Here is a 72089-nt window from a genome sequence, read left to right on the forward strand (position 1 = left end):
GACCAAAAAGAGGCCCGGGCATTTTAGGGCAAAGAGGCCCAACACCCCCCCCCCCCATGACAAATAATTAAGTAAAAAAAAAAAATTATTATTATTTAAAAAAAAAAATGTTTTTTTTCTCCCAATGACCCACCCACCAGTGACCACCTGACCCAGGACTAGCAAGCAACCCACCAAAATAAATATTGTGTGCTGTGTGGTGCAGCCATGTGACATGGAGGAGTCCATCATGGCACGTGTAATCCCCATGCATTCCCCATGCATTCCCCATGGCCACAGCGCAGACTCAGAGACTGAGCAGCTCAGCTGTACATAGTATATAGTCTCAGATGCATGTGACAGATATAGACACAGTCACTCACACACTGCCCGTCCAGCCAGTCCTAGTTAGTTAGTACCATTATTATACTACTGCAGCTGCTGCTTAGTCAGCAGTGCTGACTAGATCACTTACTAGGCTAAGCAAGCTGTAAAGTAAACTACAATCATAGTTTAGTTACTAGTAGTAATACTGTACTGTATAAGTCAATCATCATGTCAAGTCAACTCTATATATAATAAATAATTATAATATTAATAAGACCACCATCACCAGACCTATGGTCAGTGCGGTCACCTACCTGCCCAGCGGACCCGGCCCATGGCATGATGATGGCGACATATTTCCGGCCTCACCGCCTGCTCCAGGCCTCTAGCACTGCAGCTCTTCTCCGCCTCCAACCTGACACACAAGTCACGTGGTGGACCCGGCACGCGGCATGAGTGTGTAGCCGCGTGCAGGGCGTGTGTTTATCACAGTTTGCGCGCCATAAACATTCCAGTCAGAATCCAGATTGAAGATTCCATGGGCCTCCCTCGCCCTCCTCCCCATTCTAATTGGCGGCACATGCGCACTGCTTCCGGCCACTGTGAGTGACGTCAGAGTCTGATGTCACTCACAGGGGCCGGGCCCGGAAGCAGTGCGCATGACTGTCGTGCGGCCAATCAGAAAAGGGGGAGGCCCATGGAATCTGGAATGTAGATGGTGCGGCGGCCGCAGCGGCCCTGAAAGTCAGGGCAGGATGAGTCTGAGATGATGATAATTAATTTCACAGCCAGGCCCAGAGACAGAGAACTAGTTGGTTGTGGGGCCGCCGTGCACGTCATAACGGTACGACGGCCTCGCCGCGTGCGCACCTTGGCACTGAGTCTCGGCAGTGAGAGAGAGTGACCACACAGTCACAGAGAGAGTAATTGAATTTGTAAACAACAGTTGAAGAAGTTAGTAGTATTACACAAAGTCAAACAAACATAAATAATTACAAGATTTATTAAATATAAAAAAAAAAAATAGTGTCAAAAAAATTTTTCTCTATGTGGCGTGACTGAGGTCGCAGTGGGCGGGGCTAAACTACATTGCGGCCTACCGGGCAAATGCCCGGTATGCCCGAGGGCCAGTCTGGGCCTGAAGTACATACAGTATTATATTTTGTTTCTGTCCCAACTTGTTTTATGTCCCTTTAAGGGCAATGGGTAGGTTTTTTAGAGTTAGTTTTTTTTGGGTTGGTTTTACTGTTAGGGGGAACTTGGTAATTTTTTAAAGTAAAAGAGCTGATTGCTACAGGGCAATGCCCTACAAAAAGCCCTTTTAAGGGCTATTGGTAGTTTATTGTTAGATTAGGGGGTGTTTTTATTTTGAGGTGGCCTTTTTGTTTTTATAGGGGTATTCGATTAGGTTTAATTTTTTTTTTATTTTGGATAATTTCATTTATTATTTTTTGTAATCTTAGATTTTTTTATTTTGTTTATTTTGTAATTTTAGTTTGTTTTTTGTAATGTTTGTAACTAAGGTTTTTAATTTTTAGTTTATTTTAGTATTTTAAAATAGTAATGTTAAGTTTATTTATAATTTAAGCTTAGTTTATTTTCATTTCACGGTTTAGTTTTTATTTATTTTTCGGTAGTTATATTGTAACTTTAATATAAAGTATGGCGGATGTTAGGTTTAGGGGTTAATAGTTTAATTTAGTGTGTCGCGATATGGGGGGGGATGGCGGATTAGGGGTAATACTTTAATTTAGGTAGCCATGGCGGATTAGGGGTTAATAGGTTTAGTTAGTGTTGGCTATGTGGGGGTTGGCGGTTTAGGGGTTAATACGTTTATTTTGTGTCGACGATGTCTATGTACAGTATGTGTGTATATATATATATATATATATATATATATACACGTATTTACAGATATATATACACATATAAACAAATAAATACATATATATACATATGTAGACATATATATAAGTGCATTGGAGCTCTTTGAAGTTAAGTAGATGAAAACATGAAAAAAAAACATTTATGCAATATTAATTTTTAATAATGGTTTAACTATGTATTTACTATTAATATTTTGCATTGCTATGTTCTGCACATAGCAGAATATGTTTTAAGTATTTCTAAACATATATTCCTATATAAATCTGTATATATCTATACCTATGTATAATCATCTATATATCTGTATAAATTTTATGAATACATAGAACATATTCTTCTATGTGAAGAACATTGGAATGTGAAAACATTCACATTTTCATGTCGGGTTAGCACACATGAGAGTATGCAATCGGGTTTGTGCGAGAGTTGGGTCTTAGGTTTTTTTCCAACTTTTTTTTTCATTGACTTCTATGGGAAATAGGTTATTGCAAGCATAATATTCTAAGTTGGGCTTGTTTTGCGCTTGTCGAGTTAGTGCACAAGCAAAAACAGTTTACTTATACGATTGCAAGAATTTAATTCTTGTTTAGGTTATTGTTCACTCTTTAACTATGTTTTCAATGGGACTTGCATAGCGCCGGTATTACAAGTCTGACAAAAAGTGAGCGGTAGACCCTCTACCGACAAGACTGGTACCGCATTTTAAAGTCAGTAGTTAAGAGTTTTACGCTACAAAGCCGTAGCATAAAACTCTTAACTAAAGTGCTAAAAAGTACACTAACACCCATAAACTACCTATTAACCCCTAAACCAAGGCCCTCCCGCATCGCAAACACTATTAAAAAAAATGTAACCCCTAATCTGCCAAACCGGACATCGCCACCACTATAATAAATATATTAACCCCTAAACCGCCGCACTCCCGCATCGCAAATACTAGTTAAATATTATTAACCCCTAATCTTCCGTCCCTAACATCGCCAACACCTACCTACATGTATTAACCCCTAATCTGCCGCCCCCAAAGTCGCCGCCACTATATTAAAGTTATTAACCCCTAAACCCAAGTCTAACCCTAACCCTAACACCCCCTAACTTAAATATAATTTAAATAAATCTAAATAAAATTACTATCATGACCTAAATATTTTCTATTTAAAACTAAATACTTACCTGTAAAATAAATCCTAAGCTTGCTACAATATAACTAACAGTTACATTGTATCTAGCTTAGGGTTTATTTTTATTTTACAGGCAAGTTTGTATTTATTTTAACTATGTAGAATAGTTACTAAATAGTTATTAGTCACAAATAAAGTCACTATCAAAGAAGATAGAGACTAAAAGAATGCACTTGGATAGCACTTCTGTTCCATAAAAATAACATTGAGACTCATATGGACCTTAAACAACCACTGCAGGTCAAGGGTTGAGAGAAAATATTAAAACATAACTTTTATTAACTTATCGTTTACTAAAAATGTGTACTGTGTGAGTGTGTGTATTTTTTAAAAACACATAGCAACTTTGCTCATAATAACAGTGGCTTATAATATAGGGTGAATAAATTTCTTTGGACTTGGAATATTCTTCTAGGGTATATATATTTTTAGTTGGTAATATCCATTTATCAAGTAATGAGTTGGCTTGTGTTCTTTAATATTGTACACCACTTAGGGATTCAAAAACTCCACATGCCATCAAAAGTGTATCAAATTAAGCAACTTTATGAATAATATAACTGTATGATTTTTAACTGTGTGATACACAGGTATTTGTTATTAATAAATTTTTTGTTGTTTACTGTTCCAATTTATCATTCAATGAGGTAACAGTATCACTTGAGATATTTTGTTCTTAGTTTACACATGTATTGTGTGCTTAAGACTCTTAATGCAGCAAACTTTTTGCTTATTTTTGATTAATGTATGGTATGTAAAAGTGCTTGGTGTACTATTGACACAACTTGTTTCAAAAATATTTTTTCTCTCACGTTTGTGTTATTCAATTTTTTAATCAGAAAAAAATTAATTTTTTTGTTCTACTTCCATTACTCAAACAACCATAAAGATATGTTAACTACATTAGATTGTATAGTATTTCAAATATATCTATATAGAATTTGTATTGTCCTAACTGAGTTTTGACACTGTTAGTATTAGCGTCTGTTTTCAGTGATCTAATACGGTTAACACCAGATTTTTGAATACTATAATTTTGTTAACATTCATTAATGAGCGGTTAGCAGTGTTAGCGTTATAATGTTAACATATACTATGCCAGTAGCATTTGCGCCTTGTTTGCCGCTGTAGTTTTTAGTTCTAGAAGTATACTTGTTTAGGTAAATATATTGACAGTCTTATGCAATAGTTATCGGTTACAGCTATTATGCTGTTCAGATATAGCACGCTCTTTAATCACGCTACTGAAAGGTTTGTATTGTCCTGGCTATGTTTTGACACTGAAAGTATTGACGTCTGCTTCCAGTGATCTTATACGGTTAACAACATATGCTTAAATGATATACAGGGGGAAAAAATACACACGTGTGGTGGTGAAGAAAGTGATAAAAAACATTTTTTTATTTTTATAGTGAAATTTTTTTATATATATCTCTATTAACCGTTGTACGTAGTGTCTCTTCTATACTAACATTTAGAGAGGTACATGTGTAAGTGAAATTAGGAGGTTTAAATTCTCTTTGTTTTGAGAGTGAATGTTGTGCATCTTTGTATTGTAAGGTGTTAGATTTACTGCTTGGTATTAAACCCATTGTTCATCAGTTGTAATTTACATCTCTTTTATATGCACTGAGAGTATTGGGATTGGTCTAAATGCAGCCAATGGGTTGCCGCCTATGCATTTAAATACCCTGAGACGCCGGCGCGCGTCACCTTTGAAAAAGCCGAAACGCTATCGGCGAAACATGTTAGGGAAGGGTAGCTGTTAATACCCTGTTTAGTCCTTTTTTTAATGGCATAGCTAACTTAAATAAATTTACTTAGACAGTGGCAACTTGGACTAGATTCCAACTTTAAGGAATACGAATACAGTTTTAAGATTAAAGAGCGTGCTATATCTGAACAGCATAAGAGCTGTAACTGTTAACTATTGCACAAGACCGCCAAAATATATATACCTAAATAAGTATACTTCTACAACTAAAAATTACAGCGGCAAGCCAGGCGCAAATGCCACTGGCACATTATATGCTAACATTATAACGCTAACACTGCTAACCGCGCATAACTGAATGTTAACAAAATTATATCATTTAAGCATATGTTGTTAACCGTATAAGATCACTGGAAGCAGACGTCAATACTTTCAGTGTCAAAACATAGCCAGGACAATACAAACCTTTCAGTAGCGTGATTAAAGAGCGTGCTATATCTGAACAGCATAATAGCTGTAACCGATAACTATTGCATAAGACTGTCAATATATTTACCTAAACAAGTATACTTCTAGAACTAAAAACTACAGCGGCAAACAAGGCGCAAATGCTACTGGCATAGTATATGTTAACATTATAACGCTAACACTGCTAACCGCTCATTAATGAATGTTAACAAAATTATAGTATTCAAAAATCTGGTGTTAACCGTATTAGATCACTGAAAACAGACGCTAATACTAACAGTGTCAAAACTCAGTTAGGACAATACAAATTCTATATAGATATATTTGAAATACTATACAATCTAATGTAGTTAACATATCTTTATGGTTGTTTGAGTAATGGAAGTAGAACAAAAAAAATAATTTTTTTCTGATTAAAAAATTGAATAACACAAACGTGAGAGAAAAAATATTTTTGAAACAAGTTGTGTCAATAGTACACCAAGCACTTTTACATACCATACATTAATCAAAAATAATCAAAAAGTTTGCTGCATTAAGAGTCTTAAGCACACAATACATGTGTAAACTAAGAACAAAATATCTCAAGTGATACTGTTACCTCATTGAATGATAAATTGGAACAGTAAACAACAAAAATTTTATTAATAACAAATACCTGTGTATCACACAGTTAAAAATCATACAGTTATATTATTCATAAAGTTGCTTAATTTGATACACTTTTGATGGCATGTGGAGTTTTTGAATCCCTAAGTGGTGTACAATATTAAAGAACACAAGCCAACTCATTACTTGATAAATGGATATTACCAACTAAAAATATATATACCCTAGAAGAATATTCCAAGTCCAAAGAAATTTATTCACCCTATATTATAAGCCACTGTTATTATGAGCAAAGTTGCTATGTGTTTTTAAAAAATACACACACTCACACAGTACACATTTTTAGTAAACGATAAGTTAATAAAAGTTATGTTTTAATATTTTCTCTCAACCCTTGACCTGCAGTGGTTGTTTAAGGTCCATATGAGTCTCAATGTTATTTTTATGGAACAGAAGTGCTATCCAAGTGCATTCTTTTAGTCTCTATCTTCTTTGATAGTGACTTTATTCGTGACTAGTGTTGTTTTATGCACAAGCACTCAAGCTCATTGGGTATATAAATATATACCTATTAATTAAATACAGACACTTAAGTAATACACACAGGTATATGCAATTCAGGTACACAAATTTTACACCATTGGTAACCAACCTGAATATGTTGTGTATATATTGAATCAAAAAATAGAGCGTTCCTTCTCATCAGTGTAGTGCTTTCGCTATTTTGTACTAAATCACTAAATAGTTATTAACTATTTAATAACTTCCTAGTTGGGGCGGCAGATTAGGGGTTAATAAATGTAGGTAGGTGTCGGCGATGTTAGGGACGGAAGATGGGGGGTTAATAATATTTAACTAGTGTTTGCAATGCGGGAGTGCAGCGTTTTAGGGGTTAATATGTTTATTATAGTGGCAGCGATGTCCGGAGCGGCAGATTAGGGGTTGATAATATAATGAAGGTGTCTGCGATGTTGGGGACAGAAGATTAGGGGTTAATAAGTATAATGTAGGTGGCGGCGATGTTGGGGGCAGCAGATTAGGGGTTAATAAGTATAATGTAGGTGGCGGCGGTGTCCGGAGCGGCAGATTAGGGGTTGATAATATAATGTAGGTGTCTGCGATGTTGGGGACAGAAGATTAGGGGTTAATAAGTATAATGTAGGTGGCGGCGATGTTGGGGGCAGCAGATTAGGGGTTAATAAGTATAATGTAGGTGGCGGCGGTGTCCGGAGCGGCAGATTAGGGGTTAATAATATAATGTAGGTGTTGGCAATGTCGGGGGCGGCAGATTAGGGGTTAATAAGTGTAAGATTAGGGGTGTTTAGACTCGGGGTTCATGTTAGGGTGTTAGGTGTAGACATAAATTTTATTTCCTCATAGGAATCAATGGGGCTGCGTTAAGAGCTAAACGCTGCTTTTTTGCAGGTGTTTTTTTTCAGCCGGCTCTCCCCGTTGATTCCTATGGGGAAATCGTGCTCGAGCACGTTACACCAGCTCACCGCTGACTTAAGCAGCGCTGGTATTGGAGTGAGATGTGGAGCAAAATTTTGCACAACGCTCACTTTTTTGCGGTTAACGCCTGGTTTGTAAAAACTCGTAATACCAGCGTTGTCTGCAAGTGAGCGGTGAGCATAAACTGCTTGTTAGCACCGCACCTCTGTTAACGCAAAACTCGTAATCTAGCCGTAAGATTGTTAAGTGGGTAGAATGTTGGCATAAGGATAAAAGGCAGAAGATTTCAATTCACGGAGTACATTAAACCAGAGGTCAGTAACTAGTGGTGTTCCCCAAGGGTCAGTTCTTGGGCCTGTTTTGCTTAACATGTTTATCGGTGATGTTGAAAGAGGGCTCCAGGGGAAGTTGTGCTTGTTTGCTGATGATACAAAAATTTGTAACAGAGTTTATGTTCCGGAAGGGTGTATCAAATAGGAAAATAAATGGAATCTGAAATTTAATCCTAAAAAATATCCTAAGAAATAAGTAACATGTAAAATGGGCCTTTTTGGTTCTTTTCTACCATCAAATTATATGTTTCTTAAATATGTATCTAGCCATTGTATCTGTAGCATGATTAGGTTCAGTGTAGCCCAAAATGTTGCTGTATATGGTAACTACAATAAGGACGGTGTGTTCTTTTAAATAGAAGTGCTGTTGTTTTCTAATTGATGTAACTCTTTTAGTCAGGTTATGTAACCCAGTTAGAATGTCCAGAATCTCTTGCTTTGTTAATTTTTTTCTAAGTTTTTTTAACACACCACAAATTACAGTTAGATAAATCTTACAGACATTACACCTGTTTATAGAGTACACTTTTAAATGCTAATAAATAACTAAAATACAGTTATTTCTGTATGTTTTTTATATTTTATCCACAAGGTGGCAGCAGAACCCTGTACAGTATTCTAGAGCTCTGGTTTCAAACGTTTTCAGTAAAATGGCATATACCTCATCAAGATATTGCATTCCATAGCACACACCTTTTTTTAGATTAACTGATTCCATGTTTATGAATGTAATAATGTTGTTACAGTCACATTAGAGATATTTTAACATAGATAAATAGTGAGCAACAACCTAAACAAGAATTAAATTCTTGCAATCGTATTATAAGTTGAAAGTAAACTGTTTTTGTTTGTGCGCTAACTGGACAAGTGCAAAAAAGCCTAACTTAGATTATTATGCTTGCAATGACCTATTTCCCATAGAAGTCAATTAAATAAAAGTTGGAAAAAAACCTAAGACCCAGCTCTCGCACAAACCAGATTGCATATTCTTATCTGATGTTTTTTTGTTACAATATATATTTATACAGATAGTTAGATTGATAGATAGATAGACAGATAATTATACATAGGTATAGATATATACAGGAATAGCCATGCACTATTAGGAGCTAATATCTTTCTTGTCATTAGTTTACAAGATGTGTTCAGCTAGCTCCCTGGAGCTGACTAACATTTTCAGGGGTTTAGCATATTGTTTTAATTTTAAACTTTTATATCCCTTAAACATTTTTATCAACACATTCGACATCAGTCTCTTTTGTTTCAACTATCTGTCTCCAAATCTTTGATTAGACAACCCAAAAACATATAGAAAATATGTATGGGATAATGCACCTAATCAAAACACAACTGAGCACATCAGAATCTTGTTTGGGCTTTGTTTTTTGTTTTTGTTTTTTGGTGGGGGGGTGTTTAAATGTCACTTCATGATTGATTTTGAACATTGATGTTTTATATGAGTGTTTTAATGTATTTAATAACCATTTTGCTAATGAATGGGTTAAAAAAAGTCAGAGGCCTTTACAAACAAGCAAGCAATAAAAAAAGTAATAGTTACACTGATCCATATGCTTGCATGGCTGCTGAAGGATTTAATAAAATGAGAGAGCATAGAGGGTTAAAAGACGAGAAATCAGAGGCTATCTTTTTCGGGGAGGTGAGTATAGAAATGTACACAAAGTTATCCTATTTATTCAAGTCACAGTTCTTAGATATTAAAAACCTTTCTTGGGTACCTGAAGATAATACTACTGGGAATAATGTTCCTTGTTGTCTTGTTACAAGAAACACTGTTAAATAATGCTGACTGCATCTAGACATGACTCCCTCAATCTGTAACCTGCGTGCGCACCTTGGCACTGAGTCTCGGCAGTGAGAGAGAGTGACCACAGAGTCACAGAGAGAGTAATTGAATTTGTAAACAACAGTTGAAGAAGTTAGTAGTATTACACAAAGTCAAACAAACATAAATAATTACAAGATTTATTAAATATAAAAATAAAAAATAGTGTCAAAAAATTTTTCTCTATGTGGCGTGACTGAGGTCGCAGTGGGCGGGGCTAAACTACATTGCGGCCTACCGGGCAAATGCCCGGTATGCCCGAGGGCCAGTCTGGGCCTGAAGTACATACAGTATTATATTTTGTTTCTGTCCCAACTTGTTTTATGTCCCTTTAAGGGCAATGGGTAGGTTTTTTAGAGTTAGTTTTTTTTTTTTTTTGGCTTGGTTTTACTGTTAGGGGGAACTTGGTAATTTTTTAAAGTAAAAGAGCTGATTGCTACAGGGCAATGCCCTACAAAAAGCCCTTTTAAGGGCTATTGGTAGTTTATTGTTAGATTAGGGGGTGTTTTTATTTTGAGGTGGCCTTTTTGTTTTTATAGGGGTATTCGATTAGGTTTAATTTTTTTTTTATTTTGGATAATTTCATTTATTATTTTTTGTAATCTTAGATTTTTTTATTTTGTTTATTTTGTAATTTTAGTTTGTTTTTTGTAATGTTTGTAATTAAGGTTTTTAATTTTTAGTTTATTTTAGTATTTTAAAATAGTAATGTTAAGTTTATTTATAATTTAAGCATAGTTTATTTTCATTTCACGGTTTAGTTTTTATTTATTTTTCGGTAGTTATATTGTAACTTTAATTTAAAGTATGGCGGATGTTAGGTTTAGGGGTTAATAGTTTAATTTAGTGTGTCGCGATATGGGGGGGGATGGCGGATTAGGGGTAATACTTTAATTTAGGTAGCCATGGCGGATTAGGGGTTAATAGGTTTAGTTAGTGTTGGCTATGTGGGGGTTGGCGGTTTAGGGGTTAATACGTTTATTTTGTGTCAACGATGTCTATGTACAGTATGTGTGTATATATATATATATATATATATATATATATATACATATACGTATTTACAGATATATATACACATATAAACAAATAAATACATATATATACATATGTAGACATATATATAAGTGCATTGGAGCTCTTTGAAGTTAAGTAGATGAAAACATGAAAAAAAAACATTTATGCAATATTAATTTTTAATAATGGTTTAACTATGTATTTACTATTAATATTTCGCATTGCTATGTTCTGCATATAGCAGAATATGTTTTAAGTATTTCTAAACATATATTCCTATATAAATCTGTATATATCTATACCTATGTATAATCATCTATATATCTGTATAATTTTATGAATACATAGAACATATTCTTCTATGTGAAGAACATTGGAATGTGAAAACATTCACATTTTCATGTCGGGTAAGCACACATGAGAGTATGCAATCGGGTTTGTGCGAGAGTTGGGTCTTAGGTTTTTTTCCAACTTTTTTTTTCATTGACTTCTATGGGAAATAGGTTATTGCAAGCATAATATTCTAAGTTGGGCTTGTTTTGCGCTTGTCGAGTTAGTGCACAAGCAAAAACAGTTTACTTATACGATTGCAAGAATTTAATTCTTGTTTAGGTTATTGTTCACTCTTTAACTATGTTTTCAATGGGACTTGCATAGCGCCGGTATAACAAGTCTGACAAAAAGTGAGCGGTAGACCCTCTACCGACAAGACTGGTACCGCATTTTAAAGTCAGTAGTTAAGAGTTTTACGCTACAAAGCCGTAGCATAAAACTCTTAACTAAAGTGCTAAAAAGTACACTAACACCCATAAACTACCTATTAACCCCTAAACCAAGGCCCTCCCGCATCGCAAACACTATTAAAAAAAATGTAACCCCTAATCTGCCAAACCGGACATCGCCACCACTATAATAAATATATTAACCCCTAAACCGCCGCACTCCCGCATCGCAAATACTAGTTAAATATTATTAACCCCTAATCTTCCGTCCCTAACATCGCCAACACCTACCTACATTTATTAACCCCTAATCTGCCGCCCCCAAAGTCGCCGCCACTATATTAAAGTTATTAACCCCTAAACCCAAGTCTAACCCTAACACCCCCTAACTTAAATATAATTTAAATAAATCTAAATAAAATTACTATCATGACCTAAATATTTTCTATTTAAAACTAAATACTTACCTGTAAAATAAATCCTAAGCTTGCTACAATATAACTAACAGTTACATTGTATCTAGCTTAGGGTTTATTTTTATTTTACAGGCAAGTTTGTATTTATTTTAACTATGTAGAATAGTTACTAAATAGTTATTAACTATTTAATAACTTCCTAGTTGGGGCGGCAGATTAGGGGTTAATAAATGTAGGTAGGTGTCGGCGATGTTAGGGACGGAAGATGGGGGGTTAATAATATTTAACTAGTGTTTGCAATGCGGGAGTGCAGCGTTTTAGGGGTTAATATGTTTATTATAGTGGCAGCGATGTCCGGAGCGGCAGATTAGGGGTTGATAATATAATGTAGGTGTCTGCGATGTTGGGGACAGAAGATTAGGGGTTAATAAGTATAATGTAGGTGGCGGCGATGTTGGGGGCAGCAGATTAGGGGTTAATAAGTATAATGTAGGTGGCGGCGGTGTCCGGAGCGGCAGATTAGGGGTTGATAATATAATGTAGGTGTCTGCGATGTTGGGGACAGAAGATTAGGGGTTAATAAGTATAATGTAGGTGGCGGCGATGTTGGGGGCAGCAGATTAGGGGTTAATAAGTATAATGTAGGTGGCGGCGGTGTCCGGAGCGGCAGATTAGGGGTTGATAATATAATGTAGGTGTCTGCGATGTTGGGGACAGAAGATTAGGGTTTAATAAGTATAATGTAGGTGGCGGCGATGTTGGGGGCAGCAGATTAGGGGTTAATAAGTATAATGTAGGTGGCGGCGGTGTCCGGAGCGGCAGATTAGGGGTTAATAATATAATGTAGGTGTTGGCAATGTCGGGGGCGGCAGATTAGGGGTTAATAAGTGTAAGATTAGGGGTGTTTAGACTCGGGGTTCATGTTAGGGTGTTAGGTGTAGACATAAATTTTATTTCCTCATAGGAATCAATGGGGCTGCGTTAAGAGCTAAACGCTGCTTTTTTGCAGGTGTTTTTTTTCAGCCGGCTCTCCCCGTTGATTCCTATGGGGAAATCGTGCTCGAGCACGTTACACCAGCTCACCGCTGACTTAAGCAGCGCTGGTATTGGAGTGAGATGTGGAGCAAAATTTTGCACAACGCTCACTTTTTTGCGGTTAACGCCTGGTTTGTAAAAACTCGTAATACCAGCGTTGTCTGCAAGTGAGCGGTGAGCATAAACTGCTTGTTAGCACCGCACCTCTGTTAACGCAAAACTCGTAATCTAGCCGTAAGATTGTTAAGTGGGTAGAATGTTGGCATAAGGATAAAAGGCAGAAGATTTAAATTCACGGAGTACATTAAACCAGAGGTCAGTAACTAGTGGTGTTCCCCAAGGGTCAGTTCTTGGGCCTGTTTTGCTTAACATGTTTATCGGTGATGTTGAAAGAGGGCTCCAGGGGAAGTTGTGCTTGTTTGCTGATGATACAAAAATTTGTAACAGAGTTTATGTTCCTGAAGGGTGTATCAAATAGGAAAATAAATGGAATCTGAAATTTAATCCTAAAAAATATCCTAAGAAATAAGTAACATGTAAAATGGGCCTTTTTGGTTCTTTTCTACCATCAAATTATATGTTTCTTAAATATGTATCTAGCCATTGTATCTGTAGCATGATTAGGTTCAGTGTAGCCCAAAATGTTGCTGTATATGGTAACTACAATAAGGACTGTGTGTTCTTTTAAATAGAAGTGCTGTTGTTTTCTAATTGATGTAACTCTTTTAGTCAGGTTATGTAACCCAGTTAGAATGTCCAGAATCTCTTGCTTTGTTAATTTTTTTCTAAGTTTTTTTAACACACCACAAATTACAGTTAGATAAATCTTACAGACATTACACCTGTTTATAGAGTACACTTTTAAATGCTAATAAATAACTAAAATACAGTTATTTCTGTATGTTTTTTATATTTTATCCACAAGGTGGCAGCAGAACCCTGTACAGTATTCTAGAGCTCTGGTTTCAAACGTTTTCAGTAAAATGGCATATACCTCATCAAGATATTGCATTCCATAGCACACACCTTTTTTTAGATTAACTGATTCCATGTTTATGAATGTAATAATGTTGTTACAGTCACATTAGAGATATTTTAACATAGATAAATAGTGAGCAACAACCTAAACAAGAATTAAATTCTTGCAATCGTATTATAAGTTGAAAGTAAACTGTTTTTGCTTGTGCGCTAACTGGACAAGTGCAAAAAAGCCTAACTTAGATTATTATGCTTGCAATGACCTATTTCCCATAGAAGTCAATTAAATAAAAGTTGGAAAAAAACCTAAGACCCAGCTCTCGCACAAACCAGATTGCATATTCTTATCTGATGTTTTTTTGTTACAATATATATTTATACAGATAGTTAGATTGATAGATAGATAGATAGATAGATAATTATACATAGGTATAGATATATACAGGAATAGCCATGCACTATTAGGAGCTAATATCTTTCTTGTCATTAGTTTACAAGATGTGTTCAGCTAGCTCCCTGGAGCTGACTAACATTTTCAGGGGTTTAGCATATAGTTTTAATTTTACACTTTTATATCCCTTAAACATTTTTATCAACACATTCGACATCAGACTCTTTTGTTTCAACTATCTGTCTCCAAATCTTTGATTAGACAACCCAAAAACATATAGAAAATATGTATGGGATAATGCACCTAATCAAAACACAACTGAGCACATCAGAATCTTGTTTGGGCTTTGTTTTTTGTTTTTGTTTTTTGGTGGGGGGGTGTTTAAATGTCACTTCATGATTGATTTTGAACATTGATGTTTTATATGAGTGTTTTAATGTATTTAATAACCATTTTGCTAATGAATGGGTTAAAAAAAGTCAGAGGCCTTTACAAACAAGCAAGCAATAAAAAAAGTAATAGTTACACTGATCCATATGCTTGCATGGCTGCTGAAGGATTTAATAAAATGAGAGAGCATAGAGGGTTAAAAGACGAGAAATCAGAGGCTATCTTTTTCGGGGAGGTGAGTATAGAAATGTACACAAAGTTATCCTATTTATTCAAGTCACAGTTCTTAGATATTAAAAACCTTTCTTGGGTACCTGAAGATAATACTGCTGGGAATAATGTTCCTTGTTGTCTTGTTACAAGAAACACTGTTAAATAATGCTGACTGCATCTAGACATGACTCCCTCAATCTGTAACCTGCATGCGCACCTTGGCACTGAGTCTCGGCAGTGAGAGAGAGTGACCACAGAGTCACAGAGAGAGTAATTGAATTTGTAAACAACAGTTGAAGAAGTTAGTAGTTTTACACAAAGTCAAACAAACATAAATAATTACAAGATTTATTAAATATAAAAAAAAAAAATAGTGTCAAAATTTTTTTCTCTATGTGGCGTGACTGAGGTCGCAGTGGGCGGGGCTAAACTACATTGCGGCCTACCGGGCAAATGCCCGGTATGCCCGAGGGCCAGTCTGGGCCTGAAGTACATACAGTATTATATTTTGTTTCTGTCCCAACTTGTTTTATGTCCCTTTAAGGGCAATGGGTAGGTTTTTTAGAGTTAGTTTTTTTTTTTTTTTTGGCTTGATTTTACTGTCAGGGGGAACTTGGTAATTTTTTAAAGTAAAAGAGCTGATTGCTACAGGGCAATGCCCTACAAAAAGCCCTTTTAAGGGCTATTGGTAGTTTATTGTTAGATTAGGGGGTGTTTTTATTTTGAGGTGGCCTTTTTGTTTTTATAGGGGTATTCGATTAGGTTTAATTTTTTTTTTATTTTGGATAATTTCATTTATTATTTTTTGTAATCTTAGATTTTTTTATTTTGTTTATTTTGTAATTTTAGTTTGTTTTTTGTAATGTTTGTAATTAAGGTTTTTAATTTTTAGTTTATTTTAGTATTTTAAAATAGTAATGTTAAGTTTATTTATAATTTAAGCATAGTTTATTTTCATTTCACGGTTTAGTTTTTATTTATTTTTCGGTAGTTATATTGTAACTTTAATTTAAAGTATGGCGGATGTTAGGTTTAGGGGTTAATAGTTTAATTTAGTGTGTCGCGATATGGGGGGGGATGGCGGATTAGGGGTAATACTTTAATTTAGGTAGCCATGGCGGATTAGGGGTTAATAGGTTTAGTTAGTGTTGGCTATGTGGGGGTTGGCGGTTTAGGGGTTAATACGTTTATTTTGTGTCAACGATGTCTATGTACAGTATGTGTGTATATATATATATATATATATATACGTATTTACAGATATATATACACATATAAACAAATAAATACATATATATACATATGTAGACATATATATAAGTGCATTGGAGCTCTTTGAAGTTAAGTAGATGAAAACATGAAAAAAAAACATTTATGCAATATTAATTTTTAATAATGGTTTAACTATGTATTTACTATTAATATTTCGCATTGCTATGTTCTGCATATAGCAGAATATGTTTTAAGTATTTCTAAACATATATTCCTATATAAATCTGTATATATCTATACCTATGTATAATCATCTATATATCTGTATAATTTTATGAATACATAGAACATATTCTTCTATGTGAAGAACATTGGAATGTGAAAACATTCACATTTTCATGTCGGGTTAGCACATATGAGAGTATGCAATCGGGTTTGTGCGAGAGTTGGGTCTTAGGTTTTTTTCCAACTTTTTTTTTCATTGACTTCTATGGGAAATAGGTTATTGCAAGCATAATATTCTAAGTTGGGCTTGTTTTGCGCTTGTCGAGTTAGTGCACAAGCAAAAACAGTTTACTTATACGATTGCAAGAATTTAATTCTTGTTTAGGTTATTGTTCACTCTTTAACTATGTTTTCAATGGGACTTGCATAGCGCCGGTATTACAAGTCTGACAAAAAGTGAGCGGTAGACCCTCTACCGACAAGACTGGTACCGCATTTTAAAGTCAGTAGTTAAGAGTTTTACGCTACAAAGCCGTAGCATAAAACTCTTAACTAAAGTGCTAAAAAGTACACTAACACCCATAAACTACCTATTAACCCCTAAACCAAGGACCTCCCGCATCGCAAACACTATTAAAAAAAATGTAACCCCTAATCTGCCAAACCGGACATCGCCACCACTATAATAAATATATTAACCCCTAAACCGCCGCACTCCCGCATCGCAAATACTAGTTAAATATTATTAACCCCTAATCTTCCGTCCCTAACATCGCCAACACCTAACTACATTTATTAACCCCTAATCTGCCGCCCCCAAAGTCGCCGCCACTATATTAAAGTTATTAACCCCTAAACCTAAGTCTAACCCTAACCCTAACACCCCCTAACTTAAATATAATTTAAATAAATCTAAATAAAATTACTATCATGACCTAAATATTTTCTATTTAAAACTAAATACTTACCTGTAAAATAAATCCTAAGCTTGCTACAATATAACTAATAGTTACATTGTATCTAGCTTAGGGTTTATTTTTATTTTACAGGCAAGTTTGTATTTATTTTAACTATGTAGAATAGTTACTAAATAGTTATTAACTATTTAATAACTTCCTAGTTGGGGCGGCAGATTAGGGGTTAATAAATGTAGGTAGGTGTCGGCGATGTTAGGGACGGAAGATGGGGGGTTAATAATATTTAACTAGTGTTTGCAATGCGGGAGTGCAGCGTTTTAGGGGTTAATATGTTTATTATAGTGGCAGCGATGTCCGGAGCGGCAGATTAGGGGTTAATAATATAATGTAGGTGTCTGCGATGTTGGGGACAGAAGATTAGGGGTTAATAAGTATAATGTAGGTGGCGGCGATGTTGGGGGCAGCAGATTAGGGGTTAATAAGTATAATGTAGGTGGCGGCGGTGTCCGGAGCGGCAGATTAGGGGTTAATAATATAATGTAGGTGTTGGCAATGTCGGGGGCGGCAGATTAGGGGTTAATAAGTATAAGATTAGGGGTGTTTAGACTCGGGGTTCATGTTAGGGTGTTAGGTGTAGACATAAATTTTATTTCCTCATAGGAATCAATGGGGCTGCGTTAAGAGCTAAACGCTGCTTTTTTGCAGGTGTTTTTTTTCAGCCGGCTCTCCCCGTTGATTCCTATGGGGAAATCGTGCTCGAGCACGTTACACCAGCTCACCGCTGACTTAAGCAGCGCTGGTATTGGAGTGAGATGTGGAGCAAAATTTTGCACAACGCTCACTTTTTTGCGGTTAACGTCTGGTTTGTAAAAACTCGTAATACCAGCGTTGTCTGCAAGTGAGCGGTGAGCATAAACTGCTTGTTAGCACCGCACCTCTGTTAACGCAAAACTCGTAATCTAGCCGTAAGATTGTTAAGTGGGTAGAATGTTGGCATAAGGATAAAAGGCAGAAGATTTCAATTCACGGAGTACATTAAACCAGAGGTCAGTAACTAGTGGTGTTCCCCAAGGGTCAGTTCTTGGGCCTGTTTTGCTTAACATGTTTATCGGTGATGTTGAAAGAGGGCTCCAGGGGAAGTTGTGCTTGTTTGCTGATGATACAAAAATTTGTAACAGAGTTTATGTTCCGGAAGGGTGTATCAAATAGGAAAATAAATGGAATCTGAAATTTAATCCTAAAAAATATCCTAAGAAATAAGTAACATGTAAAATGGGCCTTTTTGGTTCTTTTCTACCATCAAATTATATGTTTCTTAAATATGTATCTAGCCATTGTATCTGTAGCATGATTAGGTTCAGTGTAGCCCAAAATGTTGCTGTATATGGTAACTACAATAAGGACTGTGTGTTCTTTTAAATAGAAGTGCTGTTGTTTTCTAATTGATGTAACTCTTTTAGTCAGGTTATGTAACCCAGTTAGAATGTCCAGAATCTCTTGCTTTGTTAATTTTTTTCTAAGTTTTTTTTTTTTTAACACACCACAAATTACAGTTAGATAAATCTTACAGACATTACACCTGTTTATAGAGTACACTTTTAACCTCTTAAGGACATATGACGGAATTTTTCCGTCATAAAACAATTGAGCAAACTGAAAGCTGTGTCCTTAAAGGGTTAAATGCTAATAAATAACTAAAATACAGTTATTTCTGTATGTTTTTTATATTTTATCCACAAGGTGGCAGCAGAACCCTGTACAGTATTCTAGAGCTCTGGTTTCAAACGTTTTCAGTAAAATGGCATATACCTCATCAAGATATTGCATTCCATAGCACACACCTTTTTTTAGATTAACTGATTCCATGTTTATGAATGTAATAATGTTGTTACAGTCACATTAGAGATATTTTAACATAGATAAATAGTGAGCAACAACCTAAACAAGAATTAAATTCTTGCAATCGTATTATAAGTTGAAAGTAAACTGTTTTTGCTTATGCGCTAACTGGACAAGTGCAAAAAAGCCTTACTTAGATTATTATGCTTGCAATGACCTATTTCCCATAGAAGTCAATTAAATAAAAGTTGGAAAAAAACCTAAGACCCAGCTCTCGCACAAACCCGATTGCATATTCTTATCTGATGTTTTTTTGTTACAATATATATTTATACAGATAGGTAGGTAGGTAGATAGATAGATAGATAGATAATTATACATAGGTATAGATATATACAGGAATAGCCATGCACTATTAGGAGCTAATATCTTTCTTGTCATTAGTTTACAAGATGTGTTCAGCTAGCTCCCTGGAGCTGACTAACATTTTCAGGGGTTTAGCATATTGTTTTAATTTTAAACTTTTATATCCCTTAAACATTTTTATCAACACATTCGACATCAGTCTCTTTTGTTTCAACTATCTGTCTCCAAATCTTTGATTAGACAACCCAAAAACATATAGAAAATATGTATGGGATAATGCACCTAATCAAAACACAACTGAGCACATCAGAATCCTGTTTGTTTTTTTTTGTTTTGTTTTTTGGTGGGGGGGTGTTTAAATGTCACTTCATGATTGATTTTGAACATTGAGGTTTTATATGAGTGTTTTAATGTATTTAATAACCATTTTGCTAATGAATGGGTTAAAAAAAAGTCAGAGGCCTTTACAAACAAGCAAGCAATAAAAAAAGTAATAGTTACACTGATCCATATGCTTGCATGGCTGCTGAAGGATTTAATAAAATGGGAGAGCATAGATGGTTAAAAGACGAGAAATCAGAGGCTATCTTTTTCGGGGAGGTGAGTATAGAAATGTACACAAAGTTATCCTATTTATTCAAGTCACAGTTCTTAGATATTAAAAACCTTTCTTGGGTACCTGAAGATAATACTGCTGGGAATAATGTTCCTTGTTGTCTTGTTACAAGAAACACTGTTAAATAATGCTGACTGCATCTAGACATGACTCCCTCAATCTGTAACCTGTGAGCAGTATATCACTCTTTATATAAATGCAGAGCAAATACTAAGCTAAAGGGTCTGTACTTTAAAATTGGTTTCCCATTAATGCTTTCCTAATTTGTTGTTATAGTGGCTGCAGAGTATAATATGTATGGGAACTTGCTCATTTAGGTTTATGTTTATATATGAAATAACTTCCTGTAAAAATGGCAGACCTCATAAACTTATCTATCTCACTATACATTAACGCCTCCTAATTTATCTGTCTTTACACAATGGCCAGGAGAGTTCAATTAAAAAAGAAAATGTTGTAACAAATCTCTTTCATCCCCTACTGGGAACTTGATTGCTGCTTGCTGACTCTTGAGTACATAGCTTTTCTAAAATAGAATACTAAAGTTTTCATATTTTCTGCATAGGTTGTGGTTTGAACGGGCAAAGGCAAATATTTGAAATGGCAAAAAAGGTTAAACTATTTATAATCAATTTGATACACTCCACTGTGTGAGCACATTGAAGTGGAGACACACACAAAAACATCAGTGTATTCATCTTTTGATCTGAAAAAAACAGCATTATAGTTTTACACACAAATAGGGTTGTCTGGAAGTAAGTGTGTGTTTTTATGTTTGTATGTGTGAGTATGTATGTATAGTTATGTGTGAGCGTGTGTATGTATGTTTGTATGTGTGTATGTGTGTGTATGTATGTATGTGTGAGTATGTATGTATATTTATGTGTGAGCTTGTGTATGTATGTGTGAGTATGTATGTATATTTATGTGTGAGTATGTATGTATATTAATGTGTGAGCTTGTGTATGTATGTTTGTATGTGTGTGTGTGTATGTGTGAGTATGTATATTTATGTGTGAGCGTGTGTATGTATGTGTGTATGTGTGAGTATGTATGTATATTTATGTGTGAGCTTGTGTATGTATGTGTGAGTATGTATGTATATTTATGTGTGAGCTTGTGTATGTATGTTTGTATATGTGTATGTGTGAGTATGTATGTATATTAATGTGTGAGCTTGTGTATGTATGTTTGTATATGTGTATGTGTGAGTATGTATGTATATTAATGTGTGAGCTTGTGTATGTATGTTTGTATGTGTGTATGTGTGAGTATGTATATTTATGTGTGAGCATGTGTATGTATGTATGTATGTGTGTATGTGTGAGTATGTATGTATATTTATGTGTGATCTTGTGTATGTACAGTATGTATGTATATTTATGTGTGAGCTTGTGTATGTATGTGTGAGTATGTATGTATATTTATGTGTGAGCTTGTGTATGTATGTGTGAGTATGTATGTATATTTATGTGTGAGCGTGTGTATGTATGTGTGTATGTGTGAGTATGTATGTATATTTATGTGTGAGCTTGTGTATGTATGTGTGAGTATGTATGTATATTTATGTGTGAGCTTGTGTATGTATGTTTGTATATGTGTATGTGTGAGTATGTATGTATATTAATGTGTGAGCTTGTGTATGTATGTTTGTATATGTGTATGTGTGAGTATGTATGTATATTAATGTGTGAGCTTGTGTATGTATGTTTGTATGTGTGTATGTGTGAGTATGTATATTTATGTGTGAGCATGTGTATGTATGTATGTATGTGTGTATGTGTGAGTATGTATGTATATTTATGTGTGATCTTGTGTATGTACAGTATGTATGTATATTTATGTGTGAGCTTGTGTATGTATGTGTGAGTATGTATGTATATTTATGTGTGAGCTTGTGTATGTATGTGTGAGTATGTATGTATATTTATGTGTGAGCTTGTGTATGTATGTGTGAGTATATATATTTATGAACAGAAGTATTTCAACATACATTAAAAAGCCAGGATATCAGGCCAGTAAAATAGGGAGGTCAGCAAAGCAAACAGCTGACGCATTTCGGCATGGAGCCGTAGTCGAAGCTGACAAACTTTGCCCTAGGAATTTCTTATAAAACCCTAAGCTGCCTCCTATTGGTCGATGAATATTTGCATAAACACTTGAATACATTTATAATAATACATGCTTAATAACATAAGATGAATTAGGCCACATAACCTTACAGTATTTTGTATATAATGAATATGAGATGCTAGCAAAAAACCACAATAATAAATGATAGCAAAATATACATAAATAAATGGTGAACCAAAACATTTCTTTTCCATAATGTCATCAGCTTCTGATTTGTTAATTTTTTTTATAAACTAAGGATTTTAATACAAAGCTGTGAATAAAGTGGAAAAAGCCAAATGATTGAGATTACTTCAGCTTTATTAACCCTTTGAGTGCTAAGCACTTTCCCACCTGGGTGCTAAGGTTTTTTTGAAGGGTTTTTTATTTTATATTTTTAAAACTATTTTTTTTTACTTTTTTTTTTTATTTATTTCAGATCCCCAAGACTTACACTTTTGGAAAGGTTAGGCGATTACCTTTCCAACGGTGGGTCTTGGGAGTCTGTAGCTGCTTAGATGCCTGAGATACAGGCTTCTAAGCAGCATGCCCCCTGCTCCTATATTTAACATTGTTAATGTTAAATAAAGTTGCGCTGTGACGTCACCACACAAAACGGAAAGCCCAGGCAATGCCTTTCATTATGCAGCACCGATCACCGGGGTAGGAGTGGGTGGGAGCCCCCAGATCTCCCTCAAGTTGGGAGAGTGCTAGTGACGGCTCTGAGCCGTCATTAGCACCAGAGTGGGAAACTCTGTGACGGCTCAGAGCCGTCATTAGCACTCAAGGGGTTAAAGACCATTTCAAAATGCCGTAAATACAATATTTGTCTCAATACAAACGGAAATAAAAACAAAGATGAATTAATATCACCATTATTTGTGCCTTTTTATGGTCATTTTAATTAGATTACATCAAGGTATATACCATTATAAAACTCTCAATGTGGTGCTAACCTGGAACATGATGGTTTTCAACAACTTATCAGGTTAGAGTGTGCTTATTTCATGGGTCAAAGAGATTCAGGAAACACAATTTTATATGAGCAAAAACAAATTATGTCAATGACCATATATATTTTTTTCCCTTCCCTAGTCAAAGGAGAGAAAAATGACTGCCAGAAATTAATTAGGTCATAATCTGAATTGAATCCTTCTGGAAATCTAGATTTTAACTTAAAGATCCAGAAGACCTCTCTTTTACCCAACAGCTTTTCCCTGTCGCCTCCCCACTTCGGGGACAGAATGTTCTCTATGCATGACCACTTGAAAGTATCCGCGCTTTTGTTGTGCTCATGAGTAAAGTGTTGTACCAATGGAGTACTGGCAGTACCATATTTGATACTAGAGAGATGCTCTCTAATCCTGGTTCTCACCTCACGTGTGGTGAGACCTACATACTGCCTGTCACATGCTACACAATTAATCATATACACAACAAAAGTGGACCTACAATTAAGGCACGAGCGTCTTTGATATGTCTGTCCTGTAACTGAGGATCTAAACACAGTTCCTGTTTCAACCTTTTCACAAGCCACACATGAACTGTTGTGGCATTTATACATCCCTATAGAGGACAGCCAAGATGAATTGCTTTGTCCCATGGGTTGTAGTTTAGTGGGTGCAACATGATTTCCAATGGTTCTGCTTCTCTTATAAGCATATTTGCAATCTTTATTTGATAAGCTAGCCAGCCCATCATCAGCTCTCAAAATTGGATAATGTTTCCTAATTATGTCACAAATTTGATTGTACTGCTCAGAGTATTCTGAAATGAACAAAATGTTATTTTGTCCCTACAAACATCGTACTCCTTATAATGGTCGCGAACCACCCTCCGACACCTAGGGGTACAACTTGGCCCTGACCCGAAATTAGTTATTTCCGTTAACTACACAAATCTTATTAGAGAGGTTACTGAGCTTACCTCCTCGTGGAGTCTTAAAGAAATTTCATGGTTGGGCCGCATCGCCTCCTTCAAAATGACGATCTTGCCAAAAATTCTGTACTACTTTCGATGTATCCCTCTCAATGTACCCAACGCCCTAATAGATAAGCTCCAATCTCTTGGGCAACGCTATATCTGGAATAAGTCCAGGCCCCGGGTAGCTGCGAAAATACTCCAAAAAAGATATGAACATTGAGGGGTCACAATGCCTAGCATACGCGGATACTATGAGGCAGCCAGGCTTTCTCACATCACAGCGTGGGCAGACAAAGGGGAACAACAGGGTTGGAAATGCATAGAAGCATTAACCCTCCCTCTGGGCCTGAAGTTGGCAGACTTACCCTGGATCCCTAGTCATTGCTTTGACAGCCTGGAACTACAAAATGTTATTATCAGAGATAATCTGAAAATTTGGTACAACCTTAGGAATCTACGCGACATTGCCCCACACCCGTCCCTCATTCATTCCATACCAGCCTTACTGGCGGCTCTCCCCGACACGCACATACAACAGTGGAGTGAATGGGACCTGAAAGTGGTCTCGCGCATATACTTCTCGGGCACCCTGATCACACCCCATAATATAAGTACAATTCTCCCAGAGCCCCCCCCCCCCGTGAGCCTCTTTTGAATACTCGAGGCTTTACGCTTTTATGACATCTTGGGGATTCACCAAAGCCCTAAACAGGCCCCTGACTAACTGGGAAAAGCTATGGCAACTTCCTATTAAGACTTCTAGACTCATATCGTTCCACTATGATCTCTTGCAGTTGTCCACTAACAAAGACAGACCCTGGCAGCTAAGGGCTTGGGAGGGCGATTTAGCCAGACCTATCTCAGGCAAAGACCTATGTACAGCTATGACGTTAACTAAAAAGACGGTACACTGTGCAAATACATTAGAGGCCTACATGAAATTATTCCTAAAATGGTACTATACTCCCACGAGGTTGTCACAGATGTTTCCTACAACGTCCCCTTTATGCTGGAGAGATTGCTTGCAAAGAGGCTCAGATATGCATATTTGGTGGGACTGCCCAAAGCTGGCACCCCTCTGGACCCAGGTAAAACCCTCTGCGCTAACCTTGGGCTCTCTGTCCCACTCACTCCTGCAACTGCCCTTCTACACATTTTCCCAAGGAGCGTTCCAACCCACGTTTCTAAATTGGTGATCTTTGTCCTAGCGGCCACGAAACTAGCGATAGCAAGGGCCTGGAAACAAACCCAACCCCCAGATATTACAGTTGTTACATCTATAATGCAGGTGTATGCCAAAATGGAACAAAGTTTCTATTCCAATATGGACAAGGAAGAGCTATACTGGCGGATCTGGGAGACCTGGTTTAACCATCAGGGAGATCAAAGCTAAATTTATGGTCGTATTAAAGGTTCTGGCCACTCCCATCACCATAATTACACTTCTAAACCCAGATGTGATATGCTAATTAGCCAATAACACCCGCTTCTTTAAACTTCCTGCCATAAACTGATCCCCCCCCTCTTTGTCTCTTGCCCCCCCCCCCTTCCTATAACATAGGAGCTCATTCTTCTCCTTTCCCTCCCCCCCTTCCCATAACAGACCTCCCCCGCCTGGAGATGCGCACTGCAATTACTAGAGAAAGTGTACAGTCAAGTATCCCTAGGCTGACTTCACGAAGTCCCTAGAAAGTTGAGTCAAAGTGTAGGACTGAAGTACTACTCGGTCCCTGTATTTAAAGCCTGTTCCTACTGTTCAAAAATGAGGTTTCCATAGTGGATATTTTTTGTTCATATTAATCGAAAAAGAGATTTATATGGTAGATATCTTATTTCATACTTGACATGCCCGATCTATGTGCTCAGCATATTCATTAATAGCTATGTCTACTGTGTTATTATAACGACATAATGTTTATATACATGTAAACCTGTTAGTCACCTGCGTTGTGACATCTGTTGTAATGCTTAATTCTCAATAAAAAAAATGTTATTTTTGTCCAAAGCCCTGTTTTTGTGTTGTGTGTCCCTTATTTCTGAGTAAATCAGACCTATTAATTTGGCTTACTGATTTCCTAGCAGAGTCTATTACATTTTTTCTATAGCCTCTTTCCTCTAGTCTTTTGGAGAGTTCTGCTGATTCATTTTGGAATTTGGTATCCTCTAAGCAATTTCGCTTTAACCAAATGAATTGCCCCTTGGCAATGCCCTTAAAGACGCTCTCGGGATGGCAGCTTGAGGCGTGCAAAAGAGTATTACCTGAGATCAGCTTTCTGTAAACTGAGGTAGAGATGCACTGAGCACATATACCACTTTATGTTAAATCCAGATAGTTAATACTATTTGGATCCCATTCAGAGGTAAAGCCAATCCCTAAGTCATTTGTGTTAAGATATTGAACAAACAACTGTATATCAATCTGGTCACCTCTCCAAATGAACAAAAGATCATCTATGAATCTCTTGTACATAACTATTTTAGAGCCGAAGGGGTTCCCACCCCCAAATATGTGTTCCCGCTCCCACCACCCCATAAAGAGGTTGGCATAGGAGGGGGCGAATTTCGCCCCCATAGAGGTACCACACATCTGGAGGTAGAAAACCCCCTCAAACTCAAAATAGTTATGATGCAACAGAAATTCTGTTACCCTCAGTATGAAATCACAAAAATCTAAGTAGTATTTTTCCAGCCAACAGACCCTTATCGTGTGGGATCGAGGAATAAAGTGCTTTCACATCAACTGTGAGCCATTTATAATCAGCACTCCATTCGATCTTGGAGACTAGATTTAGAATGTGCTTTGAATCCTGCACATAGCTCCAAAGGTCCAATACCATTGGTTGCAGAATAAGGTGTAACCACTCAGAGAGGTGTTCAAGAAATGATCCTATGCCACTGACAATTGGTCTGCCAACTACATTGTCAATAGACTTGTGCACCTTAGGGAGGTGATTAAATACAGGTGTTATCGGGTGGGAGACGAGTAAATAATCACTTGTATTTTTATCAATAAAAAAAGAAAACAATATACAGAGGTGCAAGATGGAAAAAGACACACAATATTCTGTACAAATGAACTAAGAAATGATACTCTCCTTTAGGTCAGACCGCAGCCTTCTTGCAGTCTCTCCCTTGTGACTGTGTATAGATAGATAGTAGTAGTAGATGGCGCTGGTCTATTGAGTGATTTTCTCTAGTAAGTGAAGAGAAAAAAGGCTTGATGCATATATTGAAGCCAATTAATATGGGTGCAGTATACTCACTCCATAAGATGAATCTTTACAGCTGAAAGGGAACGTAGCGTCAGATGGCAAGAGTCCACAGGTTCCTGGAGTCAAATACTGAATTTTCAGGTTTATCCAAAAGTGGACTATAAATGAATAGAGACCAAAATGACAAAAGTATCCAGTGTATAATTGAAAAAATGTAGTAACTTACTCCATAAATAAGGAGATTCCAGCTCAGCACAGCAAAACAAGATCTTGACAATCTTTCAACAAAGGATAAAAGGTTTTATTTGCTCAACTCGTTTCAACATATTACACGTCTTTATCAAGAGCATACATTAAAACAAGTAAAACAGGTAAGTAAAACCAAGTATTGAGTGTGTTTGCTGTGGCTACAGGGCTGGTTTATATACAGGTGAACAATTAGTTCCAATTTCCTGTTGAGCACAGGAAATTGGACTCACAAAAACTTCATAAAATGTTTAATACTATATATATGCATCAATAGTAAACTATTCCTGAGAATAAAAATGAAGAAAAATATATTTTAAAGAAAATCATTAAAAAACCATCAAAGTTTAAAAATAGAGGCTTAGTTTCGTATTGATACGTTATTTAACCAATCAAAACACTTCTTGAATATTTAGACCAATGAACAGACAGTAGTATAAAGTCCTCAATCAAGTAGTCCGTTGTGTAACAGTTCCTTTTCAGGTCCGATCTGTGGTCATATGTTTCTCCTGTCCAATCAGAGGACGGCTGTAATCCAAGTGTGAAAGCATCAATCCGGAAGAGTCAAAATTCTGTGTACTAATAGAGGGAGTGTCCTGAATGACATCAGACATACATCTCAGCCAATAAAACAAGATAAATAATTCTGAAACAAAAGCAGGAAAAAAGTGACCAGTATTTGCTCTTCAGAATGGATCTGAAACATTTGTGACACACTAAATTCATATTTCAAAAAGGGAATCCTTACTGCAAATATTTTGTTTAAGGAAATTTCATGGTGAGAGACCACAGATCTAGTAACATGATTATAAATAAATATTTTGTTTAAGGAAATTTCATGGTAAGAGCCCACAAATCTAGTAACATGATTATAAATAAATATTTTGTTTAAGGAAATTTCATGGTGAGAGCCCACAGATCTAGTAACATGATTATAAATAAATATTTTGTTTAAGGAAATTTCATGGTGAGAGCCCACAAATCTAGTAACATGGTTGTGAATAAATATTTTGTTTAAGGAAATTTCATGGTGAGAGCCCACAGATCTAGTAACATGATTATAAATAAATATTTTGTTTAAGGAAATTTTAAATATTGTCTCTAACATAAGAAATAATAAAAATAAATAGATATGTGCAACATTTGAATAGTGAAAAATGTAATTGTGCTTATTTACTATAGAAAGTCCCTATACTAATACATTATTATTAATAATGAAATGAATAAAAAGAAATAAAAATGTGATATCTTGAAAGTGAATGTGATGTCTTAAATATTAATTTAATCCTAAAGTATAACATAAGTGTGAATGGTATGTGTGAAGTGTTGATGAGATACCTAAATGTACCTAATAGTTTATGAGTGTAGCATTCATTTAATAATGTGTCAAAAATAGTGTATTAAATTAATAGTAATATATTTGATATGTTAGATAAAGGCTGCTATCCTAATGTCCTTGTTTAGACCCCATTGGTTGTAGGTTCTCATAGTGTGAATCCACCAAAGTTCCCTTCTGTCTAGTTCTTTTTCCAGCTCCCCCCCCCCCCTCCAGTGGGTAGACACTCTTTCTATACCTAACCAAAGGAAATGATTTTTGTTGAAATCTTGAAAGGAATTACAATGTAGGGGTACACCGTGATCTTCGTGCTTTTTCTCTATTTTATTGAGATGTCCTAGTATACGTGTTTTTAAAAACCTGGTTGTTTGGCCTAAGTATTGGATCTTACAATTGCACTGTAGAAGGTAAATGACGTTAGTGGTTTTGCATGTTATGAAATGTTTAATAATAAATGTCTGTCCTGTAGTGGATGAAGTAAATGACTTGTGTACCCTTTTTGTGTAGTTACAACCCTTACACCGACCACAGGTATAGAAGCCTTGTAGGTTCGTGATGGACAAATAAATTTTTGGGGTCATCCCTTTAATTAATGAAGGTGCTAATTTATGTTTGAAATTGTGGCCTTTTCGGAATGTGATTTGTGGTTTGGAGGGAATAATTTTATCTAATACTTCATCACTCTTTAACACGTGCCAGTGTTTGTTTATGATGTTTTTAATTTGATTATGTCCTGAATTAAATGTTGTTATAAACCTAGGGAAGGAGCTTTCTTGTGATTGTATACGTTTATGTCCTTTAAGTATCTCCCTTCGATCTAGATTTTTGGCATACTGTCTATCTTGTTCTAATGTCTCTGACTTGTATCCTTTTTGTAAAAATCTTTTTTTTAGCATGATGGACTGTTCCTCATAATTGTCTAATTGGTCACAATTTCGTCTGTGGCTTTGAAATTGGCCTTTAGGGATGGCTTTAAGCCAACTGGGGTGGTGTTGGCTGTCGTGTCTGATATATGTGTTAGTATCACATTTTTTAAAATGTGTTTTAGTGTGTATAACTCCCTCTCTGATGGAAATGGACAGATCTAAAAATGTTGCCTCTGTTTTATGAATTTCAGGGGTAAGTGTAATGTTCATATTATTGCTGTTCAAATGGGAAATGAAAAGATTTAAGGTTTCTAGGTTTCCATTCCAGGTACAAATAACATCATCAATATATCTCCGCCATGTCACCAGGCTCGCCCCGAGCACGCCACTGGCCGATACATAAAGATGTTCAAAAAAATTTTTATTTTTTATTTTTATTTTTTTTTAGTTTTACAGAGATATGCCTTTACCTTTCCTCTTAATACCGCTTTGCCACATTCCCAAAATATTTCAGCCTTATTTTCATATGACCTATAATGCAGTGCATATTCATGCCATCTGCTCTTCAACCAATTCTGAAACGCAATATTTTTTGCCAAATATTTGGGAAAAAATACATCATTGTTAGTTTGTTTTTGATAAGTTTTTAATTCTAAATCTAAGAAGATTACCGCGTAGTCTGATATCTTTATATCACCGATTTCTGCCCTTACTTTCTGTCCCATCATTATATCAGCTATTAGGAACATATCAATCCTCGAGAACGTCTGATGTGATTTGGAGATACACGTAAAGGTTCTATTATCAGGATTTTGGAGCCTCCAAATATCTTTTGTTCCAGTTTTATGACAGAATGTATATAGAATTCGTGTTTCTCTATCTCTTCTAGCCCTAAATTTACTGCTTAACCTATCTAGATTAGGCGAGAAGACCAAATTGAAATCCCCTCCAATAATCAGCTCTTGATCTCTATAAGTCATTAGTTTCCCTGCTAGGATATCCCAAAATTGCCGGTCTACCTTATTTGGCCCATATAAGTTACATAAAATAAACAATTTTCTATCGATTTCAATATGGACAATCAAGAATCTACCTAACGGATCTATTATTTTTTTACTTATTTTATATGTTAATAACTTATTTATTAGTATTGCTACTCCATTTTTCCTGTTATCATAGTCAGACGAGATTACCTCCCCTACCCATCTAGTCTTTAATTTATTCGCTTCTTTCTCAGACAGGTGTGTCTCTTGTAACATCGCTATGTGCGGTTTATATGTTCCTAGTAGCTTAATAATTGATTTTCGTTTTATTGGGGATGATACACCGCCCACATTCCATGAAACTATTTTAAAATTCTCACTCATTTACTCTACTTGAACTAAATTAGTTAAATTAATACTCATTATTATATGATAGTTTTAAATAGTTAGGAAAAATTGCGAGAGAGAGAAAAAAAAAAAAATATAAACACTCCCCTCCCCCCCCTCCCTATAAAGTCTAAGGAATATTTCCTTCATATAACCAATAGGATAAAACCTCCTGCATATACAAAAATAAAACATCAACAACCGTTGTTCAAATAAAATCTGTCTAGTAAGCCTTCCGCTTGTGTAGTTCACTGCCCTCCTTATATGACATTTCAGCAGGAAAGTAGACTGTAACCCTCCAGTTCCCCTTATATTTAATCTATGCTTCCTTAGTCTATCTCCCCTTGTACCTCTTTTTATCTTATAAGTACTAAAATACTGCTTCAGCAGTGTATTATTAAACCGGGCCCCACTAGGAAAATTTCCTGTCATGTACTTGGCTACCCTCCTCTTATATGGTAGACACTGAAACATACGCTATGTATTATGGCATCCACTTATGCCCAATCTGTACTTTATTAATCTATCCCTTTGTCTCTGCAAAATGCTCTCGCTTCCTGGGGGGTTTCAAGAGTCTTAGGTTCCCCATCTGTTAGTATAATTAGCTTGGCTGGGTATACTAATCTGACATTGAAGTTTGCTTTAATCAGCTTAGAACAGAAGGGTGACATTAATCTTCTTTTGGCCGAAGTCTCTGCCGAGAAATCTTGGAATAACATTATTTTATTTTGTTCTATCACAACTGGGAATGTTTTCCTATAATTCCTCATCATATTAACTTTATCTGTAAATTTTAACAACTTGACAATTATAGGCTTCGGATGTAACGTGCCATCTGGATTCCTGTGACTTATCCCCATTCTGTGTATTCTTTCAATTGGTAGGGGTTGGGATTCTGAGTACATGTTCAAAGCTTTAGGAAGTGTATTAGTAATAAAGTGAACCAAATCTTTAAAATCAGCATTCTCGGGGACCCCAATGATTCTAATATTATTACGTCGTGCCCTGTCTTCTAAGTCTTCTACTTTTCTCTGCATAGTATCTGCTTTAACTTGCAATCTTGAGTTAGACTGCTCCATCTGGGACATTCTGTCTTCTAAATCTGAGACCCTGTTCTCTACCTCTTCTATTCTCGCAGTGAACTGCCTAACTTCAGTCGACAAGGAGTTGATATCATGTTTAATCTCCACTTTTAGAGCATCTAACTGTAGTGTAAACACCCTAGATATTTGAGCTACTATCTCGGCTGTGTTGTTTGTGGGTGGCTGAGTCTCAGTATCTACTTGTAATGTATCGGGCCCTACCTCTATATTTTTAGGTTTATTCTTTTTTTCTCTGTGTCTCGGCGGCATAGCTGGAGAGCTCCCTTTAGAGGCCGCTATATATTTATCCATCAGGGTATATTATCAATTTTGCGGGAGCAAGTGCAAACCAGTGTTTGAAAAAAGAAAAAAGAAAAAAGAAAAATGTGTGAAATTGTGCAAGAGAAAAAAAAAAAAAAAAAAAAAGTGCAGCAAAAATATGGCTCTGTATTTAGCAGAGCATCCACTTTACCAATATAATTAAATTTTATTCAACTCTTGTGTATATACCTTTAGTGAATTAAGTGAAGCTAAGTGATATTTAAGTGATTGCGGCCTGTCTCCGAGACTTGGGCCCAAATAAGCAATAGTGTAGTCTTAAATTAACCCCTAGCTGAATAAACTCTAGCTATAATTTAAGGCTAAAAAAAAAAAAAAATTCCTTGAAATATTTCTGTGTTATCGCACTTATACAGTCGTTTCTGCCCGCCACTCTAGGGTTTTATCCCTTAAGCTCTGATGCTTTAATAACAATACTATACAGGTAGATCTCTCTATGTTTCGTCCTAAGTAAACTTAGACAGATTGAATGCTTCCCCGGTAGGTCTCTCTGTATTTCTACCTAAGTAAGCTTTAGCAACTTAACAACTTCCCCGGTTAGGCTATACAAAAACAGTCTAATGCTATTCAGACTTTGCTTTATACACGACATGATCCAAACAATGTTTACAAAAAGTGGTAATCAGCCATATTACATAAATATCTCACTCTAATATATGTTGTTATCTACTACCGTTTCTACATGTGCCATTGTGCGTTTAACCTAATCAGTAACTCAATGTTATTATGTTTCAATATAACTTTTTTCCTTGTAACAGGAATAACCAGTGTAGAAGAAAAGAGAGATAAGAAAAGCCACAGGAACATGAAAATAATTCGAGTCCCCCTTTTCTTCTTTCTTTTCTTTCTCCCCCTCTTCTCTCCTTCTTTTTCAGATTGAACCCCATTGGCACTGGGTTTCCAGTACACTTGGCTCTGTAGAGAAATGTAACTTCCCAAATCCTGCTTCTTTTATTACCAACAATCAGTAGGGGCACCGACAGTCCCAACAAACTGTTAAGTAATAATATTCCTCTAGATGACACATTAGGCCTCTCTATCTTCTTAACTCCTACCCGTAGGTTGTGGGAGTTCTACTTTGTACTCCTACCCGTAAGGGTTATGGGAGTGTATCACAGCACTTGTAATTCCAGCGGTTGAAGCTTTAAAAACTATTATTTTCTTTCCTCTTTCTGTGACTCTGTCTCTTTAATCAAGCAAAACAGTTAAGCACCTTTCCCAGCTGCTCCAATACAAGTACATTTCCCAGGCTGCAGCTTGCCCTTTTTTTATTCCTCCATATCACTGGCTTGCCCGCTTCCCTTGTTGTGGGCCTCACTTTAAGGATATCATGAAAAGCCTCTTCTCTTCCACCCCCCCCTTCCTTTCTGTCCCTCTTGCTTTGCTTAGTTTTAATAATTTTAAACAGTACCTTAATGTCCGCTGTATATCCGTTATGTGTCCGCCGTAAGAGGGACCTCCGGTAACTACCCCGCTCACCTTGCGAGGGCAGGCATGCCTCCTTGGAGTAACACAGTACCAAATCGTCCAGGGGGGGGAACTTAAAGGCACTTTGGCAACGGCCCGCAGCGCTGCTCCGGGATCCGACCCCAGCCAGCACTTGCAGCGAACTGTCTTCCTCGGTCCCAGCTGGCTGCTGCCTCTGCAATCTGCACGCTGCTGTTAGGGTTCCACTGCCTGCTTTAGGCACTACGTTCCTCCAGGTTACAGCAAACAATGAAGTTGCTCCAATCTCAGGAGCCTCACTGTGGCCGACTTCTAGGCGCTTACTGCTCCTGCAATCCGCTCACTAACCGGGTCGCCTGCTTGTAGCGGCCAAGGATCACTGCGCCTGACAGCTGATGCTCGAGCTCAGGGAATAAACAACAGGGGGGTGGATTGGGTTTTTGTGCACAAAAACCCAATCCACCCCCCAGGGCGCCCCATTATTAGTGGCATTGATTCATTGACAGCGAACTTATCTTCCTTTATTGATTTTTTATTACAGCCATTTGCCCAAAACTCCAAATCTTATTTAAAATATACTACACATATTTTGAATATAATCAATCAGATTAAATGGGAACCAAATTATTATTGGGTTACCATGGACGTTACTTCATTGTACTCTATTATAGATCATCAAAAGGGTATTGCAGCTGTGAAATGGAAATTAGAACAAGACCCCAATTTGTCTAATAAACTTTTGGAGTTCATTATTACAGCCATTGATTTTATACTTAGCCAAAAAAAAATTTGGTTTAACAATCAATATTATTTACAAATTTGTGGAACCGCCATGGGCACCAGGTTCGCTCCGAGTTATGCCAATATCTATATGGACCATTTTGAACATCTTTATGTATCGGCCAGTGGCGTGCTCGGGGCGAGCCTGGTGACATGGCAGAGATATATTGATGATGTTATTTGTATCTGGAATGGAAACCTAGAAACCTTAAATCTTTTCATTTCCCATTTGAACAGCAATAATATGAACATTACACTTACCCCTGAAATTCATAAAACAGAGGCAACATTTTTAGATCTGTCCATTTCCATCAGAGAGGGAGTTATACACACTAAAACACATTTTAAAAAATGTGATACTAACACATATATCAGACACGACAGCCAACACCACCCCAGTTGGCTTAAAGCCATCCCTAAAGGCCAATTTCAACGCCTCAGACGAAATTGTGACCAATTAGACGATTATGAGGAACAGTCCATCATGCTAAAAAAAAGATTTTTACAAAAAGGATACAAGTCAGAGACATTAGAACTAGATAGACAGTATGCCAAAAATCTAGATCGAAGGGAGATACTTAAAGGACATAAACGTATACAATCACAAGTAAGCTCCTTCCATAGGTTTATAACAACATTTAATTCAGGACATAATCAAATTAAAAACATCATAAACAAACACTGGCACGTGTTAAAGAGTGATGAATTATTAGATAAAATTATTCCCTCCAAACCACAAATCACATTCCGAAAAGGCCTCAATTTCAAACATAAATTAGCACCTTCATTAATTAAAGGGATGACCCCAAAAATTTCTTTGTCCATCACGAACCTACAAGGCTTCTATACCTGTGGTCGGTGTAAGGGTTGTAACTACACAAAAAGGGTACACAAGTCATTTACTTCATCCACTACAGGACAGACATTTATTATTAAACATTTCATAACATGCAAAACCACTAACGTCATTTACCTTCTACAGTGCAATTGTAAGATCCAATACTTAGGCCAAACAACCAGGTTTTTAAAAACACGTATACTAGAACATCTCAATAAAATAGAGAAAAAGTACGAAGATCACGGTGTACCCCTACATTGTAATTTCTGTCAAGATTTCAACAAAAATCATTTCCTCTGGTTAGGTATGGAAAGAGTGTCTACCCACTGGAGGGGGGGGGGAGCTGGAGAAAGAACTAGACAGAAGGGAACTTTGGTGGATTCACACTATGAGAACCTACAACCAATGGGGTCTAAACAAGGACATTAGGATAGCAGCCTTTATCTAACATATCAAATATATTACTATTAATTTAATACACTATTCTTGACACATTATTAAATGAATGCTACACTCATAAACTATTAGGTACATTTAGGTATCTCATCAACACTTCACACATACCATTCACACTTATGTTATACTTTAGGATTAAATTAATATTTAAGACATCACATTCACTTTCAAGATATCACATTTTTATTTCTTTTTATTCATTCATTTTTATTTCTTTTTATTCATTTCATTATTAATAATAATGTATTAGTATAGGGACTTTCTATAGTAAATAAGCACAATTAAATTTTCACTATTCAAATGTTGCACATATCTATTTATTTTTATTATTTCTTATGTTAGAGACAATATTTAAAATTTCCTTAAACAAAATATTTATTTATAATCATGTTACTAGATCTGTGGGCTCTCACCATGAAATTTCCTTAAACAAAATATTTATTCACAACCATGTTACTAGATTTGTGGGCTCTCACCATGAAATTTCCTTAAACAAAATATTTATTTATAATCATGTTACTAGATCTGTGGGCTCTCACCATGAAATTTCCTTAAACAAAATATTTATTTATAATCATGTTACTAGATTTGTGGGCTCTTACCATGAAATTTCCTTAAACAAAATATGTATTTATAATCATGTTACTAGATCTGTGGGCTCTCACCATGAAATTTCCTTGTTTCAGAATTATTTATCTTGTTTTATTGGCTGAGATGTATGTCTGATGTCATTCAGGACACTCCCTCTATTAGTACACAGAATTTTGACTCTTCCGGATTGATGCTTTCACCCTTGGATTACAGCCGTCCTCTGATTGGACAAGAGAAGCATATGACCACAGATCGGACCTGAAAAGGAACTGTTACACAACGGACTACTTGATTGAGGACTTTATACTACTGTCTGTTCATTGGTCTAAATATTCAAGAAGTGTTTTGATTGGTTAAATAACGTATCAATACTAAACTAAGCCTCTATTTTTAAACTTTGATGGTTTTTTAATGATTTTCTTTAAAATATATTTTTCTTCATTTTTATTCTCAGGAATAGTTTACTATTGATGCATATATATAGTATTAAACATTTTATGAAGTTTTTGTGAGTCCAATTTCCTGTGCTCAACAGGAAATTGTAACTAATTGTTCACCTGTATATAAACCAGCCCTGTAGCCACAGCAAACACACTCAATACTTGGTTTTACTTACCTGTTTTACTTGTTTTAATGTATGCTCTTTATAAAGACGTGTAATACGTTGAAACGCGTTGAGCAAATAAAACCTTTTATCCTTTGTTGAAAGATTGTCAAGATCTTGTTTTGCTGTGCTGAGCTGGAATCTCCTTATTTATGGAGTAAGTTACTACATTTTTTCAATTATACACTGGATACTTTTGTCATTTTGGTCTCTATTCATTTATAGTCCACTTTTGGATAAACCTGAAAATTCAGTATTTGACTCCAGGAACCTGTGGACTCTTGCCATCTGACGCTACGTTCCCTTTCAGCTGTAAAGATTCATCTTATGGAGTGAGTATACTGCACCCATATTAATTGGCTTCAATATATGCATCAAGACTTTTTTCTCTTCACTTACTAGAGAAAATCACTCAATAGACCAGCACCATCTACTACTACTATCTTTTTATCAATAAAACCCTGATGCAGCCCATCATCCACCAGATCCCTCAATTTCTTGCTAAAAAGCTTAGTGGGATTAGAAACCAAAACTTTATAGTCATGTGGATTTGTGAGCTGTCTCAGAGCCTCAGCGACAAAATTCTCTCTAGTCATCACCACTACTGTGCCCCCCTTGTCAGCAGCACGGATCACTAACTCGGTGTTGGAACTCAATTTTTCAAGAGCTTCCCTTTCAGTTTTTGATAAATTGTAGTAGGTTTTTTTTTGGCGGTAGAACAAATTTGTGAGATCACTTTCTACTCTCCTCTGAAATTTTTCTATGAAAGGGCCCCTACTGTGAATAGGATAAAAATTAGGACACTTGAGTCTTGGAGTACAGATGTTACTTGGGGACTGATCTGTAGTATTTTCTGTGTGTAATGACTCCAATACCGAAAGACCACACAGGTCCTGAAAGTCAAGTGTCTCTGTGTCTAATCTATTTTCTCTTATAGGATTCAAGGTACTCCCCATTGCACTAGCACTGGAATCATCTGTGCTTGCAAAATATTTCTTCAATGTTAACTTTCTTACAAGCTTATTGACATCCAATAGAGTATTGAACAAATTGAACGAGTAGGTCAGTACAAATCCCAAACCCAAGCTTAAAAGTTTATGTTCAACTGTACTTAATCTATAGGAGGTTAAGTTAATTACCCTATTTATTGGTAACGTTTCTGTCTCAGCTTTGTCCTCAGAGGGTATCCTCCCTTGAAGGCTCCTCTTGTGGGAGAGAAAAAACCTGATTCAGTTCAACTTGTTCACAAGTGCTAGGGGATTCTGTTGACTGTGCATTGGTAATTGTTTGAGAAATGTATCTAGTGCATGTATATATATTTATTTGTGAGCGTGTGTATGTAGTTTGTATGTGTGTATGTGTGAGTATGTATGTATATTTATGTGTGCGTGTGTGTATGTATGTTTGTATGTGTGTGTGTGTGAGTATGTATGTTTATTTATGTGTGAGCTTGTGTATGTATGTGTGAGTATGCATGTATATTTATGTGTGAGCTTGTGTATGTACAGTATGTACGTATATTTATGTGTGAGCTTGTGTATGTATGTGTGAGTATGCATGTATATTTATGTGTGATCTTGAGTATGTATGTGTGAGTATATATGTATATTTATGTGTGAGCTTGTGTATGTATGTATGTTTGTGTGTGTGTATGTGTGAATATGTATATGTTTGAGTTTGTGTATGTATGTGTGAGTATGTATGTATATTTATGTTTGAGCTTGTGTATGTATGTTTATGTATGTTTGTATGTGTGAGTATGTTCATTTATGTGTGAGTGTGTGTATGTATGTTTTGCAAATGTGTGTGTGTGTGTGTGCATGTCTTTGTATCTATGAGTGAGAGTGTGTATGTATGAGTGAGTGTGTGTGTGTGTGTATGAGTGTATGCATGTGTCTATGCACACTATATGGCCAAAAGTATGTGGACACCCCCAATAATTATTGAGTTCACGTATTTCAGCCCCACCCATTAATAACAGGTGCATAAAATCCAGCACATAGCTGTTAAATGGACATAAAACAAGTTGGGAAAGAGACAAAATATAATAATATGTATTTTAATTCTGTACCTGCAAATTTATACTGCAGTGCCTCACCATTAACCCTTTCTTTTTAGTTTCTGAGTTGTAAAGCTCTAACTCCCCCCACACATTTCCTTCTATGGCTGTTTCTATATACAGGTAGCCCTCAGTTTACGCCAGGGTTAGGTTCCAGAAGGAATGGTTGTAAATCGAAACCGTTGTAAATTGAAACCTAGTTTATAATGTAAGTCAAAGGGAAGTGAGGTAGACAGGTTCCAGGCCCCTCTCAAAATTGTCATAAGTAACACCTATTACATTATTTTTAAAGCTTTGAAATGAAGACTTTAAATGCTAAACAGCATTATAAACCTAATAAAATAATCACACAACACAGACTTCACTTGCATTTTTCTGCAAACAGTTCTTTCTATGCTTTTCAATCTGGACTGATTTATAGACAGGAAGATCTTGCTCCTTTGAAATCTGCTCGATAGCTCAGGTCTGGTTAAACTGATTCATTTCAGCTTGCTTGGCTTTGCTGCAACACAAGCGGACAGCTCCACCTACTGGCTATTTTAATAAATGCACTGCTTCTCAATGCTTTTCAATAGCAGTCACATGACTGGAAAAAAAGGTTGTTATTCTGAAACGGTGTAAATTGAACCGTTGTAAAACGAGGGCCACCTGTATATTGTTGTTTGGTAGAATGCAAACATGCATAGGGATTATCTGATGGAGCATGTCTTGAAGCTGTGAACTCAGGTGAAATACAATGCCTGTGTCTAAACACTAATAAGGGAGGGGTGGAGTTTTTTAATATTTTAAAATACTTGCCAGCAATTTTTAAACAATTTTTGTATGCAAAATATTTTTAATTAATTAGGCCTTTTAGGATATGCACAGATCTCAACCTGTTTTATGTCCCTTTAAATAGCCGTAGATAAACATTGGCAGTACAGCAGGTCATACTGCAGAGCTCAGTGACTTTAAGTGTGGCATTATCATAGGATGCCACCTTTGCCACAAGTCAGTTTGTGAAATTCATGCCCTAATATATCTGACCCTGTCAACTGTAAGTGCTACTATTGTGAAGTTGAAGTGTCTAGGACCAACAACAGCCCAGTCACAAAGTAGCAGACCATGCAAACTCACAGAGCAGGGCTACTAAGTGCTGGAAAAGCAGGAAGGGCAGACACCCCCCCTCCCCCCTCCCCTGTATATGAAAATAATTATTACACAACCAGCAGTCTGTAGACGTCAGTATACATCTAAAACTTTGAGGCTTGGTTAGGAGCCTTAAAATCAGCACAATCTTATTTAAAAATAAGCAGAACTATAGATTTTTACAAATAATCTCCCAGATGGATTGTATAAATGGATCGTCTACAAAACATTTATGCAAAGAAAAATCTAGTGTACAATGTCTCTTTAATGTTACGGAATACAAACACATTTTAGAAAATTGGGTGCTTCCAACTTTGTGGCAACAGTTTGGGAGAGACCATTTCCTGTTCCACCATGTATGTGCCCCTGTACACAAAGAGGCTCATGAAAACATGGATTGATAAGTTTGATGTGGAGTAACTAGAGTGGCCTGTACAGAGCGTTCACCTCAGTCCAACTGAACACCTTTGAGATCAATTGGAACAATGATTGTGAGCCTGACTTTCTCATCAAACATTAGTGACTAACCTCTCAAATGCTCTTTTGGCTGAATGGGCACAAATTCCCGCAGACACACACTCTAAAATCTTGAAGAAATCCTTCCCTGAAGAGTGATGGATGTTAAAGGGGCAAGTCCATAATAATGCCTATGGTTTTTATGGTAGGATTTCCAAAAAGCTCATATAGGTGTGATGTTCAAGTGTCATACTTTTAGCCATGCATTGTATGTGAGTGTGTCCATTTGTATAAGTGAGAGTGTGTATAAGTGTGTGTTTGTGTAAGTGAGTATATGTATGTCTGTGTATGATTTATGTTATTTTGTTAAATGTACTTATTTTTGTTAATCATCCCTTGACTTGCTTAGTATATTGTACATCAATTAAAAACCATTATACCCATCAGGAGTTTGTTTTAGATTACATTACGATAATGGGGGTCACAAAAAAAATGTAAAAAGGAGTCCCAGGTGAATTAGAATCTCTGCTTTATAGGATTATTGTAAGTTGGCTTGATGCATTTCAACTTTTAGTGAATTTTGACTGCCATATTCACAGCTCTGTGGTTGTGGTTGCACACTGTATGCACAATGGAAGGTATTGTATTAGTAACTTTCAAAATATACAAGAAAAAGTGAGTCATGAAGATACAGATAAAAATGTTGAACTCACTGATACCCTTTGGGATAATGGTAATACCTACAAAACAGACATCCCTCAGAAAATTTTATAGCAATAAGGTGAGAAATGTTGGAATACACACCTTATTCTTCTGTGGTTCTAATTTCAAAGTTAAAGGGACAGTCAACTCAAAAAATGTTTAAAAAGATAGATAATCCCTTTATTACCCATTCCTCAGTTTTGCATAACCAACCCAGTTATATTAATACACTTTTTACCTCTGTGATTACCTTGTATCTAAGGGGCCTATTTAAGAAGGTGCAAGCGGATATGATCCGATATTGCGGATCATGCCCGCTGCACATCGATAAATGCCGACAGCATACGCTCTCAGCATTTATCATTGCACCAGCACTTCTGGTGAACTGCTGATGCAATACCGCCCCCTGCAGATTCGCTGTCAATCGGCCACTAGCAGGGGGTGTCAATCAACACGATTGTATTGGATCGGGTTGATTTCCGGCGATGTCTGTCCGCCGCCTCAGAGCAGGCAGACAGGTTATGGAGTAGCTGTCTTTAGACCGCTGCTTCACAACTTGATAGATAGGCCCCTAAGCCTCGTCTGATAACCCCCTGATCACATGACTTTTTATTTATTATCTATTGATTTGCATTTTATCTAATTAGTGCAGTGTCTGTCACAACCCATGGGCGTTAGCACAATGTTATCTATATGGCTCACATGAACTAGCAGTCTCCTGTTGTGAAAAGCAAATACAAAAGCATGTGATAAGAGGCTGTCTTTAGTGGCTTAGAAACAGGTAGAAATTTAGAGGTTTAAAGGTTATAAAGTATATTAATATAACAATGTGGGTTGTACAAAGCTGGGGAATTAGTAGTAAAGGCGTTATCTATCTTTTTAAACAATAACAATTTTGATGTTGACTTTCCCTTTAAAGCCGACATAGTGAAAGAATATATGAAATTGTGTACTATGGTGTAAAGTGTTGCAGTGTTCCCATTGGGAATCTGATGGCATTTGCAGCCTTTCACAAATAGGTCAGCAATTTAGGGGTCATCTGCAGATTACAGTTAAATGATATGTGCAATATTGTATTTAACATTAAAATAAATACAACAACAAAAAGTGTGTTTGCTAATCTGTTTCCTGTAGTGCTTTGAAGTGAAGGAGCATAAATACAAAGGTAATGGGATTTGGTTTGTTGATTACGTTCACAGTGTGGTTCCCACAGTGCGACCATCTATTCACTTCCGACTTCTCCATCTTTTACCTCCTCATCCTCACACAGTAGTTTTATACATAATTTTTACAATATTGCTACAATTCACACCTCCAGACAATAATTTGTGTCAAATGTCATGCAAATTTAGAAGAGCAATACATTTTAATGTCTATTTAGTGTCAGGTCGAGTTTTATTGTTTCAAATGTAACAAACTGAAATCAATCGCTGAGAGGCACAGCTCGTGTAGCAATAATGAAGAGGTAAATCCCAGAGGATAAATAAAAAAAGGCCTTTATTTCATCTCAAACATTAAAACACTTCTCAATAGGTGTGTTCTTGGACATTGAGCAGATTGGACGAGGTTGAAGCCGATTGCACTCACTGGAAGGGCGTGACTGAGATGATTCATAACGGTGACTTAGAGCGCCAAGAGTCAGTTGGGGGTCTTGTGGAGGAATGCGCTTGACAGAGGGGAAGCCACGGTCAGAGTAAATCTACAGTGAATCCACGGAGTATAGATTGTATAACTGCTTAACCCCTGAGATTGAGCGCATAGCTTGGACGACTGCACTCTGAAATGGGTCCTTTTGTCTTAGTCCCTCATTTTATGGTTGTATACAAATGATAGGTGCTTTTGGCTGAGTTCATGTTACAGTGAATATGTGAGATATCAAGCTCACCACAAGCCCTTACTGATGCACTGAATGTTAACATAATGTTTCAACAGAGACCAGGCATCTTTCATAAGATACTTAAGGCAATTCTCCTGATAGCAGAGGTATCCAGGGTTAAAGTGAAAGTAAATTATAGCGTTTTACTTCATGTAGAAAGCTCCTTTATTTGTTTCAACCAATTGCCGTTTTTAGCTGCTACAGCAGCCCACGGCTAAAAAATTTTTTGGCTAAGAGCTGACGTTTTCACCTCTTAGCCAATAGTTGGGCGGTAAATCCGGCTTGGCGCCCATGGGAGCCGGATTTACCGCACTGCTATTGGCTAAGAGGTAAAAACGTCACCTCTTAGCAAAAAAATGTTTAGCCGTGCTCTGCTGTAGGATTGAATCAAATAATGGAGCTTTCTACATAAAGTATCTTATACTTCATGAATGAAAGTGCTCTTTATTTGTTTCAATAGTAAATCCTCACAGGGAAAGGCCTCACAGGGAACAGTTGCACAAAATCATTTAACAAATAAAGTTCACAAACAATCCAAAGTCGAATACCAAGTCAGTAAAAAAAGGGTTAATAAAAAAGCATAGTCATGGGAAGCAAAAGTCAAACCAGTATGTCAAAGTAGTAATTGCCAGAGTAAGAGATTCAGAAACTCAATACATAGGCAACCACATGCTACAAACACAGAATATAGACTACTGCAATTAAGGCCTAATTGATCACCTAGGCATCCTTAAAGGTACAGTATGCCACCTGCAGCACAAACAGAAACCATTATTTTAGACATACACTTATTAAGACACAAGGGATTATAAATAGCATCCTGAATCAGTGTCTTTAAACTGAACTAGAAACAATATTCCATGACTAATCTAGAGAAACCACAGATACACTTATAAGAGCCATGCCCAAGAACCATTAATAGTAGGTAATTTAACATTAGTAGGTTGTAGTTGGTAGCTATGACAGGCTGGACAGGCCATGTTAGGATGAGAAAGGAGCAGCTCTATTTTGCGGATCAGTTCCGCCAGACCTCGCTGAATACGGCGAGCAATACGCTCGCCGTATTCAGCATTGCACCAGCAGCTCACAAGAGCTGCTGGTGCAACGCCGCCCCCTGCAGATTGGCCACCAACAGGGGGTGTCAATCAACCCGATTGTACTCGATCGGGTTGATTTCCAGCGATGTGTGTCCGCCTGCTCAGAGCAGGCGGACAGGTTATGGAGCAGCGGTCTTTGTGACCGCTGTTTCATAACTGCTGTTTCTAGCAAGTCTGATGGCTCGCCAGAAACACGGGGCATCAAGCTCAATACGGAGCTTGATACATATGCCCCTGTGTGCCTAAGTCAGGCGGCAGATCATTTTCATTTGCAGAGTAGGTAGGACTTACTTAGTAAATGTTTTTTATTTATTTGTGCAATTTCAGATTGTAACTTCAGTGTGGTAGTTGTGTGGTGGGGTCAGGGGTCCATAAAAACAATTTTTTTTAGCAATATGCAGCAGTGTATTTAAGATTTTTTGACAATGCTGTAGAAATTCTATGTTTAAAACCATGCAGATATGTTTCCTCCTTAATACACAAATGGTAGGTGCCCTTTTGGCAGATATGAATTTTTTTATTTTTATATATATATATATATATATATATATATATATATTAATTGCATTCCAGTTTACTGCCCCTTTATGGAGGACTTTCTAGATGCCAAGAGGCATTTTATCTAAGATTTTTACATCTGCATAAAATGTTATACTCTCAGGCTAAGATTGCTCAGTGTTTGAAATGAGACAGGTTAACTTAACACTGTTCAGTTTACACTACAGCTGACTTAATTTTGAAATACATACAAACAAGCCTAAATCCTGCATTTAAAAATATTTAATGGTATGAGAGCTAGTGTCACAGCTTATGGTCCCACCAAGACCATATAGAGCACAACATTTTCAAAATTCATAAGTACAGCTGACAGATGGGAACATTTGTACACCAGATTTGAAGTGGTGCTCTTGGTTGGGGGAAATGAGGGGGACCCCAAATATATGTCAACCTTTCAAAAGTACTTCTTCATCTACCCATTCTGACAGATCAATAATGTACAATTTTGAATTCACAAAAGTATTTTTCTTTGCATATTTGTTTTCTGCTATTTGTTTTATCATGCATGTCGCACACTGTTGATTTAGGGGACGGCAATGTGCAGAAATGTTACCTCTTGTTTCTGTGGGTGTCTGTGTTTATGTCAATGTGCTTTTGTTGGTGTCTCTATGAGTGTGTATGTATTTTTTTCCTGTGGATCTCTCTGTAAGGGTTTGTGTGTCTGTCTTTGTGCATTTTCTGTGGATGTCTCTGTGAGGGTGTGTGTTTATGTATGTCTTTGTGTGTTTTCTGTGGGTGTCTCTGTGTGTGTGTATATGTCTTTGTGTGTTTTCTGTGGGTGTCTGTGAGTGTGTATGTCTTTGTGTGTTTTCTGAGACTGTCTCTGTAGGTGTTTCTTTGGGTGTATGTGCAAGTTTGTGTTTGAGTTTGTGTGTGTGTGTGTGTCCATTGTCTGTTCCTTTTTAGGACATTTGTACCTTACTACTGATTATTCACATCTTTCTACAGACTTTGAGACTAATGAGACCTTTCTGGAATTCACCAATCCACCACTTAACCTTTAAATTATTGTTTAGGCAGTTCAGGGCCCTTCCTTTCCGCAACTGCATGCTGTTGTCATCATATAGTTGTCATCTTTTTTGACAAAACTGTAGTCTACCTAATTACTTGTCAGGTCAATGTAAACAAGTGCTGAGTGTCTGTGTGGGTGTCTGTTTCTGAGATTGTTTGTGTGTTTCTTTGCATTTCTGCTAGAGTGTCTATATGTGAATCCGTATGTGTGTATGTGTATTTCTGTGTTTGTGTGTTACTACAACATTTCCAATTTTGACTAAACTTAAGAATAAAGTGCATATACGTTTTAGTCACTTGGTCAAAAATTGCACATGCCAAATGGGGGGGTGCCCTGATCAATGGTTAAGTAAGGGGACCCAACATTTCTAGTGGCAGCCCTGGTGGCAGCTACTCCAATATTTTATCCAGAAACCTCATAGTAGCTGACAATGTAAGGTTTCATCTATCATATCAACATATGCACTAGCACTTGCAACAATATGGCTTTATAACAGTGGTGTTAAATGAAAATGATGGATACCTTAAAATATAATAATGGCTATATGAGTCAGTGTCAACTTTTACACTTGACCACATAATAAAATTCTGGTACTCCGGTTTCAAATACCTCCGGCTGGTGTGCCTTCTTGTTTCTTTTTGCAGCATAGCTTCTTTAACCTTCACGTTAACCTTGACTTTTCCCTCCAACATGAGTTTGAATTCATACTAAAAAAGAGTCACTTCTGTTTAAAATTAAAGGGACAGTCTAGCCAAAATTAAACTTGAAACTCATGATTTGCGGTAGATTAGATCTCTGGTTAGTTTTCTAAAAGTGCCCCAAATGTCTTCAAAATACAGGGCATTATAGTTTTAATTTTTTTTTTTAAATGTAGCTTTTTTTAATATAAAAAAAACTGCATTAGGCAGTTTTGAGGCTTTAAAGTTGGCGGGTGTGGGGTGAAAAAATGGCACTGAAAAGTGTCTTTACTTTGTTATCTATGGGAACTGTGTGTTCCCAGTAGTAAATATATATGCTTATATACATATATATTTATGTGTTCAGCTGAGCATATAAAAGAACAAAAAAGAGTCAATGGGGATAAACAAATATCCAAGCAAACCAAAATGTGTAAACCAGCACTCGGTTACATCAATAGTAATGCTCACCCTCTCCTCGTGTCATCTGGTGTGTCCCGTGATCCTTCTGTGGTGGACCCTTACCAGCTTTCACGCTTGCTCCTGGGTTATACATCAGCCGCTCCACGGTCGACCGCCACAGTCTATGATAGACAGATCCTCCCAGAATGATGACCTCAGGTCACATGGTCGAGGGGAACCAATCGCAGGTCAGCCGGCTTGTGAGAGTATAGACGGACACTGACAGTCCGTAATAGAAAAAAGAAAAGAAGTTCTGTCCTAAAAAGTAGCTTTTATTTTCAAATTAAAAATAGGAATACATCTATATCGAGGACATTTCAAAAAGAGAAGGTTCTGTTTATTAAGATGGCTTAAGCGTTTCGGCCTGAGCCGTAATCATAGCCTAACGCACCTGATGCACAGATACAATTTATGCACACAATTGTATTCTCATTGGTTAAAAACAATTAAGAATATACACACCTCCTTTAGCCACCTTAAAGGACTATACATCCTATAGATGGTTAGAAATATAACAGACAAATTTCAAACATTGTAAAGTGCAATATAACCTTATGCATATATGTACAACTTAAGCTTTATATATAAATTTACCTCTTGGTGCAGCAGCAAGGCTATTGAATTAAATACCAAACTAACACAATACAGATTATGTTACTTAACATTCACTTATGAAGTGTAAAAAATATTTACTATTTACATATTCCCAACTTAGATGAATGTGATTAGTTTGGAACCGAATATGACCTCTCAACTAATACGAGTACTCTATCTCATATATACACCTATTACACTTAGAAGTATTGGTGGCACAGATTAATGCCAATAGTTGATGAGGTCATATTCAGAATTCTAACCATGAGGGGCACAGGTTCTCAATCTAAAGATCCAGTACATCTCCTGCCTACTTAATAGTTTGACTCTATCACCACCCCGTTTAGGAGTGCTTATTCTTTCAATGGCACACCAATTCCGTGTGTCAACTTTTTTGTTATGCAGATTTGCAAAATGCTGTACAAGTGGAGTCTTAGCCTTTCCCGGAGTAATAGTCGATAGATGTTCACGTATCCGCGTATTCACATCCATGGTGGTAAGACCCATGTACTGCAGGGAACAAGAATTGCAAGTAATACGTTATATTACAAAGTCAGACTTGCAATTCAAGCAACTCTTGATGGGAAACATTTCTTGGGTGACTGTGGATACAAAGGTATACGTGATGGATACAAACTCACAGGGTCTACAGCCTGAATGAACACACTTAAACATACTTTTGTGGGATAACCATGAGGAATTTTTCTCTATTTGGTTAGGTAGCTGAGAGGGAGCAACATAGTTAGCTATGGTCTTAGCTCTACGATATGAGCATCTGATACCAATCTGATACCACTATCAACAGTGGCCACCAAATGGTCATCTGCGGCCAAAAGAGCAAAATGTTTCTTGACTATAGCGCACACTTGATCATACTGGACGCTATAGTTAGTTACAAACGTGACCCCCTTGAAATTCCCTCTATCATTCGGTACCTTATCCTTCAAACAAACAGATCTATATATTTCCTGAACCTCTCTCCTAGCTTTAGTAATAACTGAGTGAGAATAACTCCTCTCGGACAGGCGTTTAGCCAAATCTTGTGCATCCTTTTCAAAGGCACTACGTTCTGAACAATTCCTTTTTAATCTGATAAATTGGCCTTTAGCCACTCCATAAGGAACATGTCTGGGGTGACAGCTGTTGGCTCTCAAAAGTGAATTTCCTGAAATGGGCTTGCGATATACCACTGAATTGGTGTGCCTTTGGAAGAATAAGCACTCCTAAATGGGGAGGTGATAGAGTCAAACTATTAGGTAGGCAGGAGATGTACTGGAACCCATGCCACTCATTTTTTGAATTCTGAATTTGACATTATCAACTATTGGCATTAATCTGTGCCACCAATACTTCTAAGTGTTATAGGTGTATATATGAGATAGTGTACTCATATTAGTTGAGAGATTATATTCGGTTCCAAACTATTCTTAGTTGTTGTGACTTATAATGGGAATATGTAAATAGTAAATATTTTTACACTTCATAAGTGAATGTTAAGTAATATGATCTGTATATTGTGGAGTGTTAGTTTGGTATTTAATTCAACAGCCTTGCTGCTGTACCAACAGGTACATTAAAATATATAAAGCTTAAGTTGTACATATATGCATAAGGTTTATAGATATTGCACTTTACAATGTTTGAAATGTGTCTGTTATATTTCTAACCATCTATAGGATGTATAGTCCTTTAAGGTGGCTGAAGGAGGTGTGTATATTCTTAATTGTTTTAACCAATGAGAATACAATTGTGTGCATAAATTGTATCTGTGCATCAGGTGTGTTAGGCTATGATTACGACTCAGGCCGAAACGCGTAAGCCATCCTGATACGCAGAACCATCTCTTTTTGAAATGTCCTCCATATGGATGTATTCCTATTTTTAATTTGAAAATAAAAGCTACTTTTTAGGACGGAACTTCTTCTTCTCTTTTTTTCTATTACAGATGTGGATATACACATATTAACACATACCGGTAAATATATATGTACATAAGCATATACATATATATTTAAAAATGCTGCAATTGCTGCGCAACTTACTCCCTTTGCTGCGCTTAGGTTTTGTGCCATCTTGAATTGCATCAAAATGAGGCTCCCATTGGAGCCTATGAAAGCACACTTTCGTGAGCGCAATGCTTCCTAGTAATGTGAACGAATGACAAGTTGTAAGTACAATGGTTGTGCACAAGTGAAATTCAATGCATGCTAACTTCAGGACATTGGTTAACGCATTCGCCCCATAGACTTTAATGAAGAGTGCTGTTGAAAAACCCTAACACTTACCACTCACGCATTAACCTAACATTGCATTAGACCTACAGTGCTTAACCCAAAGATAGTTATGAATATTTCAAATTTCAATGTTCTTCAAATAGAAAAATGTTCTTTTAATTTTTGAATATAAAATTATATATATATATATATAGATAGATAGATAGATAGATAGATAGATAGATGGATAGATAGATATAATTACTACTTTAGAAAATATATCAATACCTATAAATGAATATATGTTTATATGTGTATATATGTATGTATACACATATTTACATACAGTATATAATTACATATATCTATACATATAGATCCATAGGGGTAGATTTATTATATGTCAGACGAACATGATCCGCTGTAGCATACGCTGTCGGCATTTAAGATTGCACAAGCAATAATTTAGTGCTCCACTTGTAATCTAGCCTTATATTAGCAACACTTTGTTGTATTACAATCCAGAGATGTACCCCTGGAAAGACTTTTTTTATATTCTTATCTCCTGAACTATGATTCGCTGTGTAGAATGTACTAGATTTAGGCTTTTGAGATCTAAACTATACAGGGAGTGCAGAATTATTAGGCAAGTTGTATTTTTGAGGATTAATTTTATTATTGAACAACAACCATGTTCTCAATGAACCCAAAAAACTCATTAATATCAAAGCTGAATAGTTTTGGAAGTAGTTTTTAGTTTGTTTTTAGTTATAGCTATTTTAGGGGGATATCTGTGTGTGCAGGTGACTATTACTGTGCATAATTATTAGGCAACTTAACAAAAAACAAATATATACCCATTTCAATTATTTATTTTTACCAGTGAAACCAATATAACATCTCAACATTCACAAATATACATTTCTGACATTCAAAAACAAAACAAAAACAAATCAGTGACCAATATAGCCACCTTTCTTTGCAAGGACACTCAAAAGCCTGCCATCCATGGATTCTGTCAGTGTTTTGATCTGTTCACCATCAACATTGCGTGCAGCAGCAACCACAGCCTCCCAGACACTGTTCAGAGAGGTGTACTGTTTTCCCTCCTTGTAAATCTGACATTTGATGATGGACCACAGGTTCTCAATGGGGTTCAGATCAGGTGAACAAGGAGGCCATGTCATTAGATTTTCTTCTTTTATACCCTTTCTTGCCAGCCACGCTGTGGAGTACTTGGACGCGTGTGATGGAGCATTGTCCTGCATGAAAATCATGTTTTTCTTGAAGGATGCAGACTTCTTCCTGTACCACTGCTTGAAGAAGGTGTTTTCCAGAAACTGGCAGTAGGACTGGGAGTTGAGCTTGACTCCATCCTCAACCCGAAAAGGCCCCACAAGCTCATCTTTGATGATACCAGCCCAAACCAGTACTCCACCTCCACCTTGCTGGCGTCTGAGTGGGACTGGAGCTCTCTGCCCTTTACCAATCCAGCCACGGGCCCATCCATCTGGCCCATCAAGACTCACTCTCATTTTATCAGTCCATAAAACCTTAGAAAAATCAGTCTTGAGATATTTCTTGGCCCAGTCTTGACATTTCAGCTTGTGTATCTTGTTCAGTGGTGGTCGTCTTTCATCCTTTCCTACCTTGGCCATGTCTCTGAGTATTGCACACCTTGTGCTTTTGGGCACTCCAGTGATGTTGCAGCTCTGAAATATGGCCAAACTGGTGGCAAGTGGCATCTTGGCAGCTGCACGCTTGACTTTTCTCAGTTCATGGGCAGTTATTTTGCGCCTTGGTTTTTCCACACGCTTCTTGCGACCCTGTTGACTATTTTGAATGAAACGCTTGATTGTTCGATGATCACGCTTCAGAAGCTTTGCAATTTTAAGAGTGCTGCATCCCTCTGCAAGATATCTCACTATTTTTTACTTTTCTGAGCCTGTCAAGTCCTTCTTTTGACCCATTTTGCCAAAGAAAGGAAGTTGCCTAATAATTATGCACACCTGATATAGGGTGTTGATGTCATTAGACCACACCCCTTCTCATTACAGAGATGCACATCACCTAATATGCTTAATTGGTAGTAGGCTTTCGAGCCTATACATCTTGGAGTAAGACAACATGCATAAAGAGGATGATGTGGTCAAAATACTCATTTGCCTAATAATTCTGCCCTCCCTGTACACTTCAACCTCTTGATGCAATTGGAAAAACTCAATATTTTAGAATTAAATGAGTCTGAATGCAAAATATTTTAATACACATAATAATATCATGGGTTGCATTTTATAGCCCTTTTTAATTTTAACTTTAAAGTCATTTATCAAATTATACCATTGTACTATACAAATGCAACTGTAAGAAGATTGTTACTTTCTTACAGCAGGTAGTTAGTTGACCGTAAAAAGGTACCCTGCTTCTTTTCTAGGAAGTTTATTTCAATTACAAGAAAACCACTTAGAGAACATCTATTGATCATGGAGCATAGTGAAATGAAAGATGAATTCTGCATTTTAATAAGCACGGGGCCCATGCTAAGAGCTAGATTACAAGTGGAGCGATATGTATCACTTGCGCTAACTGCGCTCAACTTCGGCTTTTTGCACCCATTGGCTATTACACGTACTACAAGTTGAAATTAAAAAGTTTTCGCTCACAATTTTTTTTTATTAAATGCTTTTATTATGAATGCAACTGTAACTGTATGTTTACATTTATATTTGTTTTTGTGACACTTTTAATCCGAGCGTAACAGTTAACCAGAGCTCTGAAGTTGCAATATCCTGACAATGCATTCAATTCAATTGCTCTCTTTCAACTTGTAATACGCATGGTACTTCCAACTTGGCAAACAGGCATGATCAACCCGATATTGCTCGCTTGCAACAGTTAGAGCGCCACTCGTAATCTAGCCCTAAATGATGTAGGTTTAATTTATTTAATTTGTATAAATACTGATTCGGTATATATACATGAATAAACGCACATACATAAATATACTGTAAATATAATTAGATACGGCTGACATACAAGGTATATGTAATTGGTGTGTTGTCTGAAAACAACACTTAAAGAAGACGTTTTTTTATTTTTAGGAGAAGAGAAAATGAATATTAGTTCAGATATATAAATATATAACAGACTTCCACCAAATTTGTTAAAAAATGTACAGTAAAGAGATTAATGAATACCTGAAATTAATTGAATGGACATAAAAATGTATTTTGAAGGTGCTGGCATACACAAGTAGACAATGGGCATGCATGCAACTTCATATCCATTGCAGGTTGCATTTACAAGAAAAGTCATCACTTAGAGGGACACAAAAACGAAAACTATTTCTTTCCTGATTCACATAGCATACTATTTTAAAAGATCTTTCTGCTATTATCAATTTTTCTTCCTTCTCTTAGTATCCTTTATTGAAAGAGCAGCAATACACCACTGGGAGCTAGCTTAACACATAGGTAAGCCAATGACAACAGGTATATAAGTGCATCTACCAATCAGCAGCTAGCTCCTAGCTCCTGAGCTTACCTAGGTATGATTTTCAACAAATTATACCAAAAGAAAGAAGCAAATTATATAATAGATGGACATTGGAAAGTTGTTTAAAATTGTCTGCTCTATCTGAATCATGAAAAAAAAAATATTTTCAAGTCCCTTTAACCAGTGATAATTAAAATTATAATATTATGAAAATGCTACTGTTGGAATTTCAGCTCTGTATGGATCTTTAATGCAACTATTAGCATATTAGGCGACCGGAAAGGCCTTCCAGATTTTATTTGTATCACAGTCTCTAATGCTTCATTAATACCATGAGCTATTAAAGCACATAGCTTTATTTCCATGGCTAAATATAAAGTCATTTCTTTTGCAGGACCTCTCAGAATGACTCTGCATAATAAATTATCAGAGCATTTCCCTGAAAGTTCTTGACGTAGCATTTTAAAAGCTGAGCTTCACTGGAGCAAGTCATAATAGAAGCTCAGCTGAACATTATCTTCAGGACATTTTCAGGTAAGCAATTTAACTGATCTAAAACAGTTATTTTACACTGTTGTCCAACAAACACATTTTAGTAAATGTAGTTATTTCTCCCTGATCTCCTTTCTGCCGTTTTGATATTTGTATTGGCTTAAATTATGAAGATGTAAATGTTGTTCTTTAGAAGAGAAATATCCAGGAGGTATTTCCCTGTTTGTCACATTTAATAAAACAAGGAGACTAGAAATCTGGGAATGACAAAAGTCAATTGAGCAATATAAATGACAAATATACAAAAACTGGGGCCACTGCCCACACATGCAGTGAGATGGGCTCTATGTTTTGTCATACTAAGAATGATACAATTTAAACTTGCATGCAAAACCAATCTCTTTTGCAATTCAATACACTCTGTCAATGTATTGCTGAGTGACATTATATAAGATATGTATACACATATATAGGCATTATATAAAGGTAGATAAATAATTAATTTATCTTAAAATATTAACCATGGGTACAAATGTTTTGAAATTGTACAATACAGGTCTATTCAAACAGGCCTAAAACTAAATTCCAGACACAGACCTCCCTTACTGAGTAAGATACACTTCACAGACAGGATGTCCCAAAAATACAAAGGAAAAATTTGTTAAAGTATAAACGTCAAAGAGCTAGTGTTCTATGATCTCTACCAGGTTAAAATCTAATTTAAATTGACAAGATAATCGTGTTACCTAGATCAGGTTGCTACCTGGGGTCGCAGAGACACAAGGCTGTACTTTAGTTCAGATAAGCTAGCAGAACCTCAGGAAGATAGTAGATCACAAAATCCTTTCAAATCTCAATACACAATACACTGTCTAGAGCAGTGTTTTTAAACCAGTGTGCCGTGGCACACTAGTGTGCCGTGAGAGATCCTCAGGTGTGCCACGGCAGACTGACAACAGTGTGACATATTTTTAAAACTTTGCTTGTTTTTTACTCCCAGTGCAGGGGTAGTTTGTAGGAGGCATGGCATAACAGCACAATACATACAGTATATGTGTGTGTGTTTGTGTGTGTGTATGTGTATATATATATATATGCTGTATTAGGCTACAATGTGTGATTTTTTTTAAAATTTTGGGATGGTGGTGTGCCACAGGATTTTTTAATGTAAAAAAGTGTGCCATAGCAAAAAAAAAGGTTAAAAATCACTGGTCTAGAGGAGACTTTTACAGGCATGTGAAAGCAGATTGGGATTTTAAATAACCTATATTATAAATGTTCAAATATTTCATTTTTACCTCAGTAATATATAAATATATATATATATGGATTCTGAGGTATATGTCATGTCTCAACCATGTTGCACAATACATTTAAATATGAAGTGAAATGAATACATATCTGTATTGATATATAAGATGTTTAACAAATTATTTCAGAATCAATTGCAGTTCATTATAAACATCTGATAAACCAAGAAGGTTCCAAATATGACTGGTATATAATAGTATAAAAATGCCTATGTAATATGAATTGTATCATATAGTTTTATGCACTCAATATTAACATGATATCCACAGATAGGCAATGTATTCCTATTAGATGGAGTAAAATAATAAATATAAATATATATATATATATATATATATATATATATATATATATATAATGATATTAGTTCTAACAGACTTCTAATTACATGTATGTATATAATATGGAAATGACTGGAAAATGTGGCACTATAAGAGCAGAATATTAAATATTATTAGACTTCCTAAAATATTAATTATTAACATAGTACTAGAATTATAAAAAATGCTTGTAAGTACCCTAATAGAAATATGATTTTTTTTAAGTACATCTCTTAAAATATTATAAGTAGAATTGTATAGAAGCATACATCAGATAGGTATATTCATTATTATGTGTATTATACATATATATATATATATATTTGAGAGATATCTGAATACCCCATGTCTGGTATTGAAATACACATGCTCAGTTAAATTAAATAATACCATATCAAATTGACCAAATAATTTATTGAGCTAGAAAATATAAATGTATTAAATGAAAACTTATATATAAAATATATGAGAAAATATATTTTTCTGTAGTAAGTATTTACTACTGAAACTACATTCCTACTTCTGCTGCTGCCCCCAGTGTTCAATATGATGCAATACAGCCAGAGATATTCAACCATTGGGGTTGGATTACAAAGTGGCATTACCAATTGGCCAATAAGAGATAAGCTCCGACTCAAAGGGCGTACCCAGAGAATTTCATATGCAATGATTCTAAATTGAAGGATGAGCTATGTAAAATAATATAGCCCCCACTATGTAAGAAAGAGGGACAGACTCACTTTGTAAAACGTGAGATACACACCTTTTGGGCTATTTTCTCTGACTCCTGGCTGGAACACTCTCTTTGGACAAGAGAGATATTGTGTGACCTGTACCCTTACAAAATAAGTGATACCTTCATGTATGACCATAAGAAAAATCTGGGATCTTGAGCTCTCTTATTGGTATCTGGTACAATATTGTGGTCTAATACTTTTAGAAAATATATTCTTTATAGCCATAGTTTAATTGAAACTGTACTGAAAGGTGTAATTTATAAGTTTAGAATTCATATTTCACAAACCTGTGTAGTCTATAAATAATCATTTCTAGCATTAAGCGATTTACTATTAAGAGGGAAGGATTTTTGTATTTTGAAGTCATAAGTTAATTTGAGTTACTGTGATATATTTTAGAAATTGCATTTACAATCGTGGCTATGTTGGAACTATTTAATGCTATATTAAGTGGCATATGTTGAGTTGATAAATTTCTATAAATATCTCTGGTTGATCATTTAAAGTAGTATAAGACTATTTTGGATTAAAATAAAGTGAATTGTATTCCCTGAAAATTTCATTAGATTAGAATTTAAAGTGTATGTTTTTTTAAGGAAGTTTCTGTTCTATTTTTATATTTAAAAATAATTCTCAGGAGTTTAATCTGGGGGCTGTTTTTTGGTTCAGGACTCTGGACAGCACTTTTTTATTGGTGGATGAATGTATCCACCAATCAGCAAGAATAAACCAGGTTATTCACCAAAAATGGGCCGGCATCTAAACTTACATTCTTCCATTTCAAATAAAGATACCAAGAGAATGAAGAAAATTTGATAATAGGAGTAAACTAGAAAGTTGCTTCAAATTGCATGCTCTATCTGAATCACGAAAGAAAAAAATTGAGTTCAGTGTCCCTTTAAGAGTTAACTGTGCTAAAAGTAAGCTTTTTGCGGGTGTCGGGTTGCGCTCATATTACAAATTTTAAGTAAAAAGTTATCGCTCACAATGGAGCAAAAAAAGCTGATAAAATACCTAAAACCCTACTCGAGCACAAACTCGATAGCATATTCTCAAGTGCGCTAACCCGCATGGAAATATGAGTATTTCACATTCCAATGTTCTTCACATAAAACAATATGCTGTATTTATTCATAAATACATATATATATATATATATATATATATATATATATATATATATGATTTTTTTGCACAAATATATATATATATATATCAGCAACATTGAAAGAAGCACTCACTGGTCTTCAGATAACAGTTCAAATGAAATTTATTAGTGACGTTTCGGGACAAACAGCGTCCCTTCCTCTGACCAACAAAAACTGCAAACGAACAAACTAATAAAGGCCTGTTAAGCCCTCCCCCAATGAGGCCACCAATGAGTGGAGGCCGTGTGCAAACATATTAGGACTGTACCACTTGACAGAAAATGTGATCTTGCATCAAAAACAAAAAGTGTAAAATATCTAAACAGTGTGTCAAATTTATATCATATGTCTATGAACAAGGTGTATAAAAAACAACATATATGTCCCTCATTGGCAGTCCATGAGACCATCCCTGGCAAAGTACATTTTGTATCATGATACATGTATGGATTTGCACAGTAGATGGTAAGGTTCTGCCTGAGGGTAAGACTCTGGCTGAGCACTAGTATTATAATTTCAACTTAGGTGACCTTAGGTTATTTTATATTTACTTCAGGTTATTGCTTTTCTGTGCTTGTATTTGAGATAATTTTCTCTCAGGATTCAGAGATAGGTGTCATATGTGTTTGCGCTGATCACTATGTACTATATGCTTAGTACAGACACTGCGATTGGACAGTGTAGAACATAGTGGACTAGTGTTTGATTAATATTCCTTCCGACCTGATTGATGTAGACTATGAGAGCGCACTGGGAGTTGTAAGCATTGGATATGGGGCACTAATTAGTTATTATTTTTTCATGTTTAGTAATACATAGGCTAGTGGCACCCGCAACGTTTTGTGGATGATACACAGCGCGGCTTAATAGTGTGGATGCGTCTGAAGGTTGATGTGGTTTTAATTAGTTTGGGAACACGATGGATATTGTTTATTATGGCTCACTCATCGCCGTAGTGAGCCTATCTGTGGCTTGTTGACTTGCGGTCCCTGACCAATCAAGTAATGGTAGGCGGGCTCTGACATGCAATACTAATATGATACAGCAACTTATTTTACTTTCAATTTTTACTTATATTTTCACACCGGGACTTGTAAGTTGAATGAACTGGATATTGCAAAATGTTTATTTAAAAAAAAAATTTGAGTTATTTTTAATCAAACGGTGAGAGTAATATGTGTGTGTGGAGCACTCGCAACAGCTTGTGACACATTATATAGCGCTCTTATTATTTTTTATTATTATTATTTTTTAGGTCAGATGTGTCCTAGTGGTATGATAATGCACTATGGGAATTGATATATTCTGTTTACTTTTGCTTACACAGCGCTGGAGGAAGTCTACTAGTGGCTTGCTGAATTATGGTCTCTGACCAATCAGGCGTTGGTAGGAGTGTCTGAATGTCATTGCGACCGGAGCTGACAAGCTCAAATATCTGGTTACGCTGACATGAATATGCGTTCCTCTTTGATATAACTACATTTGTACTGTATACCATGGGCTGATTTGCTCTATTTATTTACTTATAAGACTTTGATTGCACGCATGGGGTATGTGTTGATATTTGGATTGCTAACTCCTATGGGGGTGTGTGTTCTCATAATTTGGAATATTCCATATGCGGGCTCCCACTTTGCCAGGGATGGTCTCATGGACTGCCAATGAGGGACATATATGTTGTTTTTTATACACCTTGTTCATAGACATATGATATAAATTTGACACACTGTTTAGATATTTTACACTTTTTGTTTTTGATGCAAGATCACATTTTCTGTCAAGTGGTACAGTCCTAATATGTTTGCACACGGCCTCCACTCATTGGTGGCCTCATTGGGGGAGGGCTTAACAGGCCTTTATTAGTTTGTTCGTTTGCAGTTTTTGTTGGTCAGAGGAAGGGACGCTGTTTGTCCCGAAACGTCACTAATAAATTTCATTTGAACTGTTATCTGAAGACCAGTGAGTGCTTCTTTCAATGTTGCTGATGAATTTTCCTACAGAGCACCCTGGCAGTTGATGGTAGCTGGTGAGAGTGCATATACCCCTTCTCTTCTTTTGGCTGTATATATATATATATATATATATATATATATATATATATAAACAATCCAAATTGAAAGGCACTCACCGGGTCTTTAAATGAAGAAAAAATATTTAATAAGGTGACGTTTCTGGGTTTCCCCCGACCTCAAACCAACATACACATAACAAACATAACTTACCTAACTTAAATAGACCAATATCCCCCAACCGTGGCACCGCCAGCGTTGTACCGGAAATTCTGGCAACAACGTGATACAACTGCACGTCTAAAGACCGCTGCTCCATAAGCCTGTCCGTCTGCTCTGATGAGGCGGACAGGAATCGCCGGAAATCAACTCGATCAAGTATGATCGGGATGATTGACTCCCCCTGCTGGCGGCCGCGAGTCTGCAGGGGGCGGCATTGCACCAGCAGCTCACAAGAGCTGCTGGTGTAATGCTGAATACGGAGAGCGTATTGCTCTCCGCATTCAGCGATGTCTGTCGGACCTGATCTGAAGTGTTGGATCAGGTCCGACAGACATATGATAAATAGGCCCCTATGGGTCTTCCCAGGGGGTGCTTGAATACTCTTGTGAATTTTTGGCAGTATATATATGACCGGTATCCTTGGAAATTCCACAGTCATATACAGTATGTTTTAGTATCTTTATCCAGGAAATCCATGTCATACATATGTTGCAACATGGTGTCTACTTTCCTCTTAAAGAGCATGGTGGGATCACCGTTGAGTCTTCTGTATGTGTCCTGGTCATTTAACTGTTGCATCATTTCCGTGCGGTACTCTGTGTAATCCTGAACAACTATTGCCTACCTTAGTATAATCGAACTGTCCTCCTGGAGGTTTTTTAAGGCAGTCCGTTCCCTTTGTGTCAGACTGTGTCTAAATTGACCTCTTCGTTCGTGAAGTTTGGTCGAGTCTTGTAAGACCAGCTGTGAGAATGTTTTGATGGTGGGGTTATAGCTGATGGGGTTAAAGGTGCTTTTTTTCTTTAATGTCTTTTCAAGTCTTTCTTCATAATTATGGAAGTATTCTTTTAATCTCAGTGTCCTGGTGAATTTCTGGACATCAATCTCTTATGGCACAACAACTTGATATGATGTAACAGAAATTTATGTCAAGAGGATACAACCATAGGCACTTGAAAGAAATAAAGCATGATATATTCAAAACTAATCAAAAGAGCCTATTACTATAAAAATTAAGTTCCTTATATTATTATTATTAAGCATAAAACATGAATTGTTTGTAGTTTAATGTACATATGTGTATGTATATATACATTTGGGTGTATATATGTAAATATGCATATGGTATTGAGCCTTGTGTGTATATATATTCTATTTCTTTATATGTTGTTTATGGATAGTACTTTCTTAAATCTTCTGTTTTTTTATATGCATGTGTTTTGTGCCCATGTAGCTGTAGAATATGGTGCATTTATTGACACCTAACTGCCCTATGAACCTATATATATACATAGAAGCTGATGAAATAATATGCAATAGTTAAGTTTTCCATATTTATAGAGACTTAACCACATCTAGAACAAGGGAATATATAATACAGTATACTATTTGATTTTTGATTGTCCATCACTTTATAGCTTCATTACTGTAATCACTTCACTGATTTATTTGCTTCTATTACTTACCGTATAATTATTGATCCTGTGATTCTAATATCCTGAATGCTCAATAGAGTATATGCAGAGTTAATTTAGGTTCTATATAAATTGTACCTAATAATTTGTAAGTAAGGGGTTAAAATGTGGGAGAGTGATTATGTCCTCCCCCATAATTGACCAATTACTGTGTAAGACAACCTACTTAAACATGTCCACATCTTAGTGTTAGCAGGTTTATAATTACGGCACTGCCGAAACTAGTCAGACCAGCCTGCATCTTTTTACCTTTTGTGCTGTGATGTTTTAATATTGGATAATAAAAGATTGGATTTGTATGCATTCAAGAACGACTGCTGCCTCATCTTTTGAATCTACCATTGTTTTTAATGTTTATACTGATTATTACCATGGCAACCGATGGCGTGCAGTTGTATCACGTGGTTGCCAGAATTTCCGGTACAACTCTGGCGGTGCCGCGGGTAAGGAATATTGGTCTATTTAAGTTAGGTGAGTTATGTTTGTTATGTGTATGTTGGTTTGAGGACGGGGGAAACCCAGAAACGTCACCTTATTAAAAAAAAAAAAATTCATTTAAAGACCTGGTGAGTGCCTTTCATTTTGTATTGCTTGTAATGTACCTTAAAGTGCACCCCGGGCAGAAATATACCTGCTTTATGTCTCTGAGAGTGCTGCACCACCATTGACTAATTATAGATATATACAGATATATAGGACTATCTATATATATTTAAATACATAGAACATAGTAGTCTGCTAAGTGCAGAACATTGGAATGTAAAATATTTACAGTAAAATACACAGTAATGTAACACTTTATTAAATTTGAATTTTGTATAAATATGCTTTTTCATGTTTTCATCTAATTAACTGCAAAGTGCTCCAATGCATATATATACAGGGAGTGCAGAATTATTAGGCAAGTTGTATTTTTGAAGATTAATTTTATTATTGAACAACAACCATGTTCTCAATGAACCCAAAAAACTCATTAATATCAAAGCTGAATAGTTTTGGAAGTAGTTTTTAGTTTGTTTTTAGTTATAGCTATTTTAGGGGGATATCTGTGTTTGCAGGTGACTATTACTGTGCATAATTATTAGGCAACTTAACAAAAAACAAATATATACCCATTTCAATTATTTATTTTTACCAGTGAAACCAATATAACATCTCAATATTCACAAATATACATTTCTGACATTCAAAAACAAAACAAAAACAAATCAGTGACCAATATAGCCACCTTTCTTTGCAAGGACACTCAAAAGCCTGCCATCCATGGATTCTGTCAGTGTTTTGATCTGTTCACCATCAACATTGCGTGCAGCAGCAACCACAGCCTCCCATACACTGTTCAGAGAGGTGTACTGTTTTCCCTCCTTGTAAATCTCACTTTTGATGATGGACCACAGGTTCTCAATGGGGTTCAGATCAGGTGAACAAGGAGGCCATGTCATTAGATTTTCTTCTTTTATACCCTTTCTTGCCAGCCACGCTGTGGAGTACTTGGACGCGTGTGATGGAGCATTGTCCTGCATGAAAATCATGTTTTTCTTGAAGGATGCAGACTTCTTCCTGTACCACTGCTTGAAGAAGGTGTCTTCCAGAAACTGGCAGTAGGACTGGGAGTTGAGCTTGACTCCATCCTCAACCCGAAAAGGCCCCACAAGCTCATCTTTGATGATACCAGCCCAAACCAGTACTCCACCTCCACCTTGCTGGCGTCTGAGTCGGACTGGAGCTCTCTGCCCTTTACCAATCCAGCCACGGGCCCATCCATCTGGCCCATCAAGACTCACTCTCATTTCATCAGTCCATAAAACCTTAGAAAAATCAGTCTTGAGATATTTCTTGGCCCAGTCTTGACGTTTCAGCTTGTGTGTCTTGTTAAGTGGTGGTCGTCTTTCAGCCTTTCTTACCTTGGCCATGTCTCTGAGTATTGCACACCTTGTGCTTTTGGGCACTCCAGTGATGTTGCAGCTCTGAAATATGGCCAAACTGGTGGCAAGTGGCATCTTGGCAGCTGCACGCTTGACTTTTCTCAGTTCATGGGCAGTTATTTTGCGCCTTGGTTTTTCCACGCGCTTCTTGCGACCCTGTTGACTATTTTGAATGAAACGCTTGATTGTTCGATGATCACGCTTCAGAAGATTTGCAATTTTAAGAGTGCTGCATCCCTCTGCAAGATATCTCACTATTTTTGACTTTTCTGAGCCTGTCAAGTCCTTCTTTTGACCCATTTTGCCAAAGGAAAGGACGTTGCCTAATAATTATGCACACCTGATATAGGGTGTTGATGTCATTAGACCACACCCCTTCTCATTACAGAGATGCACATCACCTAATATGCTTAATTGGTAGTAGGCTTTCGAGCCTATACAGGTTGGAGTAAGACAACATGCATAAAGAGGATGATGTGGTCAAAATACTCATTTGCCTAATAATTCTGCACTCACTGTATATATATATATATATATATATGTGTGTGTGTGTGTGTGTGTGTGTGTGTAATTATGTATGTATGTGTTTATGTGTGTATATATGTCTGTAAATACATATATTCCACACAAAACAGATGATGAGAGCGTTAGTTAAATAAAACTTAACCTTAATGGTCAGTGTAAAAGTAGGACATGCAGAATCAGTACAAATTAGAGATAGGGTACCTCTGGCTGGCACAGCTTACGCGTTTCATAGCATACTAGAGCCAGCCACAGGTGTACATTATATACATAATTGCAGCAACATCATTAATTAAAAAGCACATTGTTAAAAACAACACGCCCAGAGTACAATTTAACCCTATACATACAGAAGACAAACCTAATTAACAAACCTATATTATCTAATGTTTAGAAAAGCATCCCTCTCCTGTTAAAATAAGACTCAGATAGATAAATATATATTTCTCTATGTTGCCTTGCAAGCTCCTTTTTGTCTACTCGTATGCTGTTTTTTTCATATCCCGAAAATGTACTGTATATGCCATGGATGTATGCACGGATCTGCTGTCTATTGCTCAGGATTCTGTGATGTAAGTATTTGTTGCTATATATACGGATATGATTAGGTACTAATTTGTATCCTTATCTGTCTTTTTGCAACAATAATATTATACCTTAGGAGGCGAATGTTTAACAATAATATCTGATATGTTTATATTCATACACGCTATAATTGGCTATATTAGACCGTGCCCCTTGTTCTCATTTTTTTGCGTATAGACAGGTATACTGATATCATCTGCCCTGCATCTTTGCGATCCTGCTTTCCAGTATTGGTTCATGCCAAGAATTACTGCCATTGACCATTGCATCCTAGGATCAGATCTTCAAAATAGGTTGTAACCATATTTGGAACAAGACTTCCCTGTTGTGGATATATATACTGAGCAATGTAATACATAGACAAACAGATAATTGGAGATACTATTCACTTCATACATCATACATCATACATGAGATGTTAAATAGATGTTCACTATATCTCTATATTGCATCTATGTATTAGGCATTAAGAAAATCAAACCTCCCTATTTTACCTTTGAATATCACAACGAGAAGCTTGAGGATAAATAAATAAATAAATAAATAGGGACAGGTATGAGAATACCTGCAGGTAAAATATACGTGTATATATATATATATATATATATATATATATATACTCATGGATATACCATCTAATCAACCCTATTCTTTTAAGTGAAAAAGTATATGTATAGACCTTATCCCAATAATTATATTATTTATTATACACTTATGTATACAGGGAGTGCAGAATTATTAGGCAAATTAGTATTTTGACCACATCATCCTCTTTATGCATGTTGTCTTACTCCAAGCTGTATAGGCTCGAAAGCCTACTACCAATTAAGCATATTAGGTGATGTGCATCTCTGTAATGAGAAGGGGTGTGGTCTAATGACATTAACACCCTATATCAGGTCTGCATAATTATTAGGCAACTTCCTTTCCTTTGGCAAAATGGGTCAAAAGAAGGACTTGACAGGCTCAGAAAAGTCAAAAATAGTGAGATATCTTGCAGAGGGATGCAGCACTCTTAAAATTGCAAAGCTTCTGAAGCGTGATCATCGAACAATCAAGCGTTTCATTCAAAATAGTCAACAGGGTCGCAAGAAGCGTGTGGAAAAACCAAGGCGCAAAATAACTGCCCATGAACTGAGAAAAGTCAAGCGTGCAGCTGCCAAGATGCCACTTGCCACCAGTTTGGCCATATCACTGGAGTGCCCAAAAGCACAAGGTGTGCAATACTCAGAGACATGGCCAAGGTAAGAAAGGCTGAAAGACGACCACCACTGAACAAGATACACAAGCTGAAACGTCAAGACTGGGCCAAGAAATATCTCAAGACTGATTTTTCTAAGGTTTTATGGACTGATGAAATGAGAGTGAGTCTTGATGGGCCAGATGGATGGGCCCGTGGCTGGATTGGTAAAGGGCAGAGAGCTCCAGTCCGACTCAGACGCCAGCAAGGTGGAGGTGGAGTACTGGTTTGGGCTGGTATCATCAAAGATGAGCTTGTGGGGCCTTTTCGGGTTGAGGATGGAGCCAAGCTCAACTCCCAGTCCTACTGCCAGTTTCTGGAAGACACCTTCTTCAAGCAGTGGTACAGGAAGAAGTCTGCATCCTTCAAGAAAAACATGATTTTCATGCAGGACAATGCTCCATCACACGCGTCCAAGTACTCCACAGCGTGGCTGGCAAGAAAGGGTATAAAAGAAGAAAATCTAATGACATGGCCTCCTTGTTCACCTGATCTGAACCCCATTGAGAACCTGTGGTCCATCATCAAATGTGAGATTTACAAGGAGGGAAAACAGTTCACCCCTCTGAACAGTGTCTGGGAGGCTGTGGTTGCTGCTGCACGCAATGTTGATGGTGAACAGATCAAAACACTGACAGAATCCATGGATGGCAGGCTTTTGAGTGTCCTTGCAAAGAAAGGTGGCTATATTGGTCACTGATTTGTTTTTGTTTTGTTTTTGAATGTCAGAAATGTATATTTGTGAATGTTGAGATGTTATATTGGTTTCACTGGTAAAAATAAATAATTGAAATGGGTATATATTTGTTTTTTGTTAAGTTGCCTAATAATTATGCACAGTAATAGTCACCTGCACACACAGATATCCCCCTAAAATAGCTATAACTAAAAACAAACTAAAAACTACTTCCAAAACTATTCAGCTTTGATATTAATGAGTTTTTTTGGGTTCATTGAGAACATGGTTGTTGTTCAATAATAAAATTAATCCTCAAAAATACAACTTGCCTAATAATTCTGTACTCCCTGTATATATATATATACACATACATATATATATATATATACATATATATATATATAGAAGGGTCTGTACTCCTCATACATATATTCAAATCATCATGATAGCCAGATGGGACGAGCAAATGAAATTACTAAGTAGAGGAATATGGAAGTATAAAGAAAAATAGGAAAAAGAGATAGATGTATGGATTATTCCCAATAATTAATGAGATCAGATTCTTAATTTAGTCCATCAGGGACTCTAGTTTCCAGTTTAAAAATGCATAGCATCTCTCTCTTACATAGTGTAACCTCTCTATCACCTCCCCTTTTGGGTCTAGGTACCATGTCAATGGGCTGCCAGGAGAACCATGTCAAGTCTTTATTATGTGTCTGGGAAAAGTGATAAACCAAAGGGGTAGTCACCTTACCCACTCTAATGGTGGATAAATGTTCTCTGATCCTCGTCCTAATATCCCTGGTAGCGAGCCCAACGTATTGTTTTCCACATAATGTGCAGGTTATACAATATATTACAAATAAATAAAAAGAGAGAAGCGCTCAACCTGGGAACGAACAATAGCATAATAGCTTGTTCTATGGCTAGTTACCACCCTAGAAGCAGCCTCTTTTTGCTCAATATGTGCCTTTCACAGAGAAAAACTTTCCTGTAGCATATCAGTCTGATCCTGACTTCACAGTACAGTCCAGCCCCGAAATACCAGGCAATCCCTCTCCGAACAAGAGAAACAGCAAAACCCCAGACGTACGTTTCGGCCTATTGTGGGCCTCGTCAGTGAGGTGCAGCCATATCCCTCTAGGCACACTGAGCAACGGGTCCACGTCTGGATTCCCGCATCACACTTAGGGAGACTTCCCTAAGTGTCATAATTTGCATAAATAAAAAGAGAGAAGCGCTCAACCTGGGAACGAACAATAGCATAATAGCTTGTTCTATGGCTAGTTACCACCCTAGAAGCAGCCTCTTTTTGCTCAATATGTGCCTTTCACAGAGAAAAACTTTCCTGTAGCATATCAGTCTGATCCTGACTTCACAGTACAGTCCAGCCCCGAAATACCAGGCAATCCCTCTCCGAACAAGAGAAACAGCAAAACCCCAGACGTACGTTTCGGCCTATTGTGGGCCTCGTCAGTGAGGTGCAGCCATATCCCTCTAGGCACACTGAGCAACGGGTCCACGTCTGGATTCCCGCATCACACTTAGGGAGACTTCCCTAAGTGTCATAATTTGCATAAATAAAAAGAGAGAAGCGCTCAACCTGGGAACGAACAATAGCATAATAGCTTGTTCTATGGCTAGTTACCACCCTAGAAGCAGCCTCTTTTTGCTCAATATGTGCCTTTCACAGAGAAAAACTTTCCTGTAGCATATCAGTCTGATCCTGACTTCACAGTACAGTCCAGCCCCGAAATACCAGGCAATCCCTCTCCGAACAAGAGAAACAGCAAAACCCCAGACGTACGTTTCGGCCTATTGTGGGCCTCGTCAGTGAGGTGCAGCCATATCCCTCTAGGCACACTGAGCAACGGGTCCACGTCTGGATTCCCGCATCACACTTAGGGAGACTTCCCTAAGTGTCATAATTTGCATAAATAAAAAGAGAGAAGCGCTCAACCTGGGAACGAACAATAGCATAATAGCTTGTTCTATGGCTAGTTACCACCCTAGAAGCAGCCTCTTTTTGCTCAATATGTGCCTTTCACAGAGAAAAACTTTCCTGTAGCATATCAGTCTGATCCTGACTTCACAGTACAGTCCAGCCCCGAAATACCAGGCAATCCCTCTCCGAACAAGAGAAACAGCAAAACCCCAGACGTACGTTTCGGCCTATTGTGGGCCTCGTCAGTGAGGTGCAGCCATATCCCTCTAGGCACACTGAGCAACGGGTCCACGTCTGGATTCCCGCATCACACTTAGGGAGACTTCCCTAAGTGTCATAATTTGCATAAATAAAAAGAGAGAAGCGCTCAACCTGGGAACGAACAATAGCATAATAGCTTGTTCTATGGCTAGTTACCACCCTAGAAGCAGCCTCTTTTTGCTCAATATGTGCCTTTCACAGAGAAAAACTTTCCTGTAGCATATCAGTCTGATCCTGACTTCACAGTACAGTCCAGCCCCGAAATACCAGGCAATCCCTCTCCGAACAAGAGAAACAGCAAAACCCCAGACGTACGTTTCGGCCTATTGTGGGCCTCGTCAGTGAGGTGCAGCCATATCCCTCTAGGCACACTGAGCAACGGGTCCACGTCTGGATTCCCGCATCACACTTAGGGAGACTTCCCTAAGTGTCATAATTTGCATAAATAAAAAGAGAGAAGCGCACAACCTGGGAACGAACAATAGCATAATAGCTTGTTCTATGGCTAGTTACCACCCTAGAAGCAGCCTCTTTTTGCTCAATATGTGCCTTTCACAGAGAAAAACTTTCCTGTAGCATATCAGTCTGATCCTGACTTCACAGTACAGTCCAGCCCCGAAATACCAGGCAATCCCTCTCCGAACAAGAGAAACAGCAAAACCCCAGACGTACGTTTCGGCCTATTGTGGGCCTCGTCAGTGAGGTGCAGCCATATCCCTCTAGGCACACTGAGCAACGGGTCCACGTCTGGATTCCCGCATCACACTTAGGGAGACTTCCCTAAGTGTCATAATTTGCATAAATAAAAAGAGAGAAGCGCTCAACCTGGGAACGAACAATAGCATAATAGCTTGTTCTATGGCTAGTTACCACCCTAGAAGCAGCCTCTTTTTGCTCAATATGTGCCTTTCACAGAGAAAAACTTTCCTGTAGCATATCAGTCTGATCCTGACTTCACAGTACAGTCCAGCCCCGAAATACCAGGCAATCCCTCTCCGAACAAGAGAAACAGCAAAACCCCAGACGTACGTTTCGGCCTATTGTGGGCCTCGTCAGTGAAGTGCAGCCATATCCCTCTAGGCACACTGAGCAACGGGTCCACGTCTGGATTCCCGCATCACACTTAGGGAGACTTCCCTAAGTGTCATAATTTGCATAAATAAAAAGAGAGACGCGCTCAACCTGGGAACGAACAATAGCATAATAGCTTGTTCTATGGCTAGTTACCACCCTAGAAGCAGCCTCTTTTTGCTCAATATGTGCCTTTCACAGAGAAAAACTTTCCTGTAGCATATCAGTCTGATCCTGACTTCACAATACAGTCCAGCTCCGAAATACCAGGCAATCCCTCTCCGAACAAGAGAAACAGCAAAACCCCAGACGTACGTTTCGGCCTATTGTGGGCCTCGTCAGTGAGGTGCAGCCATATCCCTCTAGGCACACTGAGCAACGGGTCCACGTCTGGATTCCCGCATCACACTTAGGGAGACTTCCCTAAGTGTCATAATTTGCATAAATAAAAAGAGAGAAGCGCTCAACCTGGGAACGAACAATAGCATAATAGCTTGTTCTATGGCTAGTTACCACCCTAGAAGCAGCCTCTTTTTGCTCAATATGTGCCTTTCACAGAGAAAAACTTTCCTGTAGCATATCAGTCTGATCCTGACTTCACAGTACAGTCCAGCCCCGAAATACCAGGCAATCCCTCTCCGAACAAGAGAAACAGCAAAACCCCAGACGTACGTTTCGGCCTATTGTGGGCCTCGTCAGTGAGGTGCAGCCATATCCCTCTAGGCACACTGAGCAACGGGTCCACGTCTGGATTCCCGCATCACACTTAGGGAGACTTCCCTAAGTGTCATAATTTGCATAAATAAAAAGAGAGAAGCGCTCAACCTGGGAACGAACAATAGCATAATAGCTTGTTCTATGGCTAGTTACCACCCTAGAAGCAGCCTCTTTTTGCTCAATATGTGCCTTTCACAGAGAAAAACTTTCCTGTAGCATATCAGTCTGATCCTGACTTCACAGTACAGTCCAGCCCCGAAATACCAGGCAATCCCTCTCCGAACAAGAGAAACAGCAAAACCCCAGACGTACGTTTCGGCCTATTGTGGGCCTCGTCAGTGAGGTGCAGCCATATCCCTCTAGGCACACTGAGCAACGGGTCCACGTCTGGATTCCCGCATCACACTTAGGGAGACTTCCCTAAGTGTCATAATTTGCATAAATAAAAAGAGAGAAGCGCTCAACCTGGGAACGAACAATAGCATAATAGCTTGTTCTATGGCTAGTTACCACCCTAGAAGCAGCCTCTTTTTGCTCAATATGTGCCTTTCACAGAGAAAAACTTTCCTGTAGCATATCAGTCTGATCCTGACTTCACAGTACAGTCCAGCCCCGAAATACCAGGCAATCCCTCTCCGAACAAGAGAAACAGCAAAACCCCAGACGTACGTTTCGGCCTATTGTGGGCCTCGTCAGTGAGGTGCAGCCATATCCCTCTAGGCACACTGAGCAACGGGTCCACGTCTGGATTCCCGCATCACACTTAGGGAGACTTCCCTAAGTGTCATAATTTGCATAAATAAAAAGAGAGAAGCGCTCAACCTGGGAACGAACAATAGCATAATAGCTTGTTCTATGGCTAGTTACCACCCTAGAAGCAGCCTCTTTTTGCTCAATATGTGCCTTTCACAGAGAAAAACTTTCCTGTAGCATATCAGTCTGATCCTGACTTCACAGTACAGTCCAGCCCCGAAATACCAGGCAATCCCTCTCCGAACAAGAGAAACAGCAAAACCCCAGACGTACGTTTCGGCCTATTGTGGGCCTCGTCAGTGAGGTGCAGCCATATCCCTCTAGGCACACTGAGCAACGGGTCCACGTCTGGATTCCCGCATCACACTTAGGGAGACTTCCCTAAGTGTCATAATTTGCATAAATAAAAAGAGAGAAGCGCTCAACCTGGGAACGAACAATAGCATAATAGCTTGTTCTATGGCTAGTTACCACCCTAGAAGCAGCCTCTTTTTGCTCAATATGTGCCTTTCACAGAGAAAAACTTTCCTGTAGCATATCAGTCTGATCCTGACTTCACAGTACAGTCCAGCCCCGAAATACCAGGCAATCCCTCTCCGAACAAGAGAAACAGCAAAACCCCAGACGTACGTTTCGGCCTATTGTGGGCCTCGTCAGTGAGGTGCAGCCATATCCCTCTAGGCACACTGAGCAACGGGTCCACGTCTGGATTCCCGCATCACACTTAGGGAGACTTCCCTAAGTGTCATAATTTGCATAAATAAAAAGAGAGAAGCGCTCAACCTGGGAACGAACAATAGCATAATAGCTTGTTCTATGGCTAGTTACCACCCTAGAAGCAGCCTCTTTTTGCTCAATATGTGCCTTTCACAGAGAAAAACTTTCCTGTAGCATATCAGTCTGATCCTGACTTCACAGTACAGTCCAGCCCCGAAATACCAGGCAATCCCTCTCCGAACAAGAGAAACAGCAAAACCCCAGACGTACATTTCGGCCTATTGTGGGCCTCGTCAGTGAG

The sequence above is a fragment of the Bombina bombina genome, chromosome 2 (genome assembly GCF_027579735.1).
Source record: "Bombina bombina isolate aBomBom1 chromosome 2, aBomBom1.pri, whole genome shotgun sequence".
In the NCBI taxonomy this organism is placed as follows: Eukaryota; Metazoa; Chordata; class Amphibia; order Anura; family Bombinatoridae; genus Bombina; species Bombina bombina.